Source organism: Teleopsis dalmanni, chromosome X, assembly GCF_002237135.1.
Source record: "Teleopsis dalmanni isolate 2A chromosome X, ASM223713v2, whole genome shotgun sequence".
In the NCBI taxonomy this organism is placed as follows: Eukaryota; Metazoa; Arthropoda; class Insecta; order Diptera; family Diopsidae; genus Teleopsis; species Teleopsis dalmanni.
This window is the reverse complement of record NC_051848.1, coordinates 48,984,242-49,056,330: the sequence shown is the minus strand read 5'-3', so window position 1 is coordinate 49,056,330 and position 72,089 is coordinate 48,984,242. Positions and strand designations below refer to the sequence as shown.

Below are 72,089 nucleotides of genomic sequence, written 5' to 3'. Positions count from 1 at the left end.
AATTCATACGATTTGTTATTTAATAGATTTTGAGAAGTCAAAGCTAAAGGCATTCCTGAAAATTCTATGCATTACCTGAGCTTACTCTATACCTGCTTACTATAGTGAAATTAGCAAGCTGGAATATGGTATACGTCATATTCCAACTTGCCTTACAAATTAGGTAAATTAAATATGTATATTATGCACCTGTGGGAACAACAGAATTATCATAGTGGCATGCCTATTGCTGATTATATTACGTCTGATACGTTGATAGTATGCGAACATTGATTTCTGAGAACCAGCAACATTGCTACGAATATATGACAACTAACCCAAAAAAATTTAACCCAAAGAAAATATATAAAAATAAGAATTTAATTTATACAACTATGTAAACATTAAATAATAATAAATTTATATTCTAGTAATTGATAATACATATAATATAAAACTCAGCAAACGGCTTTGCTTATTTTTAACCACACTATCGCTTCTTCAATCTTACGTATGTCTGGCAGATCTGTGTTTCCAATGTTTATAGTGATATGTTGGTTAGGACGGCTACATAGCTCTTGTAATGGAATGACCGTTAACACTATATTTGATAGACATGACTATGATTAAGAAACTATTACCAGCCGTAATAGTTTTTCCACCCATATATTAATCCCTCAAACAATCCTTTTTTGTTTCCTGGATTTAGTGCTCTTTACTATGTGATCGATAATATATGCCGCGGTTTTGGTGATGCTATATATGTTTCTCTCATTTACTTCCAGTTGGAAAAAAATGTTATAAAGAGAACTGGTAAATATTATTGAAAGCTTAATCAAGGCAGAAAATATATATAGCCAAATTGTGAAATAACGAATTATAGATTACAGATTTTTTTTTCGTGCGGAGAGGATGTTTAAAAATGTCTGACGTATCGTCTCTATAGTGTTATGCCCGGTTTGCACGAACTAAAAATAATTTCCCTTATGTCCCAGATCGTATTGAGAAACTTTATCGGGAATACTTCAAAATAGGGTCTCTGCGTTGGTTATCCGTTAAAAAATTTTGGTTTTCTTCATTAGCCTGCCAATTAGCCATTTTCTAGATCATATTTTTTCCATTTGAGTATAATCGTAATGAATCGGCCTATAGCAGTTCAGTTGTCTTTAGATAACATCATCTTCGTTGTGATATCTTCGACGTTTATTTCACCGACTATTGTTTCAAGTTATGTTCCTTCGGTGTTCCATCTGTTTCATTTGAAGATGGTGTGTTCAGGGTTGTCTTCGTCTGCATCTTTGTATATGATTACAGATAGATAACACTAAATTAATACTAATATCGTTGTTCATATAAATGTCTATATGTGACGAAAGAAATTATGTTACATTGATGTTATTATTTTCTTTAAAAGTTGTTCATATAAATGTCTATATGTGACGAAAGAAATTATGTTACATTGATGTTATTTTACGTTCGTGTCGGGTTAAGGGCCAAACGGAACTATCCATAGTTTATAAGATTTTAAACTGTTACTCTGGTTTTTGTTAATTTCACGAATTAAATATATAATCGTAATTAGAACGTATTAAAATAAATTCATATTCGAAAACACTTGAGGATCTTAATTTGACTCAGTAAAAGATAAAGTTTATCATAATGCGTAACACCTAAAAGCCTGTCGAGGCCACGCCATTAATTGCAATAAATGTCATTAATTGTTGCAGATTTATTTCAATACTATATTTATTGCAATTAAAATAAATATATACTGTGAAATATTTAAAGAAGCATTAATTTCTCTAAAATTTGACATTAAAGTTGTAATTGGTGTGGTTATATATATATATATATATATAAAACAATTGAATTTGAGGGACAAAAAAAATAATTACAGATAAAGTATCTGACATATTCAATTTCCATTAAAACTTGGGTACACGTGCTAAAAAAATGGACAAATATATTTATTTAATCCTATAAATTTGATTAATTTGAATCCTTCACCTCATTAATAACCACAACAATAATCGCAATCACAGTAGTAGTATATTTTGCTTCTTTCATATTTATATATATTAAAATCAATTTCTATTTAATTTTATGAAATAAATATATAATATTTTATTAATATACTGAATAAGAATTATAATTTTAAAAACATATATGTACGGACAAACTGTCTGAAACAAGTCATTCATAAGTGACAAAAATCGTAAAATTCGCTTGCAGTTCGCCAAACACCACCTGTACAAGGATAGTTCTTCCTAGAATTCAGAACTTTTTGCCGATGATAGTAAATTTAATCTTTATGCTTCAGATGGCTAATCATATGTGCGTCGTAAGCCAAATACTGAAATTCAAAAATAAAATTTATGTGGCGCAGTTAAGCACGTCGCCGGATATGTATTAATGGTAGGGGTTGGTAATCTACAATTTATATAATCAATGCTGAATAAAGAACTGTATTTAAATTTTTTAAAGAAAAATTTGCATTAAAGTGCGTAAGATTTAGGCATTATTGACAATTTCCGTTTCTACCAGAATAACGACCCGAAGCACAAGTCGGGTCTTATGCAGGCTTGCCTTGTTTGGAATTGTTCACACATTATCCAAATACCTTCCCAATCACCTGTCTTAAATGTCATAGACAATTTATAACATATTCTGGAAATTAACAAAAGAAAACAAAACATTTATCAAGGAAAAATGGGAAATGGGATAGATTTATTTATCTATCAAGGAAAGTGTGAAAGCTGCTTTAAAATGGGAATAGCAAAAAATAAAATATCAGCAGCATATGCTCAAACATTAGTTACTTCGATGCATTCAAGGTTAGAAGCAGTAATTAAACAAAAGAGTTATCCCACTAAATATTAAAATTCAGCTTTTTATGTTAAAAATTACATGAAATAAGCTATGCGTTCACAATTTGATGTATTCTCCAAAATTGCATATTTAAAATTTTTTGTTTTGAATACAATTTCGGAACTTCACGACTAAAAGCTCAGTTAGTCGGCACGTGCCGTAAGGACTTAAGTCAACGCGAAATGCACAACCAACCATACCTGTGTATTTCGCTTTGGCTTGAGTTTGCTGAAGTTCTTACGGTACATGCCCACTAACCGAGCCTTAAATCTACAAAAATGTTAATTAATTTTCAGTGTCTACAATTTTTGTATTTCATATTGCAGACAACAAAACAAAAAACATATTGCAAGAAAAACTTCTCTAGATTTTGTTCACAAAGCTTTAAATGGCTTTGTGTAGTCAATAGTGATATTGGTACAATAGAACTTTTCTGACCGCAGTAACAAATTATGAGAGAAACTTGTACTTCTTTTAATTAAACTTAGTTTCTAGTTATGCTTAAATACTTTAACAATTAGCTATTTATTTTTAAATATATGTTATAATTATGATGTAAAATTAAAGTTTTTCAATATTCATGAATTAAACATTCAAATTAAATATAAAATAAAAATAAAATAAAATCATTGGAATTAAAGGAAGTTACCTATTCATATTAAATTTTAACAAAATATAATGCATTATAATATTTCAGATGGTGTTCAGTTTATTTAATTTTATTCCGTCCTTACATTTTTCTTCTTCTCCGGTTAGGAACCGATGCACGCTGTCGCCTTACCTCGACGCATCATTCGCACAGCGCATAGCGTTCCATCTACTTTTCTATAAAATGCTATTTGCTTTTCCATTATCAACTTGCAACTTGCGTCGTTTATTGCAGCTTCCAGGTCAAGCAGATTGTGTTTGTCTTTGCTGGATTTAAAGAATTAGTGTCAGTATGATGGAGGTCTATGTGTCTGAAGTATTTGACCGACTGGCTTTGTTACTACGTCTAACATTCGTTGTAGTAGCTCGTTCGCTGTTGGTGTCGTGGAAACTTTCGAACTATCTGCCGTGGAGTCTATGCTGCTAAAACTACAATTGAGTTTAAAGACAAAGGGGTCCCCTTTTTTGAGGATCATTGGTTTACTGTCAGAGAAATTATATATATTTTTGTCCGTGATAGGTTTCCCCTTATATTTTCTAAGACTTAGTTCAATTGCGTGTACTTTGGCCTGAAAAACTGAATTTTTCTTGACTCATACTTGCATACTCTCGCCCTCACTCCTTCCTTCATTTTGAAGCCATCCGTGTACCACAAATGGCAGTCTGCAACGAATGCAGGAATGTTCTGTTCCCAGTCATTCCCGTCTGGTATTAGTACTAGGAACTTTTGTTGGAAGTGATATTTAGGTGAGCAAATGTCAGATATGGTGATGTTTAGTCCATTCTGTCTTTAAAAGGATTCCTTACTTTAAAAAGAGTATTATTGTAACTAGAATTTGTATAAAATTTAATAATTATTAATCACATTTGCGAATTAAGTGAAGCTTTGTTGAAATCAATACTAACCTTTTATTGAATTTAGAAAAATATTTTTAAATTAAACTCACTACAATTATTACAATTTTATATCTTTTCATTAAAAATAAAACAATAAATTAAAAGAATTCATTATACAAAGTCCAAACAATATACATAATTGTCACGACAACCAATATATATTTTCTTATGAGTCGGTATGTAACATGCCGTTGAAAAAATTTCAGCTTGCATATCATGGCTTGCTATTATAACACCAGTATGAAGATGTACTATAGAAATTAAGCCCTTTGTGGAACTAACCACGATAAAAGCTTCTTTATCGTCAGTTAGCAAAACTGGAGTTGCATAAATTGGGGATTGTAGGAAGGTTTTCCAACAAAGTTGCAAAGTGTTGATCTTATCCGTTTTTAAATATTTAAGGCAATAAAGATTATGATCATGGCAACCGAAAATCAAAAATATAGTATCAGCATCATTGTCTGTGAAACATGTTATGCTCGAAAATATGTTTCCCTCCAACTTGTAGGTAAATAACTAAAATTATATAAATATAATTATTAGAAAAAAAATAAAATTATTTTGATTATATAATGGTGAAAGGAAAACTTCAAAAAAAAACTAAAACTAAATATCAATGTACCTAATACTGGATATATAACTAGAAGACTTCAAAAACAGAAGACAGATTTTTATGCGGTAACTAACTGAAAGCAGACTTTCAGCTTCTAAATAAATGCCAGTATGTCTTTTGTCGTAAAATCCCTAACCTCAGATAAAGATTGAGCACTACCACAGACAAATAATATATGTGTATGTGGCACTACATACAAATATTCACAGAGTGAAATGTCTTAATCTAATAGGTTATAGTACTATAAATAATCCACATCGACTTTCTTTCTATAATGGAACAACTAACTCATGCCTCATTTGTGAGAATAAGGTAAACGCTTTACAATTTTCTCTATCAATACCCAAGATATGTTCATTTCGTGTTTACTTCTTTAGGTGATACTTTATAAATGATCTTAATCAACTTCAATGCTTACAAAAATGTGTGGGCTGGAGTTTAGACATGTATAGCTTGAAGAGAATTGGTGAAAGAACGCTGCCAATGGGGCAAGTTGAGATGTGATCGCGCAAAGGGCGGAGGTGGTAATGTGAAGTTTGCGAAATCCGTGTTGATAAGGGGCTAGGTTAATGTGAGGGGATATCTGTTTAAGGACTAAAGACTCCAGAACTTTGTTGTGATGTGGAAACAGATGGAGGAGTTCAAAATATGTATCAGAGCTGAAATATCAATCTTCCCGATGTTTTTGAGCATGAGCATCAAAATACCATCAGGCCCAGGCACCTTCGAGTCATTGGCTTGTCTGATCGCACTAAGTACATCATCAGAGGAGAAGAGCGTGGTGCCATTGGAATGTTGCTTTCGAAAAGCACGCTTCTGTCTGTGAATTTCAGGGATTCTGATTTCACCTTTATCAAAACGAAAACTATAAGATATAAACCTATTGAAATGAAAGAACCTAATTAGAAGATTTTTAGATTTGGTATCAAAAATGGCACTTATTGCCGCACATATTTAAAGTTAATTACAATAGTGTAATCATATTTTAAAAGCGCATAACTGTTAACATTAGAAATAGTACTGAAAAATAATGTTGAAGTATAAGAAAAATTTAAAGCGCCCCCATAGCTGCTTTCAGATTCTTCCTCCTTTAATAGTGTAAAGTCATATACCAGCTTAACTCATATTGTTACTCATATTGTAACTCATATTATACATAACTCATATATTTATATATAATGCGATATAGCGCTTTCATACGAGAATGCGAACTAATGGAACTATTACAACAATGTGAATGATTGTACATTCTTATCTTTAACAACGTACTAAATGGAGTCGAAACCATTAGAACTCCTGTTAGTCTACGATATTTAACTTTCAATCAATCCTATCAGATATTAACTATATTTTGAAACTTTCCTTTCCATACAGAGCATCTACTTACATGTGCGCCATTTTCAGCTTCGCATAGTAGTACTTTACCACCGACTTCAGCTACAACTAGTTTAGTATTCCTACATATTAACGCGGGAGTTGAAAAAATCGGTGTATTACATTTATTTGACCATACGATTTCACCAGTTTTCAAATGAATCTTTGCATATGTACCATCTAAGCTACAAGCAAATATTTCACAGTCATTCGCCAAAATTGGTGTACTAAATATACCTTTAGTGCCCAATCGTAAGCGCCATATATAACTTCGTGTCTATAAAAAAAATGCGAGAAATAGGTGAAATAACTTGACAATATTATTTTATGCAATTATTAAAGTTATAAGCTGTATATTAGAGCTTCAAATATTATTCGAGCTATTCAAAGTTTAAGACATTTTAATGTTCCAATATACATTAACATTAAGCTTTAGCACAACGAATCGCTCGAAAATGTTCGAACATCATACTGTGTTCGGGCTTATGCTAGTAAAGGTATATATATTTAAATAAAAAATAAATAAATTCGAAGATACTCGAATGCTCCAACACTTTAAAACACTACTATACAAATAATATTTAAGTTATATAGTTAATGTATAATTAACTAATACCCTTACCTTAAGACATATGCATGCTAAATTATATTCAACAGAATAGCTTCCAACAATGGCAACATTTTTAAATAGTAATGGCTTAGCTTTGATCAGGCCACCAATATTCATGGACCAATAGATTTTTCCCAATAAATAATCGTACACATACAAATAACCATCATAGCAGCCAACTACTGCCAAGTGTTCATCATCAGCTTGGTGTACTACAAATTCGGTAGCGCATTCTATACGATCAGGAAGTGTAACGCGTGCAATTTCTTGCCCACTGTATGCATCTAAAGTAACCATTATGTGTGCATGCGAACCAATGCAAATGTAGCGATTCATTGCCACTGTGGGTGTAGCATCGACACATTTTTTTAAATCAGCACGCCAATTTAGAAGCAGTTTACGCTTACCCATCAGGTATGATTGTGTATCTAATGTGACTTTTGTATGCCTACTCTCAGAAGACATGTTTTCATATTGCTTAAGAAAAGTTAACAGTTCCGCAATTGCAATATTTTCATTTAGCAACATATTTAGGAAGTTAGACTGTACAGCTGATGTTGGGAGAAGCATGCCAATTTCATTAACTAAGCTTAACGCATTAAATGAACTGCCACCAGCAGCAAGAAATGATAAATCCGTACCTTTAGGATTTTCTAAACAATTCGTTACAATTTTTTTAGTGACCGTTAATTGTAATCCCAGTGTTTCAACCAAAAAATGTTTGAATATATCAATTGGTTGTTTTTTCCTTCCATCTACCTTTAAAGTAAGTATAGATTTTTGTTGTTGTTGTAAACCCAAAAGATCTATGGATGAGAAGCGGGTTTTTGTTGATTGTATAGACGTGTGGCTTCCGGATGTTGACTCAGTCACTCGTGAAACAACTGATTTTAGTAATTCAGTGTGATTCAATTTACCGTGTTTGTTAAGTGGCATCTTTCGCATAAAAACAATAGTGTCTGGTTTCTCATAAGAGTGAAGTTCTTTTAAAAGTAGACTCCTACATATCCTTTTTTGACTTTCACTGAAACGTTTTTGTTTATTTAAACAACAAATAAGTTTAGTATATTTAGCATTCCAGATACATTTACTTTGTACGCAAGTTGGGCGTAGTATAGCGTCTATTTTGTGAGACAATACATCTGTAATTTAAATATTTTTATTTAAGCATATCAAATGCTTTATGTTAAGTTGGTTACCTAAACTTAAACGTTTTCCAAAACGCTTAATTGTGTTATTTAGTCTGCCCAAATAGTATATGTCACCAATTTCATCACGCCGCACCAAATCGCCTGTGCTGCGAAAAAGTAACTCATTTGATGTGAGGTTTAATTGTGTTTCAGAAGTTACTTGGTCTAATTGTGGTATGTAGCACTTTCTGCTCTTACTACCCACTTGTAGTTCACCTTCTTCAATACCAAATAACTCTTCATCATTATTATTTACAATACGCAATAAAGTTTCATTCTCTATTGGTTGTCCAATTGGAATATCTTGTTTCTCATATAGTCGATTTAATTCACATGCATAAATCGTGCTCCAGCAGGAAACTTCTGTTATACCATAAATATTAAAAAGCCGCGTTTGTATGCGTTGGTTTTTATTTATTGAGAACCAACTCTGTAATTCGGCTACGCTAGGAAATTGTTCACCACCTAAAATTAAATTTCTTTAAAACTAACATATACCAAACTGGTGGACAAAAATATTCACTTAAACCCTATACCAACCTTAAACTGGTGTTTGGACTTAATATAATATCTCGTATTGCATCCACGCCAAACAAACGAAACAACGATGGTGTCAACTGCAATGTGGTAACTCCACACATATTGCAGTTGTTTGGAAATAAGATATTCACAAGCTTCTGTGGAGATAAACGTATTTTAGACGTTGTAATTATTATTGCAGCGCCATTATCCAATGCCAATAAATATTCCACTATGAACGGGTCAAATGTAAATGGTGAGCACAAAAATATTATATCTTTCGCAGACAATTGTAAATGTTTACTGCGAATATTAAAACAATTAAATGCTAAAAAACAAATAAACAGACATAGCATAGCTTACCTCAGTGCTAGGTTAGGTGCAATGCAGCTATATGGTACATGTACCATTTTTGGTGCACCTGTACTGCCTGTTGTACCAATAATATAACAAATTTTGTCCCACTCTGTTAGAGTCCTTGGTATTGCGTCAACAGACACTTTCTTACTTATATACAAAATCAAATCAAAACATTTCAATTGTTTCAGCAAACATAATCGAAGTTGTTCGTGCGTGTCGTTATCCGCAATAAAATAAGTTGCACCACTTGCTTGGTAGTTGGCTGTCAATGACTCCACTGATGTATTCAGTTCTAACGGACAGAAGTAGCAATCAGCATTTAATATACTAAATTATAAATACAAAGTTGAGAAAAAAACAAATTTAAAATTTATATATAACATTACCTCAGCAGCAACGCACAGGATGCCGGAGTATGCTCCTGCAGTAACAAAGCAATACCACTCTGCGGTGCAATTTCCAATTCTTTGAATATATCCAATATTGCAGTCACTTCCTTCAAGACATCGGCGTAGGTATATATTTTTTCCAAAGAAGTCGCATATCGATACAATATAAATCTTTGTTTTGAAAAATGATGTAGTTTTTTTAAATTCCATGGGGCCATCACACACTTCTTAGTTCCTCACCAAAACTTAGGCAAGGAATAAAACATAACATATCCTTTTCTTTTATTTGTTTTGTAAATTATTGCACAATTCGATTAATAACGTTAATATATAAATCTTCGTTGTAGCTTTTTTAAATTGTTTCCTAATGAATGCTTCTTCTTACTATAAATAGTCACAATAGATTTCGGTGGGTTTTATGTACGAAAACGAATATTCCCAACCAGAGAAGAACTTCTCTCCATAATGCAATAATATTAATTTTTTGTAAAACACTCAGTTACATTATTATTTACTCTACATTTCCCTCTACATAAAGATAAGCTAAAATGTACGACACAAAGTAAAGAAGCAAAAAAATATTACAAGTACAAATCTTTTATTTTTAAATCTTTATTGTATCTTTAATACTTGACATAAAATTGTTTAATAAATATTTAACATTTTTATTATAAAATACTTACTAAAATCTACCCCACAAGAAAATAATTGCTGCATGCACTTCCAGTTCATCCAAGTGATCTGCAATCACATCGAAATGTGATATAGATATATAATTGGAAAAAATAAATAATACACTTACCTTATTTATTTATAATTTATATTTATTTTTTTTAACAGTTTAATACATATTTTTATTATAATATTTAAAATAAATATTGACAACCACCAACCAACTGAATGCACGTTTGTGAGAATCATAATAAACCAAAGAAACAGCGAATAAAGATGGAGTTAGACAGTAAGTAACGCAAGAAATTAAGAAGAAACGAAATGAAAATTTTGCTTTATATTAAGGCGGTGTTAAGGCTCAGTTAGACGATAGGTAACGTAAGAGATTAATTCAAAGCGAAATGCAGAACCATCTAAACTTGTGTTTTTGATTGGTTTTGCATTTCGCATTGATTTGAATTCTTACGGTACGTACCGACTAGCTGAGCCTTAAGACTGCACAAAGAGATGCAAAAGAAAGCTAAAAGTGCAGCTTAAACACTGCACGTGATAGAAAAATTGCAAACGACAAAATAAGCAAGAACAGCTGTAGATCCTAGTCGAATGACCTAATATATATTGACAGAAGGCTGACTTGGATTAAACACAATAAAAACAAAAAATTCAAGTAAAATTTAAATCACAGCATCTTCATTCACTTATTTATAAAAATTCTAACCTAAGTCTGGAAAATAAAGTCCTGGTATATAATTTAATCTTAAAACCTATATGGTCCTATGGCATAGAAATCTGGAGTTTTGCATGCGCTTCTAATATCGAATAAATACAAAGAGTTCAAAACAAAAAAATTTTGACAAATAACCGGCGCTTCTTAGTATCTCAAAAATGTACATTAAATACACAGCGATCACGGAATCGCAATAGCTGCAGATGTCATTAGAACGTGCGGTTAATGGCGCAACAGCTGCTTTCTGTTGTCACAATATCCAGACTAAATCGAAAAAGCTTTATTCCATCTTAACGTAATTTTGTTATAACTATAACTTTTGTTTAAAAAAAAAATAATTCATTTGATTTTATTATATATTTTAACTTCATTTTTGCACCTGCTAATTGCATTATTATGTTTAGTTTTTTAGATGGGATTAATAATTTTTAATTTCTATTCAGAAAGATACAATTAACAATAAAAGAAAAAAATATTATAAAAGTTAGAAGCATTGAATTATAAAACAATTTCACATTAATTAAAACAAGAATTGCTTTCAATATCAAAATAAATTTATTATATTAGTTCTTAATTCAAACAACAAAAACAATGCAACAAGTATATACATGAATATATAATATAAAAAAAAATTTAATTTAAAAATAAAAACAATTTTAATTTAAAAATAAAAAAAATTTTAATTTAAAAATAAAAAAAATTTTAATTTAAAAATAAAAAAATTTTAATTTAAAAATAAAAAAAATTTAATTAAAAAAAAGAACAATATTAAATCTTAATTCAAAAAATATAAATAAACACTTTTGTAAAATTTAAAAAAAAGTTGTGGAAAAAAACCAGCCGAAAAAATATAAATAAAATATGGAAAATATAAATAAAATATAGACAGAAAAAAAAACTGATTTTGTTCTTTGTTTTTGGTTATTGTTTTATAATAACAAAACCAGAATAACCAATAATTTCACTAAAATGATTCATAAAAACTAGACACTTAAAACAACACAATAAAAATATTTTAACTAACAGTAATATAAAGATAAAAAAAAATTATATTCATTTAATTATTAAAAATTTTTATAAAAGAAATTGGATGCGAGACCACTTTAAACATTATGTAAATAATATAAATAAAATTCGCCATATGAGCTAAATATTTATTAACTAAAATTAATATAATTTATAATGTTAGCATAATATCTATGTTATGTATATGATTAAATAACTTTAAAAGTTCTATTTAAAATATACAGAAAATTTGTACTGTGTAAGTAGGGCAGGAGAGGTTAGTCTTAGAATAAAGCTTTTGGTTTTTTGATTTACTTCTTAACAGCATTGTTGTCTTTAAGTTTCTTAAATAGTTCAACTGCCTTTTCTTTGTTCTTATCCATGAGATTTTTTTGTTTCTCACGTTGTGGTATAACCTCAGTCTTTGTGGTATTCTTAAGAAACATTGCAGCACCTTTGGATTCTAAGCTATTTGCATCCGATTTATCTGAACCGATAACATTGGGACCTTTTGCACGTTTGCTTATTGTTGGCTCCTCGATTTGTAAAGATTCTTCAACACTCTTTGTATTCGTCGTAATATTTGTACGCTTGCGTAGTGGTTTATGATTATGGATAGACTCTTTACAAATGTTTGCTTGTGCCACCATTCTCTTGCTACTCCGAGTATTATCTAAACTTTCTCTTGTTGCTTTAGTTTCAATCTGCTCTATTACGTCATTATCTTTAATATTGGAAACTGCTGGTTTTTCGATATGTGTTGCGGAAGTTGTATTTTTAGTCTCTTTTTTAGAACGAACTCCAGCAGCTGTATTTTTCGGTTTTTTCACACCATCATCCAAATTACTCTTATTTTTTTTATTTCGGCTATTATTTTTGGACACTTGTTTTTGGTTTGTAGTCAAAGCCTTTTTCGTTGAAATGTCATCTTCAGCAATTGTGTCATCATGTGATGAAGCATCTTGATCAGTTAATGGTTTATTTCTACTAGTTTTCTTTTTTCTGTTACGCTTGGCTATATCCTCGACCACAATGTCTTGTTCTCCGGCATTAACCATGTTTCTGATCGCATTTTGTACACGTTTGCTAACTTGTAGCTCCTGAGCACGTACAAACTTTTTGGCAGCAAAATAATTTCGTATAGACTTCTGTGTCGTTTTTTGGTTTAATTTATTCAATACGGGTTTCAAAATAGTTTCTGTCTTTTCTCTTGTCCAGCTCATTTTTTTACGGGTAAATCCAATAATTCCATCCAAGTCCGGTTGACCCCATTTGAAGGCATCTTTAATTTCATCTACTTTGGGTGATAAATATGCTTCAATCACCTGTAAAATTCAATTAAAATATTATTTAGACGACAATTTATTTCAACTAACTTACTGCTAAACTTGGGAAACCTTCAGGTATTTGTATTTTTTCTAATTTCTTTTTCAGCGAGACACGTGTTAAAGTACCAGGTGATATGGTTGCTGAATTTTGATGTAATAAAGCCCATTCTTGAAATTCTTGCAAAGATTTTAAAGTTTTCATAATGTTGATTCTATTATTTTCAGCGTATTCGCCTTTTAACGAAAATTCTGATAAAATTTCTAAACCTAATGTTGTTCCAATACCGTGAATGCCTAGAATTAAAAAAAAAGAAAAAAATTCAAATAAATAACAAACATGTTGTTGTTGTTATATTCCGATGTATATAGCAGGGATTATGAATGGAATTACAAGCAGAAAAAGGGTTGAGTATATAGGTAGATGTTAATTGAAACTACCCTAAGTCTAGGTGAGGATACGTGACAGTTTCAATGAATTGAAGCCAAAATCATATTCTGTGTAACCTCTCTTAAACGGACACAGACGGGTTTAGCAATTGTATTCTGTTAAGAGAACTACATGAAAAATTAAAACCGAGTATTATTATTATTGCTAGTTTAGAGAGTTGTCCATTTAATAGAGTTTTCAATGTATTAATATATATAAAAAAATGTTATTAAAATAAATACCTAAAGTATAGTCGCTCCCAACAAGGCATGCTAATTGCACAAGTTTTTTTCTATCGCAGTGATAAAAGTTTATAATTTCTTCGGCTTTAAATTCATACACATGTTTCTTATTATCGAAGAAATTTTTATAGACTGTACGTCCACCAAATAGCCAAATATCACTGTCGTCAGTGATAGTACCATGGGTTATATGGTGTTCATCTAAGAAAGCGCACTGCGCTTCTGCTTCCATTGGTGCTACAATATAAGGTATACCAAATAAACGCAACAGTTCCTGACAGTCACTTATCATTCGCTGCGATATTGTCATGCCCATACGCTCTTTGCGGTTCCTTTGCAACTCAAACTCCTTGCGTTGCTCTTGTATGTCATGTAGTTGTTGTAATTGTTCACTTATATCCTAGAATAAAGTAATTTAAAGTAAAAATAATTAAATAAGTGTTCAAATATTTACAATGTCCTGCAGTTGAAAGGTATTTTCTGTTATATGCTCAACTTTTGCATCTGTTTCAGACGCCTCCTTTAGTGGTTTACATATGTGGTCTGGAGTTTTTAGTGACCCATTAATATCATCGTTGTTTTTTTCGATTTTTTCGAAAGCATTGGATGAATCAACACTTACATGCTCGTTTATGATTTCCAAATCCTTTATATTTTTTTCCGAAACCTCGTCGACTTCATTCACGTTTGGTTTTATTTCATTTGCGACTGGTTTTGTATTAAAATTACTATTAGTAAGTAACTCGGCAGTATTTTCAATATCTTGTTCTTCTGCTATTGATGAAAGAGGACTTGTTATATGATTATCAGTTTTGACATCACACGCTATATCCATGTTCGATCTCATTGTTGGTTCTAATGATATAGTCTTTTGCATTTGGACTAAAGTTTCTTTAATTTTACATTCATTTTTATTTTCATCATCTGAAATCTCTATTGCAGGCGATTCAGAGGCATTTTTAGTATCCTGGGCACTTGTGTTAGGTTTTTTCGGTGTTGTAGTTATTCTGTCCTCTAGTGCTTTTTGAAATTTACTTAATTCACTTTTCATCTGTAGATGAGGATTTATTGTCGTCGTTGCCGTATCATCATACCTAATTTTTTCTGTTGCTGGAGTAAATGTAAAAAATAACACATATGCAGAGCATTAAAATGTTTTGAAAGAAGAGTATTATATATAGTAGAGAAATACAAACAGTAAAACTTTTATTTTAATTAAAATTATGTTTATTGCCGAATATGCACAATGGAAATCTGTGATCTTTTCAAAAATTTCAGAATGCCAGTGTCACGTTTGGAACTTAGAATCTTAAAATGTGTGTTAATCGCATAAGGAACAGCAATTATATTTTTTATTTAAAATAATCTCTTTCTCATATTTGACTTTAAATCAATCTAATTGTTTTAATTTGTCTTAAATAGACTTCATAGGTTATTCCTTTACCTTGTGTTGAACTAATATCCGGTACTTCTTCAAAATCGCTATCATCAGATGATGATGATTCCACAACTAAACAGTCAGGTTTTTCTATATTTTCGTTTATATTTTTTTGTTGCAACAGTGGCAAAAGATTTTCTGTTTAATAAATAAATATGATTAAAAGATTGTTCAAGTAAAATATTGTAAGCATACCAGCACCTTCATTGGAGGGAACTTCAATTAAATCGTCATCATCAGAGTCAATAATGTTTACTGTAGAGTCACTGAAAAATGTGTATCCAATTTAATACATATGCAACTCTAATAACGTTATACTTTTAATATCTATTATTAATTTTTGAATTATTATTATTATTTTTAAATTATTTCTCGAGTAACAATTATAAAAGTTTATTCATATTACTAGTGCAAAGTGGCAGCGACAAAAGACAATTTTCCAAAATATATTTCGTTATTGTTGCATATTGCTTACTGTTATTATGATAGGTTAGGTTGGAGTGGCGGCCTTGTGACCAAGGTCCACTTACTTTTTTTATGATATTTAGCTATGATATAGAACACGTTGCTAAAAATTTCTATAATATTTTACAGATCATGTGGGTGGTATTAATATTACCAAATGACAAAGTAATTATATAAAAAAAAACAACAAAAAGATTTTTGAACAGTTGTGAACTATAAGAACAAAATTTTTATTATTGATTAATTAAATTGAAATTCAAAAATTAAAAATTTATTGTTTTTTAGGATTTTAATTTCCTAATAATAATAAAAGTTCCTAATAATATTAGGAACTCTATTAAGAAAATAGTTTCTTTCGTCATAATTGATTTTGAAATCAAATTTAAAAAAGAACATATTTATCATATAAGACTTAAAACAAAATACCTTTTTATAGTTTCTGACTTATAAACAATTTAACACATAAAAATAATGAAATAAATATACATTTTTTTCATTACCATTTATCTTCTTTTACGTTGCTTTCGAAATTCATTGAAATTTGTGTACTATCCATTATATGTTCCACCTCCTCCATATTTACATGCCCGTATTCAATCATATAAGCTCGTGCTGGCCCAACCGCAGTATCTTTTAAATGTTTTCGTTGTATTGCATTTAAGCGTAGTGGCTCACTTTTCGTTTTTTCCCGACTTTCAAGATCTTCCAAAGAAAGTGCTATTGCAAGTTCGAAATCAATTTGTTCCTGTTCAGTACCTGTAATCTGTTTTATTGCTTTTTTAAAACCTTGTTTATAATCTTCAATATCTTTCTCATTTTTATCAATTTGCTTAACATCTGCAACATCTTCAACTTCCACAATTTGCTTAACATCTGCTGTATCTTTTATTTCTTTTTCAATTGCAAGTTCTGAAGTAGTTTCAGTTTGAGGTGTTATTTTTTGTTTATCGGATAATTTAATGTTTTTCTTTAAATTTTCCATTTCTGATTTACGTTTCAAATCACGTACTAACCAAAAACGAGTATGTTCATCTGATGATATGGTGGCAGACTCTATGAAATAAAAAAAAATAACTTTAGATAATTAACCTAAAATTAAATATTTTTAATATTTTTTTCTTACTAGCTAAGGCATCACTTGGCTGAATAACACCTGATTCTATAAAGATGTTTTCTATATCTGACATATTTATGGTTTTGCCACCCATTTCTTCTTGTGCCTCTTTCATGCTTTTTTGTACCTGAAATTTTTTTAGTAAACGCTTCATTTGTAAACTGCTGAAATCGTCACCTTTCGACGGCAGCTCATGTATACGTCCCCATGAAGATTGTTTATGGGTTTCTTTTATTTCAGTTAAGAGCTCGTAGCGCGTGTCAGCTGGTAAACTTTTGAAATGTTCATTTTCAATGTCTATTTGTTCTAAATTATTTTTATAGCTATAACGCAAACTAGACTCGTCTGTGCTGCTACTATCCATTGAAGTGCTGAGAAAATCATTCGATGTGTCTTCAAAACTACTCTCATCGTACTCGTTACTTTCTAAACTATTATTTCCATTATTACTAGGTAGTTCGGGTAGTTTGAAGATGTCCTCTTCTTCCTTACGTCTTGATTGCTTAATGGGCGATTTTTGTAACAAACTAATTACTTGTTCTCCTAAATGTTGTTTCACAATATTTTCTTTAGCTAAATTTTGAAGCATTAAACGCTCTATTTTATTAGCGTCCTGATTTAATTTACTACGATTTTTCTGGCGACGTTTCTATAAAAATAAATAAAAAATATATTTTTACTAAAAATATATTATAAAATCAATAGCGTTAAATCATTCTACGACATGTTATTGGAGGAGACAGTTATAAGGTCCTAGGACGTTATATTGTTTTTGCAGCTTGTAAGATACTACTGCTTTTCAAAAGTTCAAGAGAGAGACTTTGTGCGGATTAGTACTAAAGAAAATATATGCAATTCGCCAAAATTGATTTATATATGCATAACATAAGATATCCTTGTTCTGTGGTTGCTTGTTTGTATTTTTAGTTTTTGTACAATATAACAATAAAATCTGCTACATCGATGATGGGACCGAAACTTTTTTGTGGACTGGGATATAGCATGCTCCTTTCTCTCATAAAAATAAAGGAGAACCTAAATAAAAAGGATTACTGGGCTAATATACCAGGATTAACACAACCCAAATCTCTTATTGGTACCTATAACAATTAAAGATACCAGTATTATATGAACTTATCAAAAGAAAAGCTTAGAATCCTACAGGGCACTGTAAACTAAAATACCACCTTACAAGACTGGGTATACATACGGATGCAAACTGCAGATTCTGTGAAGAGAATGAGGAGTCGGCCACACATGTGTTGTTAGAATGCCCTGCGCTAATGCACATACGGAATAGGTTTCTGGGAATGTATATTCTTACGGAAGAGTCAATAAAACTCTGTAAATATACTCCTTTCCTTATTGAAAAGGAAAAATTTCGTTTAAAGATTTGGAAAAAAAACTACTACTTCCAGCAGGAAGGACAGACAAGACATTTTAGATTTGTTGATAATATTCCAAACTTGTCTGCTTATGTTCGTCACAAATCGTATATTACAAATCTTCAAGTCAGGATTAAATTAGCGAGGCAAATGATTATAGGTATTGATTGCCTGAGTATATGACTGCGTTGGTAAGGTTGGCATTTATACTTGCTTCAATATAAGATTATTTCAAAAAAATAAATGAAAGAAACTTACGATTGTGTCCAGTTTTAATACCGGCACGCGGCCATCGAATACAAACACCGGTCGTATGCGATAATTCAGTAATTTGCATATTCTACTAAACAAACCTAGCACGTGAGCATCTTGCCGAGCAGCACCTGTGCTATCTTGAAAGCCCTTCGTTACTTGATGCAACCAAATGGATATATCTGAAGGCATAAATATAGGTGCATATGACTCGATTTCATCAAATTTCGTCAGAGCGTTTTATTTACCTATGGCTAATATTTTTCCTTCAAGTGATTCAACGGGCACTGGCTTGCCGCAGTTGTCAAGAAGTTGCCACAGACCAGTTACTCCCATCTTTAGTTTAATTATTTAAATTTGCACAAAACTATTTACAACAAAAATACCTGCCGTGCACTAAATTTTGTATTTCAATGTAATATGTCATTTGACGGGGTTGCTTTGTCCAAATAATGAGATGAACTTAATCAAAATAGTGTAGTGATGCAAATGGTAGTATAATAAGAGTTGTATTCAAATGGAGTATTTAAATTAAAACAGATCATTTTATTTTTTGGTAGATGAATAGTAAAGAAGATAAAGAAAAGAATCATGAAAGCACGATATAGACGATGCTATATGTATGCACACCACAATGCACTATTTTACCCACCTGGTTCTTACTCACCACGATGTTTACTAAAGTAAGAGCACTTTTCGAGAAATTTCGTTGTTTGTTTTGGTTTTTTGACATTAAAAATCCGTTACGAAAAAAAGCGTCAAAGTTGCAAATAGGTGTGCACCTATTACCAGTGAAACAAAAATAAGACAGAATGGGATTTTAATTACAAAAACATTAATTTATTAATGTAATTATTTTATAAAAATATAAGAAACATAATTAAAAAAAAATTTATTTACAGATGAAACAGAAGTACGTACTTGAATGTTTAAATTTTAAACATTTCTATATTTTTTTGACGGATTATCGAAGGTAAATTATTAATTAAAAATAATACAATTCATTGTTATAGAAAAAATTGAGTACATAAATATACTAACATTTTAGAAACTTAGTTTTATATAGCATATTAAAAATTTATATATAAATTGCAGTGTTATGTCTTATGTTGAGACTTTTCCGAGTTAGTGCATCTGAGCACTTTTACTTTATGATGACTGGGAGATTTCTGCAGAGTCCCACCCATCTCACTGACTAATATGAGTATTCCTCATAATCTTCGTGATTATTCAATGATTGATCTAAGATCTGCGTTCTGTGCGGTTAATGATTACTCTGAGATTAGATAGTGCTAAGTAGAGCAGCAGTGAAATTGATATAAAAAATAATGCCTATTGGGCATAGGCGAAAGAATCAATGCATCAGTGATGATGCATCGATACTTTGGAATCAACAATCAATACCATTACCATATCAAGTAAATGTATTATTATGTATTGTATGTCATAGGAAAATTATAGATGCATCATTTTGAATGACACTTTTTCGATGTAAAAATGTGGGGAATCAATATATTTATGTGGTGAAAACAATATAATTATGTGGTGAAATCAAAATATTTTTGTAGAGGAATCGTTATCGCTACCACAAAGCATCCAAAAGCATCAATAAATTTAAATAATAGTAATTTATATATGTGAAGATTATATGTAGGTATGTATATATTTATTTTATTATTATATTTATTGAAAAATAATAATTAAATTAATATTATATATTATATAAAGAAAAAGTACAAATAATTTATATATAAAAAATTACAAAATATTGAGGTGAAATGCAGCATAAGTTTCCAAAAATTGTATACATATTTGAAACCAATTGAACCACAAAATTTAATATTAATACTCCAATAAAAAATTTATATTATTATTATTATAAGGTCAATGAATCTATTAATATTTTGGATGAATTATTAAAATTTCAATTTTATGATAAGGATAATCAGATTTTTAAATTTTTAAAAAATTTATGTGATGTTATGGATAAAAATATTTCTAGAAAATAAACGATATTTATTTTATATCCTTATATTTTTTTTTAATGCATTTTTTCATTTTTATTTAAATTTTGGATAAGTTCCAAATTTTGATAGATATTGTTCTTTCCCATTAATGGAATATACTGATAAAAGAATCATATTATGGAATGAACCATTATTCGAACCATCAACTACGAAAACACTTAAAATGCTTTTTGAAGATACAGTTTCAGCAAAAGTAAAAGTGAAATATAGTAAAAATGCTGTAATAATGAAAACTCCAATAATTGATTTTAGATTAAGAATATTTACTTATAAATGGAGATCTTATATAAAATTGAAACATTATAAAGAAAACCACATCCATTATCATGTTATCATTTATTTAAAATTTACAATATTATATAATATAGAGTTCAGGTTGCTGGTGGCATATTTAACGGGTCACCATGGACTGCATTATCAACTTAACGAAATGGGTCTGTCAGAATTGATAGATTGTCGACTCTGCTTAGAAGCAGACGAGTTTTCTAGTCACATTCTCAGTGACTGCCCCGCCTTGATTTGGGCCAAGAGGAAGTCATTGGGTCGAGAACTACTACTTCCTTCTGATATTAGGTGATCCTCGATGGCCGATTCTCTGGCTCTCATTCGGAAGGTGGTATGTCTTACGAACGTCGGATCGCCCTTGTTCTTTCTCGGTAATTAGTTGTTGTTGTAGCCCGTCGGGATAAAGAAACACATACCTGCTTGTGTGACTCCTTTGGGGATGTTGAATGACACTTGTTCGTCTTTGTCGAGTGGTTTTGGGACCTAGTTGGTAACCTAGTAAGTAACTCGGTATAGCAGTAATTTTACGAAAAGGAATATACAAAAATAAAAACTAAATAGTAATTTTCTGCGTATCTGGTCATATAAGTATTAATGTCATTAGGTCTACATACCATCTTGCAAAGATTGTAAAAAGTACAAGCACTTATGGATTTATAGTATTGATAGTGGGTTCGTATATCTAGTGTTGTATTGAGATTTCTTTATTAATGCCTATTTAATAATAATTGGTACTTATAAAATGCAGTTCAGTTCAAATCACTAAATATAGAAGACTGCACTTTTCTGCACTATAGCATGATAGCAAGCTTATACAGCATGACTTTCGTTTATAGAGAGATGACTCTATTTCTTAATTTTGTACTCAGTTCAAAGTAGCACAAAATTGAATATTATTTTTGATGTTTTTGCTGGTTCCAAGTTAAAAAAAAAAAACTTTTTAACAATTACGAACTTATAGTTTTCTAGAGTGATGTGGATCCCAAGTTGTTCAGGTTATAAAAAACTTTGCTGTTGAGCAGGTTAATAATGGGTTATAATAATTTATAACAATGAAAATATGTCAGAAAGATGTATTTCTTTTAAAGTGGAAGAATTCTTTACCTCTTGTAGTTTCAATATAAAATAATAAAAAAGATATAAGTTAAAACATAAACAATTAAAAGATATAAATATAAACTAAAATACTTCACCGGACCGTATTTATATATTTATCTAACAATAATAAGAAATAAAGCAGTTTAATGAGTTCGACAATATAACTATAATAGTGGGCCCTATGTCTACATTTCGCCATATTGACTCTATAAGTACATATATTAGTAAAAAATTAGTTTTAAGTTTTTTCATCGATTTAATGATTTTCTTTCGTTATTATATGATGCACATCTCCTAAAATTATTTTAATTTAAAATTTATTAAAATTAAATAATTAATCAATATATTTGATATACTTATTAACAAGTTTCATATTAAATTTAGTTGTCCTAAGTTTTTATCGTTAAGAGGTATAATTACAAAAATTGCTTTATTTAAATAATTAAATAAAATCTGTATAGTTAATATTATTTAATTTTTGTTATAATATGTCATTGCTGTTGTTTGTTTTTAATATTATAGGAATTATAATATCTAGGCTAAGACCTGAGTTTAATTTTTTGAACTAAAATTGCTTTTTGAAATTTAGAACCTTCGCTTCCTGGCTGAGTTTTGAATACTCGGCCTGCATAACACTTCTGGATTGTTCGATGAGACTGTCGAGATCATCTGTATTGGAACCTTTTGTAAATATTTCAGGCATGATATGAATAATAGCGTGTCCAGGTCTAAACATTTTCTTCTCGCTATTTAAAAACCAATATTTTGATATAACTACCGGTTGAATAGGGCATTGACTTTGTAGTGCAATATGAAAGGATCCTTTTTTAAAAGGCAAAAGTGTTTCTTTGGAATTACGTGTGCCTTCTGGAAATAGTAAAAGCTTGCAGTTTCGTTCATTAATAGCTTTTGATTCCTTTTGCAGCGTCACAATAGAATCAGATTTACGTGAACGATTTATGAACAGTGTACCCCATAGCCAAGCACCAAAACCAAAGAAAGGTATATATAAAATTTCCTTTTTGGAAACAACAGTAGCTCGTCCAATAACAGGCCACAAGTAAGCTAACACTGCAATGTGAATAATAAATAGTGAAGATTATCTATAAAATTGAAATATACATATAGTACAATTGCATAGACTGAACTTACCACAGAGATCCAATGCGCTTTGGTGGTTCATAAGTACTACGCTGCCATTTTCTTTGCGTACATTTTCCAGACCACGCACCTCCATTGTGACACCTAAGGCACGACAAAGCTGTCTGCAGCACCAAGCGGGAACACTAACATTATAAAAAAAAGTATATTATATAGTTAATATTATTACAAAAAGCAAAAATTATAATATTAACTGATTATAGAGATACGTTTTACTCCGAATTAAATAACGTTCAAACGTTTAAAAAGCTACCCAGATCAATGACCAAAGTTTACAGTGAGTAGATATATTTTTTAAACCTAAAAAATTTATTGCGATTCTAAAACTTATTTATATTCAGACATTAGTTTTTTCTTAGATTATTGTCATTTTATGACAATAATTAGTGTTATTAAAGCTTTATTATAACTTTACTATGGCCAAATTAATGGGACCTAATTACCAACCACTCAATCCTAACGTATTTTAATTATCTTACTTCATGTCACAGTTATAATGAATAGTTGTTAATTGTTTTGGGTGCATTGGTACATATATATATGTACCATATATTATATTATATATAATATATTATACTATATATACATTATTTTATATTATATATATGTTATATTATATATACATTATTTTATATTATATATATTGCAATATATTATATATAGACATATATTATATATGATCTCTAACTCACAGTGCATTGCGATAATCTCGCGGTCTCACGAACATGAAAGGTATGCAAATAAGTACAATTACACCGGATCCAATAAGGAATGCAGCCATTTTTAGCTGGTATGGTGCTCTAGAAGAGAAGCTCATGATTAGCGCCACAATGCAGGCAAGTCCAAAAATTTCACAAACGCAGCCCATTTTAATGCTAAAAATAAAAAAAATATATATATTTAGAATTAAACATATTTAATAAGGACTCTCATTTCGTTATTATGTATCAATTAACATTGCTGCTTTGTAAATATAAAAGACATAAAGATATAATTAATATCTTTTTGATATTAAGATATATATAAAGTACTTTTAAAGTTAAGATAAATCTGCAGACAAGTTTGAAAATAAGGAATACATTAAATTACTAATTCGATAAACAAAATTATAGCTTTGATTGACATTTACATGGTTTACTTGATCTATGTTCACCGATTTCCTTGTTTATTCTTTTCTTGGTTAGCAAAACTGATATTAAAGCCCATGTTATGAAGAATGTCATAAGCACGTCAATATTGAAATTGTTGTCGTTCCAATGCAAATTAAGAAATTGAAAGTGAGAGAAAAAAAAAATGTCGGATTAAATTTGGTCACGGTGACGAGGATTTGTGTCTCTCGTCACGTTGTTCAAAACAGTGTTGCTCAGTAATAAATTTCCACCTTTTAGGAGCAAAATACTACAATTTTAATATAATTTGAAAAAAAAATGTCAGGAAGCAATACAGCTAAGTTCCGCTAATAATCTAATTGTTATATTTTCCGATCTTAAGAAATGGCGTGTAATTTTGTAAGTGCTGTTAACAGTTATTATAAGAAAAAATGATAATAAAAATACGATACTGACAATACAGATATGACTATCTGCATAACATGCATTTTAGTCATGACATAAAAAGGCAAATTTGACGCAACCGTGAGTTCCTGCATAATACGGGCTTAATGGAACGAAAATAAATTTTCATCATTCAGATCTGTCAAGAATCTAACATCCAATCGCGATTCACAGTAGCTGATATTGAAATATTAGGCGCGCTTAAAACAAATTTAAAAATGCTGAAGAAGATATGAGCGAAAAGTGACTTCACAAAAAAAAAAAAAAATACAATAACGCCTTCTTTCTTTAACGAAAATAATTTGATCATTAACACAACTTCGCATTCTTCATGGTATCAAGTATTCACAAATAAATATGAAAATCTTTAGTCTGGTAAGTCGCAAATTGATCATATCATATGATGTTCAAGAGTGATACCAACAAAAAATTTGATTTTTTTTTCTGGAATATATTGATGCTAAGTCTTCTTCCACTGATCATCCTTTTTAATTGTGCGAATAGAAATACGTCTGGCGAAGACGTAATTTGGAATGCAACACGACTCCTTTTTTCTGGAGCGTCACGATTCAACAACTGGCTTAAGTAAAGTCGCCTATTTTGAACAAATTCATCCATTTTGCTGTATCTCTTTATAGCTTTTTTTTTTCCAAATATTCCAGTTTTAAGTTGGAAATTTCACATGCAAAAAACACCAGCAACAAATTGAAGTGCCATTGTTGTTAACAGTTGTCTGTGTTATCAAACTAAAAATTGCATATACCAATTGTCGCTAGATGGTGTGTGTAGTTGTTTTTAGTGAATACCATGTTGAATAGACGACTTATATCCATTGTCAAATGGAAACGTCTCGGAAATAAGTATTTTGCCCGAAATGCAATTTGTATAGTTTGGCAATTGTTATCATCGACTTGTGATAGTGCGCACGATCTTAATGAAAGAATACTTTCTTCTATGGGTCTCACTCAGTTCTGCTTATATTGAAAAATTTCGCTTAAAAAAAATATTTAACATTGAAGCATCGCAATCTAGTGAAGCTCATGACATTTGCTGAACAATGTCATGATAAACGTCATTAAAGGTCAAGTCATGAAAGGCATCACTAACTCGTAGAGGACGAAAGATGTTATAGAGCACTTTTATTTTAAATGTTCGCAGAGGATTCTAACAGCATAGTTGTTATAAATAGCGTTGTTAAGCTCTCAACAGTTTTTAACACACAGTGGCTAATAACTGGTTGTCTGTCCGAGTGAAGTGGATTTCTACTTTGAAGTCTATTTTTGGATCTTACATTATTTAAATGTAAAAAGATTAGTGAGTTTGAAATCTGTATAACTTTGTAACCTAAAAAGGTCAGACCTCTTTCCATTTCATCTACCGATATTTTATGTCCGTAATGCTGAGAAAAATATATCGATACCACATATAAAGTAAAGTATAACTATGGAAATTGCTTGGTTTTGTTAAGCTGCATAAAACAAACTTATTTAATTATGTCTGTCTGTCCGCTTGTGTATTGGAATGTCAGTTTTTGAGAGACTAGAAGCTCAGAAATGAAAATCCATATTACGACTTTTCGAGTATGAAATTTGGAACATTATGTCGAATATTTAAAATCGATTAGTATTTATGAAATTATATAGTGAATGTAAACAAAGATGAGTTTACAATAGAAAACGAAAAGGTTAAAAATGTAGAGTCCACATTTTGTTACTTTGGTAGTGTTATATCTCAAAATGATATTGCTAAATAAAACATATTTGCAAAAGGGCACATACGCTCAGTAAAGAAAAATATGGGGTTCATCGATATTAACAACACACACCAAACTCAGAATTTTTAAAACGAACGTTTTACAGTTTTCTTATACGATTGCGAAACATGGCTCGGAACCGAATCGAATGTCTAAGGAGCATATTTGCAGTTTGGTGACCAAATGTGATTAGCAACGTCGAGCTGTAAAGGACATGTAATATTGAAACTATAGAAATATTAATTAAGCAACGCAAATGGTGTTGATCAAGTACTCGACTGGAACCCGCAAGGAATACGAAAAAGAGGACGACCCACTGAGAGATTTTAACAACGGGAAAATAGTGGAATGAAAAAAAACCTATCACAAGCAATCGGACGAAATGAAAATGTGTAACTAAGGCCCAATGCTCCACAAGGGGATAAAGGAATTAAAATAAAAAAGAAGAATAGTATGACGATAATAATAGGAACAAAATATTATTTATAGAATGTGACGAAGAGTCTCATCTCCTACTAAATGTAGACTGTACTTTTTAGCATTACAAATTTATTATATACATACAAGTTGATTAACAAGTTACAATATAAATAAATAAATATAATTAATAATAATTACAATTTTCATATTTGTTCCAGATAGCATAAAGGTTTGTATAATATTACAGGCCTGGTAAGATTATCTCACACTATCATAAATGTATATACCATATAATAGAGTTTTTTCAAATCAGTATTAAAGTTTATTTTGTTTGGAAAAGTATTTAATTTTGTTTGGATTTAAAAATCCCGATGCTAGATACTTGGTTCTAAGTTTATTTGCAGAAGGATATGTACAAAGTGTGTTAATGATAATCATGGTAGAGCGTAAATAAATGAACTTGATATAAGTCGATTTTTTAAGGTGTTTGAATCTATAGAGTTCTGTACGCAGTTCGGTTGTCTAGTTAGCTAGTCCATTGTGGAGCTTAAGGGAAATGGATAATTTTTTTCATATATATAGAAATTGATATTAAACTTCAGTATCTTATTCAAAAATTAGTTACATTTGCACAAGGTAAATAATTTCTTTTTGCACTTAAATGTATAATGAAAATTTCAAGAGATTGGGTATAAAATACTTGATATGTTTGTTCCGTTCTTGAGGTGGTGAAAGTGAAAAAGAAAAAAATAAAAAAGTGTTTAACAAATGGAAACTGTGTTGATAAAATAAACTTTTGTTTTTCTTATTTTCCTTAAACTTGCCATAGAGAAGTACGACTGCAAATTGCACTATTAGATTAGATTAGATTTTAAAAGGGTTGCGAACTTGTCACCACGTCACTGCATCCTTTAAGGATTATTGTGAAAAATCCACCTTAGTTTCATACACAAATAGCACTTAAAAACGCCGATATGTTCTTTAGAGAGATGTTGACTAATTCCGTTTTAAGTGGATAGGCAGTTGATAAGTACCGAAGTCTGAATCTGGCGAGACTATCACAGTGACACAGAAGATGTTTTACTGTTCTTCATAACAAAGTCTGCAGCTATCGTCTCTAATACCTTGGTTCGATAGATGCTTTTTTACTTTGCAACACCTAGTGAGAAACCTTGTGACAAGTCACATGTCCAGATAGCACTATATGAATCAGATTATTCACTTATTGCCATTGATCAAAAGCTTGAATGAAATCTGGGTTCTTTAAACTCACCCGACTGTGGATTGTAGCTGATAAAGCAAACTTATCATTTATTTCTATATCTCTATTTGTGTAAGAGCTCAGTTCTTTAAATCGGTTATAGCATTTAAGTACATTTAAATTCGATGCTCAACCATTTGTAGGGCAAATTGCAATATTTTTATAAAAAATAACATAAAATGCATATAGATACGTATATATCTATAAATGTTTTGATAAAATATATAAATAAGTAGCTCTGTCGCAAAAATTTATTGAAGTACTGCGAGCATATAATCAATTTGTAAATCGTTTAACGAGAAGTTCAGAAGTCCAACACTTGTAAGATACCAAAGCCATGACTAAAATTGCTTGATTATAAGTAATCGTGTATTGTTAAGAAGTTTCGGTAATAAATTAATTAAGAAGTGTGTACATAAGCTTTTTATTTGTATGGTTTTATTGTTTTTATTGTTTTTATTGTTTATCATAAACATAAAAGTTAGCTACTGAGTATTGTAATCGGTATTAATTGATTGATACGCTAAGGGGTTGACATATAATTTATAACTGATAAGATAAAATCTGCATTTCTGACCTTTGTGAAATTTGTTTTAAATTAGTAAACGGTTGAAATTTTATTACCAAAAAGATATCTAGAAAAAAATGAGTATAATTATGGATAAAACAGAATTATATATTTTTGAAGACACGATAAAGCACAGGATATATAGATTATCTATAATATAAACAGACACAGCGAGTTTATTAACAAACAAATAAATTTAAGTATTAAAATTAAATTAATTCAAAAACAAAATGAAAAAAGTAAAATAAAAATTTTAATTAAATAAACAATTAAATTGAACTTTTCCGTAATTATGAAAAAAAAAAACCTTTCGAAAAGGTGAATATTGAACCGTAATTTCAGTAATAACTCACGATTCGAACACTCGACTGCTTTACGTATTGAAGTTAGATACAGCACTGAGGAACGATTGTTGCCCTTCTACAGTGTCTTAATTGAAGTATATTGCAATAGTGGACATTGCCGAAGCTTATCTGGGCCGATTATCAAACGATCGACATTGGATTAAAATGTTAAACAAATAGCAAAATATTTAACAGCACAATTTTTTTTATTTGTACATATTTAATCAATATTCAAGACTATTTTTTATAGTATATGTAGCATTCTATGAAAAAAAAAATACATGATATAATTAAAATAAGGCTTTTGCTGTGGAAATAGGAATTTATATAAAATATTTGGAGAAAATAATTATTTTGGGTTCAATAACTAAGTTCTCTCTCTCTCTCAGGATAGACGAATTGCAAGCAATGATATTTATAAGTATGTGAACGAAAGAACCAATTAAAAGTGCGACAAAAGAAAAGTAAACGTTTTGCAATATTAATTTCTAGACCGTTTGCAAATTTGGAGAATTCGGTTAATAGACAACCACACTCGGAACACGAAGTTAGTGAGGATAAAGGCTGAAATATAATTGTCGTAGACGTACCGAATGTAGAAAATAAAAACGATAAAATGCAGAAAAAGTCACTAGTTATGACTGAGTATAACAAGTAAAACAGCGTAAAAACAACACAAGTTCAATGTGATCACTAAATATTTCGCACCAAACAAATGACATGCAATTGCTCAATATTTGTACCAGCTGATATTAGATTTGCTCTATGTTTATGTCAAGAAACCAAAATTATATTGATGCGTACTTTTCCTCTTTATTTTCACTTTCGCAAAAATATTTGAAAGCACTGTTTTCTATAAGATTTTCTATAAATCGGGACAGGTGATTTCCAACACAACAACTAACTCACCTTTAAATATTGTTTCATGTGCTCCTATAAAAACGATGAAAAGGGTTTGTAGAGGAATAGTCGGTCAGTTTAAATATAACCTGTACCAAAGTTTATTTATGGTATTATGCCACTTTAAAGATTAAATCTAGCCCATTTCAAGGTTAAGCATATATGCTACCTCAGTTTGTCTAACTGTTTGCTAACTTAGTTTGTTACAAATCACAGGAGCAAACACATCAATGTCTATTGTATTAGTTAATATGCCTATACAAATAGCTTCATAGATGTTAGGCTAATACCACAGTCTATTGAAGTTTAAATGATAAAATAGCTAAAAATATTCTTCAAAAAAAATATATATGCAAGAAAGTAAAGTACTTACACGCAGATTATGAAAAAATAAAGTTTTTTATATAATTTATATCCGGCTACAGGTCACCTTTTTGTTAAAATTAAACGTTTGTATAATACTTTTTAATATATTCTATATTTCTTCTCCTCTTGAGAGTCATCATCAAAATCAGGATTTAAAATTAATAAATATAAATTTATATTAATAAAATATAGACAACAATATAGACAACAGAATCAAGAACATGACGTTTGGATATAATAATAATTATAAACCTTGCTCGACGTCAATGATTTCGAACTGTCTCTTATACTGGGCATAGGCTGTCTATAAGTCGCTTCCACTTTTCGTGACGCAACGCTACGTCCTTTAAATCAGTAATGTTGCTTATTCTTCTTCCTAGGGGCTGTAAAATGGTATTCATTTCATTTGACGTTGACCTTTTCCATGTTGTTTTTGGAAGACCTCTTCCTCTGCTACCTTGTGGGTTGTATACTAATGCCTGCTGACAAGATTCCAAATGTTCTTTTCAAATTTCAAGGGGGTAGGTAGGACGATTGGATAGATTTTATTAAATAAATTGGATAGAAATTGGATAGATTTTATTAAATATCAAAATACAGAATACAGAATATATTAAAAAATATTAAACAAACGTTTAATACAAATTTTAACAAAAAGATGACCTGTAGTCTGATATAAAATATATAAAAAACATTATTAAAAATATGGTCGAGGGACAAATTCAAAATTTAATAGTTTTTAACAATTTTTGGGTAAAATAGTTTCTTTGTAAAATAAAATTTAAATAAAATTAATTTTGAACTATAATCACTTCCAAAAAAACACTAAGAAATAATAACCATTTTAGATTTATTTTATACTTAAGGCTGGTTTCACAAAGCTTTAATACTAGCTTAAGTCATTAACTTTGTTGATTTATTTAATTTTGAGACTTAAGACTGTTTGGAGAATCTTGTAAAAGGGAAAGGTATTTGGAGCATAAAATTTGTGAAGATAAAAACTGTTTCGTGGAGAAAGGTGATGAAGATATGAAAGCGGTTATAGGAGAGTGAAGCAGTTATAGTTAAACTAAATCTCACCTATATCAAAGTTTAAAAAATATGTCACCTCAGAAAGTAATCTGAAAATTAACGTTTTTATTATCCATAATGTTATCATCGACACCTTAGAATATATTATTATAATATTTAATTTATTTTATTTCTCAAACAAATCTATCATTTTTCAGTTTATTATATATTCAGAGTATTTTTTTTATTTAACCAAATTGATTTATTAGAGTATTTGTAAAAATTGTTAGATCGTCGCACCATGGAAACTCTGCAAAAGAGTATCTAATTGTTTTTAATCGATGCAGGGATTCTTTAACAGCCTGATGTCATGCTCTAATAATTGCAAACAGTCCTTGGAAACGATTAGATTGGAACGTTTTTTCACTGTTAGGAGATTCCTTAATTCCTTAACTTGATTTTTTTTTCCAGTTTACCCAGTTTATCGTCTATATTCTGAGTTGTTACCTCATTTAGGCATCGCAGACGCTCAGCTTTTTTAGTGATTACATATGGATAATGTTGGGTGTGTCTTTATTTGTAAAGCGTTGTTCCAGAATGTGGTCAAGCTTTGTTTTTTCAAAAAATTATATTTCATCAACACTCGAAATTATTCTTATTCCATTTTTATATATACATTAAAATCTGTGCTTATAAAAGAGATTTGAAAACAAAAGTATCTCCTATATTGACGCTTTTAAGATTTTAAGTACTTTAATTAGAAGATTATAATTATATTATGAAGATATTTTAAAACTTGTTTCCAATAGTTTAATTCTCATCGACTTTCAACTCAGTCTCCGTAATGTATTGAACACTTGAATATACAAATTTTCATTGGCTTTCACGACTTATAATAAAATGAAAATAGAGCAGAAAATTTAATTGAACTTTATTTAAATGCTGTTGGAATAAATCTTCAAATTACAATATTAAAAATGCAAATTGAAGAGAAGAGCTCAATTTTTGTGCCAATAGATCTGGCCTTGATCACATCAAAAGTCTAATGCTAATAAAATAGCTAGGCGTCGAGTACAATTCTACTATTTATCTTGAGTTTATAGATATTGTGAAGTGTTTCAATTCTTTTATCGAAAACCTATGTGGTCAGTATTAAACCACTAAGCATTAAAATGCCAGAAAAACTAAGAAACTTGATAAGGTCACTAAATCACAAAATTAGCGCGTAAATCGTATGCAACTACAACAGAAGCGACTATTTAAGTCTGCTATCTGGCGATAAGAAGAGAAAACTTCGATTCACTACTACTTGAAATTATGTACATGATGTCATATTAAGAAAACTATTGAGAAGAGGTCGATGATGTGGAACTTCAAACGTCATCTTTCATATCTGCGATGTGGGCAGTTGCGTAATTTCAAACAACGGTGTAGTTAAAGATACGTGAAGCAATGCATCCAAGACGAAAATTGTAATAAATATTTACAATATTAGGAAGTCAAAAGTCAAACATAGCATCCCATGAAACTTTATTTCGTATATATTAGGTCTGTTCCACGAGCTATTCATAGTAACTTTGAGTATCACTGTATATACACAAGTAAATTTTTGAGTAAATTAGAGCATCTGAGAGAGCGTAACATCCCTGTCGAAATTTGAAAATGCTACAGATATTTTACTCGTTTATTTCATTTCAAGTAAAATTTATGTTGATCTGTGAATCGACTGATTTGGTTTAAATTTAAATTTTTGTATTGTTTATTTGCAGGGAATTGAATTTAACTGAACTCTTACTAAACTTTACACAAAGCTGTTCCATGAAAATCTGTATGAAGAGCGTAATTTGGCACATTATTTGTGTTACGCTCTCTGTTTGTAATTTACTTGTGTTTTACTCGAGTTTTACTACGAGTAACTGGTGGAACAGACCTATTATTTGTGTAAGGTATGTGTTTTTATTGGCACTTTAAACGAAATATGATAAAAAGATGAAGCATATATAGAGAACTATATACTTTATCTTTATAATAATAGATAATTTAAAAATTATCTAAGGATATTGTGGCTATTACAAGGTAAAAAAATTATTAACATTTAGGTTAAAAGTCGAAAATAAACACAGCTTGGAGAAATTATGTAAAAACTATTACTAAACACTTTCAATGAAACTTTTAAGACTATAGAAAAAGAGAACAAGAGAGAGAGAGAGAGAGAGATAAAGAGAAACTACGTAGTCCCGAAATAAAACTGTAGCAAAATAAATAGATGAACATTAAGAAGTTTTCGAAAAGTAGTAAACTACAACAAAAATTCTTTTTTTTTATATTATTTTAATTAATTGAATTTTTGGTTGACCATACAGCTGTTTCGAGTATTGCTAAATACCCATTATCAGTGGTCTTAGAATTATTTCTTGTATTTAATTACTCGTCAATAATTTTTTGAGACTGCAAGTATCAAGGAATCGAACTCATGCCCTGCCAAATTTAAAGTTCAGAGTCAGCGCACCTTAACCAACTGACCCAAAGCTGAACATTGAACATTGAAAAAACTCCCGGTGTATTTTTACAGTTAGAAATAATTGGAGATAAATTTATGTTTCAATGTTATATAAAATATACATATAAATGATTTACTTAAATTTAAAATAAAATAAAAGACAGCGGGGAACTGCAAGATTTTTAAAAAAAAAAATTAAAACGTTGGAACATGCACTATATAATTGCGTAGCGTTATTAAGGATACGCTTGACACGCTTTGGTATGATATAACTTTAATAAGAAAACTAACCAGAAGACCATTGCAATCTTCAAATCCTCAATTTCACAAGATAAAAATTTTCTGGTAACAAATGATTGGGATGATTTCGTAAAAGTATTCATGCAAAGTACTACAAAATCCTATGGACAAATAACAAATCCGACTGCTCAGCAGACACACAGCTCATAATAAGAATACAACTCTAATTACCTGTGTCTCGTACTGATATTGCCAAGTACTCGAAAGTATATGCTTGGCATCTTGGTGCCAATCAGTTCAACCTATCTACTCACCTATTCTATTTTCTATAGATTTCTGTATTCTATAGATTCATCATAGTCTATTCCATTTCAAAAATTTTTAAGCATATTGATTGCATTTAAAATTGATTTTATAGATCATCCTAAAAAAGTAACGTTTGCAATATAAATTCTAATATATTGTTAAAAGCTCATAATTCTCTCAAAAAGTGGGGGCTTTAATTCTAAATTCGTGTACACCAGAACAAACTATACAAGCTTCAGAACGTAATTCGTTTGGATTGTATAGGTAGTATTGATGTATTGTATTATCACTTACTTACTTACTGCTGTCTTTCTTTTCTAAGTGAAGCATAGGGCCTTATGATGAAACAATATATTAACAGAAATATGGTAAATAAAATGAGTTTTTATAAAAAAGTTTTTAAATAGTTTCATAATTCGAGTTGAGAATTTTTACCAACTGTTAGCTCTAACGAATAAACTATATATATGGAATGTTCATTAATGTAAGACGTAAATATAAAAAAACAAAAATAATACAAAATTATAAAAACTACATATTAGTTTTATTAAATTTCCATGAAATGGCAATGGTATTTGAGTTGGAGAACATATCTGAGTAATTTGTTTGAAATACATGAAAACTATTAAGTAATTTACATAAATACTGAGTGATTATTTTGAAATGAATTGTTTGTCATTCACGTAAATTATTTAAAATCTTTCGTAATATGAAATAATATATTCTTTAATATTTTTTTTTTCAAATAAAAAACATTTATATTGTATCTCTAAAAATGTAGAGAACGTAGGTTTCTTTTCATTAAAAACAGAATTTTAATTAAAGATATAGTGAACTCACATAGCTGAAATTAAATATTATATATTACTAAATAAAAAATATGTAATCACTTTAAGAAAAAGTCTATAGACTTTAATTACTAAATTAAGATTGACTTTGATTAAGTTTCTAATTAATTTATATGAGGCTGTATTTTCTTTGGAAAAACTATTAGAATAACAACGATAAAAAATAAGCAGGGTAATTATATATTCATATATAGAGTAAATAATATAAGTAATGCGAAATACAATAATGGAAAATTTACCAAATTTATGTGTAAATACGACATATGACTATAGTAATGTCTCAATAAGTTTTAAAAATTACTATTTATTATCTTATTATAATGTGTTTACAACTGTAGTTATTGAACTTCATTATCACATCTTTGTATAGATTTCTAAAAGACACACATGGAGTGGTGTGTGCGAGTTCGCCTAAATTTGCCTAAATTTGGCTAAATTAGCTTATGTTTTTCTATAAATTGTTTGTAAAATTGAATTATTTAGCTGAACCGTGCGAGCTAAATAAGTCCTTGCGAGATAAATAAAGATTTTTATCATCTTTTGTTTAATAGTTAAAAACTGTAAAAGTTACTGCAATATCAAAGCAAGAAATGTGCATCTAAAAACTCGCAAGTATCGTACATATAGAATAGACATAGAATTTTATAAGACTATTCAATACTAGTAAATTTTCTAATTACGTTTTTGCTTAATAATTCGGTAAATAAAAATAGCAGTTTAATGTGCAGCTCAAAGAACAGTCTATTTTCATATTCTCATTATATAGTACAGACACGATATAGTAGGATTAGAAGACATTTGAAATGTAAGGATAACAAAACCAAAGGATAACAAAGCCTATTTAAAATAAAAAAAAGATTATTTTTCAGTACAAAAAAACAGATTTATTTGAAAATATTTGTTTGTACAATTCAAACTATTATATCTCAGTTTAAGACTTATAAAAAATGAATATAATACGTTTTTCGGAAATCTAAAATTGATTCTCCAAATCACATAAACATAAGGTATGTAATTATGTCATAATGTATCTAATTATCACAATGTATCTAATTATGGAAACTAATCTTATTTAGAATAAGTATATTCTTCATTTGAATAATATTAATATTATGTATATATACTTCAGTTTATTTAAATTAGTTGAGCCATATTAAAATTGTCTTATAACTTCAATTTAACCCCATAAAAATTTTATCATCCATTTGCTGACAGATTCTAATTGAATTGACTTAATCCACATGTATATTGTATATGCTATAACAGCTTTAACTGTAATTAATTAGTTACAAATTAGTTAAAGTCAACATACAAAGTGACAATTATTAATGACATTATAAGGTCCTTCTTTGGAAATCAATTCTTAAGATAAGAAGTTATATTAAAAGTACAAACTTATGGAAATACTTAGAAACTTTTATATTTAATTTATTACTAACTACATGAGAATTATAATTTTCGTTTCTTATAATCAAAATCATACAGTCATTTGTAATACGATTTGAAAATAGGTTAAGAAAATAGTTTCGTTTATTACAAATTTATTTACCTTTTAACCTTGATTGAGGTTTTTCTAAAGATACTTCTACTTTATGCGTACAATGATTCGAATCAGAACTATGCAAAAAAAACCGATAATTGTGTCGGAGCAAAAACCGGTCTCTCAAAATTATAAAAAATAATATAAATCGAAATTAATATATCGGTTTAATACCGTATACCGACAGTTTAGTACATGTGTATACCTAATAATAGGTATATTCGTCTTTAGTTCCTAAAACTTCAATCAATGAAAAAGTAAGATAAAAGTATTTCTTCTTTAAATATAAATAATTTTAATCGGAATTCACCACAAAAAAAAAAAGAATGGAATGGAAAGAAATGTTGAAATGACATATTTTTTAATTGAACACAAAAAGAAAAACCGGAGCGAAAATGTTTGGTTTAAAGCTCTATATAGTGTCCTTTACTTATGCATTACAGTGGATATACTCCTTTCCGCTACGTTTACTTACAGAGACTGCTTTCTTGAATAACTTTTTTGCTAAAAGAACATTCTTCATTCGAATGGATGGAAATCTAAGTATCTTGCTCGCTCTGAGCTATCTGAGTACCTCGAACATTTTCAGGTGGTTCGAATATTTTTAAACAGTACATTCCATTTCCTTGAACATAATAATGCTCAAAAAATTTTGAAGGACTATAATATGCATTTTGGAAAAAAACGAAACTAGTAACGCAGAATCTTCAAGACAACCAAAACTTTGCACTGCCCTAAATGTTGGATTTATGTCTTATTAAATTATATTATATTTTATATTTTTAATAATTTTTTTTAATAAAAATTTTAATTTTAATTTTTGTAGATTTGTAACAAAGTTTATTTCCAATGCTGAGTGTATATGGCAAATTATGCTGATGTCACTAGGTTAAGATATCAGGCGAGATTAATAGTATTTAACCTCATGTAAAACATTACACGAATTAATTACTTAATTTGTAAAAACATAATTATAATAATAACAGAAAAAAAAATTAAATGGAGCTAAAAGGGTAAAAGAAAAGATCATATATCATATAAAAGTACAAGTGAAGGTTTATGTGTTCAGATCATATAAGTTGCGTTAGAGTAATTTACCTCCGAGGAGAATTTGATTTGAATAATTTTACATAATATAAATTGTATAATTGGTAATTTAAAATAATTATACATGCACAAAAAAAATATATACGCTTGATTGAATTCTCATAAATTAATAACTGCCTACTTATATTTATAGTTTTTATATAATGATTAAAAATTTTTTTATCCAATTGCAAATTAAAAATGTTAAGTACATTTCGTTAAACTTCACTAATAAACTGCGATCAACATATGGAACAGTCGAGCTTATTCTAATAATGATAATACTTTTCGAAGTAACTGCATTCATGAAAATCAGAGATACACTGAATTTTTGCAATTATAATTATTATAATAGACAAGCTTTTAAGGCGATATATACTATAAATTTGTTTTCATAAGAAATATTTATTCAAATTACAAGAATAGCAAGTGTATATTATTTAATTCTGGTATATAGCACAAAAAAACGCATTAGAATAAGTCTGCACAACAAGATTCGGGACTAAACTGTTCTATTCTATTATATTTAAACTAAACTATTCTGGACTAAAAAATTATTCAGGACAGCCGCGCCATTGTCCAGAACGAATTGGAAAAACTACGATATTTCGAAATATGGTAGTCTTTTTTTAGTTTATTGTGTTCCTTAGTCGGATTAGAGTATTTCTCCAAGTCCGATTTGAATTGTTTATTAAAAGACAGTATATAGCATATCTTTCCTAGGCTTGAATTGTTATGATTCATGAAATACTCTCCTAGGTGTTTCTTCCGCTTGTGCATCAGTTCCTGGCAGTCTCCAAGCATATGGTATGCAGTTTTTCTCTCTTCTCTACAGTACCTGCAGTTTGAGTTGGATTCAGTTTCTAATTTTATTAGGTGATTATTCAATCTATAGTGACAAGTTAATAATCCCGCTATAATACTTAGGTTATTCTTCGATTGTTTTGTGCAATCATTGAAGCGTATTAGGTTGTAAGTCTCTAAAAGCATTTTAGATTATGATCTTCTGCAGCGTTCATAAGAATGGATAGAGTATATTTGTCTAGACAGCAGCAAGGTTTTAGGCCTAACATTATTGAAGCCGCTCCTCTTCTTGCAAGTTTGTCTGCCATTTTATTGCCTTGGATACTAGTATGCCTCGGAATTTATATTAAATACACCTGATTGTTCCAGCCGAGTATGTTCAGCTTGTCAATGCACTCCCATACTAGCGCATCTATCTACCGCATATATTTGCGTTGAAATATGGTTAATTTCGTTCCAGTGCTTTCCAGTATCTTTTGTCTAGTGCATACACTATATACATATAACTATGTTAATATTACATATTTTATATAATATATTATTCACATTTTAATAAGCGTTTAGACTTTTTTATATATAATATATCAATCACTAGTTTGAGTACTTGCCTCTTTATTACTACAAATAAACCAATAAAAACTAGGATTAATTTGTATATAAAAATAAGTTACAATCGTTAACTTTAAGACCTATCCATTATTTAACGGATAGGTCTTAAATAAATATATCGAATTGACATATCGAATTGATCGGTCATCCATCGTACAGTCCTGATTTTTTCACTGCACCCAATGACTTCTTCTCGTTCCCGAACGTTAAGAATAAATTACGAGGACAACGATTTTTGTGGACGAAACAATGAAGCCGTTGTTGCATTTAAAAAGGATGTTTTGGAGGTGTCAGAAGAAGACTGGAAAATATGCTTTGACAAATCGTTCTAACACATGCTAAAGTGTATTAGCCATAAAGGAGAATATTTCGAGAAAGAATAAAGCAATTTTCAACGACAATTTAGTTAGTTATTTTTTTCATTATTAGGCTTAAAATATAAATAGTGACCCTCGTACAAAAACCTGAACTATTGTTTTGCAGTACATAATATGTCATCTATTTTATTATTCTACTGCTCATACGAACTTGAACCTAGATGGGTAGCGGACGGTAACAAATATAATTTTAGATTCAAATTACTTTCAATTATTGAAGGAGTCACACTTTTTTTGTATAGAACAATTTATTTCATTTAAAATCGATTAATAAATTTTCCTTTTCTCCTCCTTGTCTTGACATTGATTTCTGTTTACTAGGTTTCTGATGAACTGAAGTAACTCTATGACGGAATATAACAACAAAAACTACAACTCAGTCAACAATTCAGTCAATAATTAAACCTATTATTTCTAAATATATTTTCGGTAAATTTAATCGGTTGAATGCGTGCGTAAGTTTTTGCCGGTCTTGTGGTCTTATGATTTTATGGCCTTATGATCATTTCAATCAGGTTTTCCTGAAATTAGTATCCAATAACAGTTATACTTTTCAATTTTAACTGAAGGTTTGGTTATTTATCTTTAGGTTAAGTTTTGCCAATAAACTAATTTTATTATACTTTGAGATCTGGAAATGATCTACAGTTTATTTTATCATCAATAAACTGTAGAGCTCTCCAGAATTAAACCTTACTTTAAATATGTATATCTCGACTCGATATATAATACCGAGACTAACATTTCTACACTATTTGGTTCCCACTCCAAAATATGTCTAACTTTACCTAACGTGTGGTGTACGACGTTGTGTATTTCTGTTTATTCAATATACCATCATTTTTTATATTCTTTAGAATGTTAGTCTTCTTTTCTTTGCATGATGAAACTCGAGTTAGTGTCTCTAGCACTCTAACTCAATAGTGTCAACAGTGACCACTTCCATGTTCCACTGTAGTAAGAGCTCATATTTGTATTCTATTACTTATTCAAATTTACAGAAGTATAGTTTGAAACCTAGCGCATCTTCTTGACGGAATATATATTGCAATTAATATGAGAGAGTACAATTCTGAATAATTGTGCACATTCATAAGATCGTACACTTTCGACTATAAAGTTTTTGTAAATAATTTTATTGCTGATGTACCATGGAGCTTCTGCCATACATCTTAGCATATATCTCAGTGATATGTGTGCTTTGAACGATATCAACAATTAAGTGAAACAAAAAAATGTTGGCGTGTGCGTCGAAGTTTCCATATCCTTCAGTAATCCAACAGAAATCCTATGCAAAAATAATAAAAAAAATTTTTCTGTGAAATGTACTAGCACTTTTTTTCGAATATTATCTTATATGGATTCTGTCTAATATAGGTGATGCATCTGGATTTAAATAAAGTCTTTGTGCAAACTGAGAGGTTCGTTTGCGAATATATAAAACAACAGATCGGTATATAGATAGAAACATGAGAATTATTGATTATGATGCAAAATACGATTTGACTAAAATTGACTAAAGTGAATTATGTTTTTCCTAGAGATTTTTTACAATGGACTTATTTAGCTGAAACGTCAAATAAGTCCATTGCTTTTAAAATTCCTAACGGCTAACGTCAGCTGTAAATATATTTTCTTTTATTTGTTTTTTGCTTTCAATAGATTTGATACTGGAATTTTACTTTTCTAACATAAATATTGAGAGATAAGTTTACGTTGAAACTGATATACAGACGGACATTGCTTGATTGATACACCTCATCAAAATAATTAAGAGTATTTAGACTCTATAGGATCTATGTTGTATGCTTCACTGCCTTCCAGGTTCGTGTTAAAGATTGGGAGATAAGTTTGCGTTGAAACAGATAGCGAAGTTGACATCTATGCAGTTCCACGGACTCATATCAAATATATATATATACATATATCTTGGAGAATTTTACAAGACATCTTTCACTGCGTGATAATGTGATAATATAACCTTTTCCAATTATATTCATATCACTCGAACTCATATCAAATATATATACAAATAATACATATATCTTGGAGGGTCTTAAAGATACCTTTCATTGCGTGATAAGAAGATAAAGCAAAAAAATAAATAAATAAAATGCGAAAAATAAAAACGTTTCGAACATAGCAAAACAAAAAAAAAACAAATACAGAAGGATAAGTGTGGTGAGGAAGGAATGAATAAGCGCAATTATTTTAGCTTCACAATCACTTTATTTTTATAAAATAAATATGACCAAACCTATTTTTAATTAAATTTATAATAAATGTAAATGAAACGTCAGTCAAAACATTAGTAAATCACTTTCCACCAACAATTTTCTTTATATAAGATTTTCACCACTCCTTTTCTTTCATTCAACCCCAAAAACCATGTGCTTGCTCACCTGTTTTGTTACTTCAGCTGTCTTCCTCGCCCTCGCTTACGTCCACTTCTACTTCCACGTCCTCGTCCTCGTCGTCGTTGTTGTAGTTGTGCTGGCGTGTTGTTGTTGTGTTCGTTTTGTTTGCTTTTCGTTGTGCTTTCCTCTTGTGTAAATAATTACAATTTTCCTTATAAATTTAAAAAGTCCTGCGGTGAGAAATCAATTTTATTCTTATTATTACATGGAAATTTATAATTGCACAATATACGAGAAGCAAGCAAGTAAAATTTGCATATAAATTTTTAATCAGAAAATTGAATTTTCACACGCTACTGTATAGTTTTTTTTTATTGTTATCATAATTGTTTTAAGTGACATTTTAATTCATTTCAATATTAAAGTGATTAAATGATATTATTTATATATTGAATTTAATGTTGATTTTTTTTTTACTTGAAATGCTTAAGTATTTTTAAGTTTATTTATTTTTATTTTTAAGAAATCTAGTGTATTTTCTTGAAATTTTTTTTTGTTTACGCACTTTTTTTTTTAATGCACAATTAAATATTTATTAAAAGGCAGGCACTAGTTTTATTGATAAATTTAAGTGTTGGTAATTTTTTAATTAATGCTTAACTCTTAATGACACTTGAGTATAAAAACTAAATTAACTTCATTCTAAAATTCTGTTTAATTATTTGCATTTCAAAGTGTTTATATAGTTAGTTATATATAAATATCTTTAAGTATAATGCCTACCGGAAAAACGCAAAAAAAAAATCTTTATTAAATTCTTACAACAACAACGACAACAACATCCATTGCACGCAAACGTACAATATTAACTGCCGCAGAATATTTATTGTCTGCTGTTATTTGTTGAATGAACGAACGAACGAACGAATAACACAGAAGAGAAATTCAACACTAAGCAATATTTTGCATCTGTGTTTAAAGCTCAATAATTGAATTCAATTTCATATTTTGACAACAACAATAACAACAATAACAAAAACAATAACAACAACAATAACAACAACAATAATAATAACAACAATAATAATAGCAATAGCAACGGCAACGGCAATAACAAAAATTAATAAAGGAATATTGCCACTGACAACAACAACAACAACAACAACATGAACAACATTGGTACAATAATCCCACTTAATTAAATCTGGTTGAATTTAAAATTACTGAGAGTTTTCTATGCTCTAGTTGAACTCATCTCCTCTCGTGCTTTATTGCTCCCTTGCTAAAAGTGAATTTTGTAAAAAGCTTTTTGTGTGCGGTGCGAGATTGAAACTAAAATGAATGCATCAATTAAATAACAATATTTGAAAATATTTTTTAATGTTTAACAACGAAGTTCAACGGTTTTTATTAATTTAAAGTTTTAAAAGAAAAATTAATTGTAAACGCAGTAATTTTGTTTTATTTTATTTTTAAAAATAAAATAAATAGTTACAACTTTTAAATAGCTTCAGTTAAAAAGCTTTTTTGAAAGTTCATTTATTTTGACTTTTTAAAAGCTTTTGAAGTGAGCATTGCATTAGTTGAGAAGCTTTAAATGAAATTGCAACAACGGCTGTCATTTGGTTTGCTTGAAATTTGAAATTTAAAACAGTTTTTAATTTAATAAAATAGAAAAGTTGAAAAGCTCTCACTTAAAGTTGAATGAGTTTCAGCATTTCATTGCCGTCACATTAAGGATTTCGAATAATGTCAAATAATTTATATACATTTTATATAGTAAGTGCTTTCGGCAGATTTCACGTGAGGCAAAAAACAGCAGGTTGCTCGCTAAAATTTGCTTAAATGCACTCAAAACAACAATACAAATCCAAGATTCTTTTATAATTTAATACTAGGTAGATCAGCTGATCATAATGCCATATTAATATGTGTATATGTGAGTAGTTCCCTTATAATAAATTTCACTGCTTCATGTTAAAAGTTATTGTAGATTGAAATTTTTTAAAAATCGTTATTATTTATAACTTCATTATAATAAGTTTTTTTCCAGATTTGTACAAAGATTTATACCAGTTAAGGTAAAGTATTTTACAATCAACTACTAGGAAACCATTTTCTTCCATTCGTTCTAAAAATGTGGGTATAAAGTTGTTTCTGATTCTGGTGGGCCTATCAGAGAAATAGTCTAATTAAAAGTGGATTAAGTTTAAACAGCCAATAAATGTTAAGATAATCCAAATCAATAACGAAACGATTTTAATATATGTAATTTATATACGATGTGTGCAAAGTTTTTTTTGAAGAAATAAATCCGAGTAAATTGAGTAACGAGTGGTGTAAACGCATTTTATATTATGACCTACAAAACAGATTTTGTTCAAAAAAAAATAATTTGTTGATTGAAATGGATAACACTGAAATTATAAGCTACTACTGCTTCATCAAACGATTGATTTGAAGCTATATTATTAACAATGGTTAAAAATATAGTATGCTTAAAGTGAGACATAAAAATAAGAAGGTCGAGATTGATTGAAAGGAATGGATTGTGTGTTTGCCACAGACACATTTGAATAGGAAGTCTTGATTTATTTATTGTAGTACAGTACTGGTATTGCAGTTCAACATTAGACGTAATTTTTTCTTCTAGAGTAGCAAAAAAATACTCGCAACCTACGAAAGAAAACATGTGAAGCAACAACAATGCTTTTAAAATCTTCAGAGTTAGATTTTACTTGCAAAAAATTCATGTCTTAAGTTTCAGTGCAGTTAAATTCAAAAATCAATCTATTGTGATATTCACTGGATATATTTTGTAAAATTCCAGTTATCCGTTGAAATCATATGAGTATTTAATTTACTAATAAACTTAAATACATCAATAAATAAATTAATAAAATGTAATGTAAGAAAGTATATAAGATAAAAAGGCTTAACATTGCCGTTCTAATATTCATTTTGGTGTCCTTTATTTAAATTGAATAATTTTTAGTGTTTACAATTTTTATATTTCATATTGTACATAATACAACCAAGAACATGTCAAAAAAAAGCATTAAACATATTGTAAAAGTAATGCCAATTTGTTTCAACCAGACTTCATGTTGTTTTTTTACAACTCTGAAAGAAAAAATTATGGCTATTATCATGTATTCTGATATCTACCAAACTTTATTATTGGTGTAGAATTTAAAATGCGAAAGAGGGCTATGAAAGACTCCTTCATTAATTCAAGAAGAATTGAAGTTAAAAATCCACTTCAATTATATTAATAAAATTGTTTTGAAATCCACAAAATATTGTTTAATTGTAATATTGTTTAAATAATTGTCGAAGGTTCAAGCTTAACCTAATATACACATTATTGCTCAGCTCGACAAAACGGGTAATTCTACCAATAAAATTATTAATATTTAATAGATATATTTAAATTAATTAAAATAATATAAAATACATTTTTGTTGTTGTAGTTCACTACTGTTCGAAAAACCTCTTTTTATATTTCTGAAATCGTTCAAGGAAGTTGTGTGAAGATCAATTTATCTTTCTTAAAACCATTTAATTGCTCTTATCATTGTGCTATGCTTTCAACTTAGATTTCTTTTAGTGACAATTTTTTATTGTACTTTACTCTTTTAGATGTGATATTAATCGGCTTTCTACCTGCAAAACAATTGCGCTGGCATATATGTATTTATATATAATGAATGTGTCATATGTTCCATATGCTTTCGGTAATCTTCTCGAAGTATAAACAAACTGAAATTCATGCAGACTCATCATAATGTGTCTCAGAGCCAAGACTAAATCCAAAATATATAAAAAATTGTTAAATAAAATTAATATTAAATTGAACTTAAATACATTACACACCTACATAGCAATTTGTAAATATATTATCAATGGCAAGTCTATATTCTCATCGTATGTTATAATTATTCTATATTTTTTTTATATTTTTGCCTGTACTATGGCTGATGATAAGCGCTGATAAGAGTACACTGACAAATCTGTAATTTGTGGCTTTGTTAGCTAACAGCCTGGCGTACATATATGCTTTATTTAAGTATGTAGTGCTTTCCCATTGTTGTATTTGCTGTTGTAGCAGCAACTCAAAGACTTTCGTTCATTAATGCTTGAGTCTTATCAACACGAAACTATCGCTACGATTTGTCATTCTCACTGTGGAATGCATACGCCATAACGAATTGGCACAGACCTCGTTATGTTAAATGGGTTTTCGCTTTACTTGGCATTTATTGAATTCATTTATTGAGGTGTGAAAACAATTTCCATTGCAATTATTTCATGAGCTCAAAATTATTTCAAGTGAATCGTTTACAGTTTCGTAATATTCGTTTTATTGATTTTATAGTATGACTTTCAGATGTCATCGCACGTTCAAAATAGAAATGCAATTATGTGAAGTAGTTTTTTAATTCTAAATTCTAAACGCTTATATTGAAGACAATAAAAGCATTATTAATATTTACAATATTGCGATAAGAGCGTGAAAGGTACAGCGGAAGGGTAAACAAAGCAGTAAGATGAATAATAGGTCTGTTCCATGAGCTATTCGTAGTAAGTTTAAGTAACACTGTATATACATAAGGGAGTTCCACCAGCAAATTTTCGTGTATTCTCGTGTAAATTTGACTTGTGTTTTACTTTAGTCCGACTGACTGTTACTTAAATCGCCTACAACTGTGTCTTGCTATATAGCCAAACTGTAACTAAGGCGTTAAACTTTTGGAAATTTTCGTGTTCCTTTTTCATGTTAAGCTAGTCAGTTAGTTTCAATTAAAGCAGCGCTGGTTTTTACCACACACCCTGATTGAATTATTCTTCTATAACATCCTTCTATATTAAGGATGTTTCTCAAGCAGATTAGTTTGCATACTTCTATAGTGTAATAATTTGATCTTGCAAAACATAATAAATTTGAGTATTTTATTATTTTATTGTGAGATTCAATAAACTTGCGTTTAACTTATCAACACATTAAACAAAGTCTATACAGAGAAAGCTTTCTAAAGTGGACCCCAATAGAAATAGCAATTACCTTTGCATAAGAAAACTGGTGTTCTCTCGTGTTGAAGGAAAAAACTGGGGTTAAGAGAGATACTCGTTTAAGTGTGCGTTAGTTTAATACAGCCTCGATAGAAATAGCAATTATCTCTGGATAAGAAAACTGGTATTCTCTCGTGTTGAAGGATAAAAAATGGGGTTAAGAGAGATACTCGTCAGTTCAATATAGTCTTCACTGTATATACATTTTATAATTATAGAAAAAAAAATTAAAATTTATTTTTAAAAATCCTTTGTACTGTAACAACTCTAACTAAACAGAAAGTTTCTCAGTTCCCAAATAAAGGACAGAAAATCTTTCGTTAAACAGTTCCGAATTATAGAAAAGATCAAGCGTTATCACCTCACTATTTTCTTGATATAGAGTATAGCCGGTCAATCACAGGGTTGTCGAAATTGCATTAATGGGACTGGAGCAGTTTTTATATTTCTTACTAGTCAAAGTGTGTTGCTATTTAATATTGAATATATGATATTATCAAAGTATAAATCAATGCTAAAAACTTAAGGTAACATAAATACTGATGGCGCAACATTTCTTATAGGTAGGTGTATATCATTTATCTGCTAATAATACTCATATCTAAAAATGTTCTTTAGATTGTGATGTAACATATTGTTTATAATGAGCTCGCAATAATATAATAACCAATTCTCATATTTTCGTATAATACTTGACGGTGTCGTTTTAAGTTCCATATTTAATAGTAATTTTCGGACCTGATAAGATTTCAGAGCTTATAAAGGCGTTCATTATAAAAACATTTGCACTGTACTTTCATTTCACTAGATTTCACAGCTTTCACTACATAACTCTCCAATGATCTTATCAATAAAACGACTATACAGTGATATCAGCAAAGACAGATTTAAAACAACCAAAAATAATCCACGAAAATTTAGTAACTCTACCATCAATTCAATCTAAAAACGACATAAATGAAGTTGTTTCCCCGCTCAATACCACTATCTCCACTAGCAACATCTCAGACCACAGTAACTAAACTTATAAAAATACGAGATGTCACATTCCAATCCGACATCGATGTGCTTGTCTCAGCTAAGCGCAGTGCAAGGCAGAACTAGCAAACTCATCGATCTCTAGAGTCAAAACAATAATTTCTAGAAGCAACTAAAGCATTTAAGGACGCATTATCTGCGAGCAAAAACCATTCATTGCAAAATTACCTTAAAAATATTGGTCCTCTCAAGGAAAACAACTACAGACTATGGAAAACAGCTCAAAAATTCAAAACCAAAGTACAAAGGAACCTCCCTTTAGAAAACTGGACAAAACATGATCGAAAAGCGACGAGGAGAAGCGAATCCTCATGGCTGAACATTTGTAGACAGTCTTTCAGTCGAATCCGAAAGAAAATAACTATCAGCTTTATGTCCAGTTCTCTTCAAGAGTTATTGAATTCCCCCCAAAGTACGTTTTCTTAAAGTGAAGGAAGCTTCCATTGAAAACACATGAGAAAATAAGACACCAAGAATAGATGTAACCACTGGCGAAATTTTTAAGAAACTTCCTGATAAAGCCATTTTGATCATTACTGTCATCTGGAACGCAGTTTTGTCGTTTGGCTACTTTTTCAAGTAGTGGAAAACATCTACAATCACAATGATCCCCAAGCGCGGGAAAGATCCCACTGCAGTCACATCTTATAGACCGACCAATAAGTCTGCTCTAGTAGCTTTCAAAAATTTGTGAGAAGATAGTTATCTCAAAGACTATCAACTTCACACAAAGTCGAAACATCATACTGAAAAAAAGCACATGGCACAACAGATCAAGTACACAGAATAGCAAAAGGAATTATGTACGGTTTTCAAGATAAGAAATACTGTGCAGGTGTTTTCTTAGACGTAACTCAGGCCTTTAACAAAATCTGGCATGAAGGCTTTTTATACAATATCAAAAAGTCCTTCCCGGCAAACGTAAATAAACTTCTAAACATTTACTTTACTAACCGTAGATTTAAGGTTAAACATAACTCATTTAATACCAGTGAGTATGAAATTGCTGCTAGAGTTTTTCAGGAAAATGTCTCTGGATCACTCCTTTCTCTAATCTACAGCGAAGATCTCTCATTGTATAGAGACCATCTGGTCTCAACTTTTGCAACTGATATTGTCATTCTCCGCTTAGAAAAAGATCTTTTAGTTCTCAGCCACCACATGTCAACTCATTTTAATCTTCTTGAAACCTGGCTAGCTAAATGGCTAGTACATATAACATTCCTTCTACGAAAAGACACTCTTCCTCCAATTAATATAACAATGTTCGTATTCCTCAATGCAATGGAGTGAAATATTTAGGCGTTTATCTTGATAGAAGTTTAATATGGTCAAAACACTTTGACAACACATTGGCGGATGAGTGCCAAGTCTGCACTCAGCCTCGAAAACAAAGTATTGCTGTTGTATAATGCCATCATAAAACTAATCAGGGTAAATGGTGTAGAGCTTGGGGAACGACGTGCTATTTGTATATATAAAAACTGCAAAGATTACAAAACAAAATCACCAGGCAGATTGTAAAAGCCCGTGGTATATGTAGAACTCCATTATTCAAAGGGATGTCCGTATATCCAAGATATCTGATGTCATTCAAACTCAAATTGCGAAGTATTGTTTAAAACTAAATACACAATCAAATATCGAAGCCAGACAACTGCTTATCATCAACTCGGCATTTCGTTTTAGTAAGAAACAGCTGCTTAACTCGTAACAAATTTGTAATATAAACTACCGTTTCTTTGATTAACACCTTAAAGCATTCTCTAGTTACATATTAAACGCCAAGTTTTTAAGATTTCATATTACTTAATGTTAATTTCATTTAAAAAGATTCAATAAAGCAAATAATTGGAAAAAAAATATGGACTTTCAGCTATATGAATACCCAGGTCTCTGGTTCAAGATTTTTGAGCGCTTCAAGATTTTCTCTATTGGTTTTTATATTAATGCTGAAGTCTCCCTATATCTCCGTTTGATATACACTTACATACACAAAAGACCCAAGTACATGCGATTTGTTATATATACGATTTGATATATACAGTTCATAGCTGAAATCATTTTTGAAAATTTCACAGCAGAATTTATGCAATAATTTTACTTAAAAATTGTTTGTTTACAAATGAACTTTGTTTACCCACTTATAAATATTTCAAAAAGGAAGGAGTGTATTTCCGTAACATTTGTATTACATTATACCCAATTGAAACGAAAACCACATAAAAAAAAATAAAACCAAAAAATAATTAACTTTGGTTTGGTCAATAGTTAACTTTAATACTTTACACACAGATAGTTTTGCTTTAAAGCAATCGAACAATAGTGTCTATATTTTTGGAATTGGATACATTTTGTCTGGCCGCCACATATTCAAGTTTGATCTGCCGGGACACACCATAGGTGCAAAGTTTTATGCAAAGAGCTGTGTTGTTGTTGTAGCCCGGAGTGAACTGCTGTGTAGTTGCTTTTGTAGCACACGGCACTTGATTGTCAAACTCGACGAGAGGCTCCGGTACATAAACCCGGCCGTTCTTAGACCAGTAGCTGCTATATTAGTTAGCAAATAATTGCTCGATACCCAGATAGATAAAATAATAGGTCTGTTCCATGAGCTACTCGTAGTAACTTTGAGTAACACTGTATATACACAAGTGCGTTCCACCTGCAAATTTTTGTGTATTTTCGTGTAAATTTTACTTGTGTTTTACTTGAGTTTTACTACAAGTAGCTCTAGGCCTATTATTTAAGTAGATAGAAGTAGTTATGTTTACTTGACCTCATAAGCCAATCGCAATGAAATATCTCCATGTTTCGGATAGTCTCCGTGTTTTAATAAAAATATGAACTCAAAGCGTGTTTTTTTTATATCCATTTACTACGTATACCCAGTTGGCATTGTTCTTGTATCTCTTTTCGTAGAGTGAATGTTATGTGCTAAGATAAAGATGAGTTGATATGTGGTGGCTGAGAACTAAAGGAACTATCTTCATGTTTGGGATATTCTCCGTGTTTCACACAGTTCATATGTATGTTTTTTTTAATTCCATTTATTACGCGTATCCAGTTGGGCTTGTTCTTTGTGCAATTATCAAGTGATACGAACTTCGGATAGTTTAGAAGATAATGTTATTAAAGATACTTAAGGCTATCTATTATTGAGGCTGCAGAAAATGTGTGTTCTTTCATATAGTTCAGAGTCATTTAAATTAATAAAAAAAAAACAATGTAAAGACAATAGAAGCGTTAGTTACACTTTAGCAGTTAGAAAGTGCGGTGAAAAGGCTAAAATGGATACTGCAATAACAATCGGAGCATTTGGGTGTATGTACCAAAGTCACTAAAGCTTACACGTCAAGACGGAGGAAAGTACAAGCTACAACAACGACAACAACAACGTCAACAACAAACATCTTCCTTATAGCTTTAAGTTAATTGAAACCATGCTTGTTAGTTTTCAAAGACGCATATGGCACCAGCCTTTTACCGCACAACTACCGGTGCAATTAAAGGACAAATATAAATATATCACACGCTTAACACACCCCGTGCCGAAAAGTCAAGGTTGTGTGATTTACTTTGCTGTACCGCCTGACCTTGCTACTGCAGTGCTACGGTGCTGCTTTCGTATAGTTTTTTCTATTAGGTTTAGAATTTACGAGAGCAGTCAGTTCTCATATCAATATTATTTTTGAAAAATTTATTATAAAAAATAATTGTTTTTGAATGAGTAATATATTTTATTGTTAATTTTGTTTTGTAACTTTAATCATAATATTTGTTTTTTTTTTTTTAATTAAAATTTAATGAAATCCTTCTTCAGAAAAGCACAAGAAAGCAATTTTCCTTGTAATTTTATTTATTCTCACCACAGTACTCACGTGCTTGTTTATTTTGTTGTTGCGTGGTTATTCTTTATTTACTCGCATTTCGTCCTTAGAACTCACATTCATCACTGACAACTTTTTCTAAAAATAATTGTAGGTCATTTAACATTTTAGGCACTTAATTGACTTTGTTAACAAAGCTAAAGGCAAATCACTTGAACTTCACAGAAAAGTCGTAGAAAAGTCAGTAGTTGTGCATGCAGTTGTTGTTGTTGGTTTCCGATGAAAGAACGCGCTTAGCAAAGCAAATATTTTTGTTTTGCAATGAAAGAAAGAATTTGTTTGTGTATTATTACTTTAATTTAAATTGTTTAAACATTTTTTAATATGTTTTCACAATTTCAAAAGGATTTATTTTTTATTATGATTTATAATTTCATTTAAAATACACACTATATGTGTATGCCTGAACATCTGCACTGTCTCTTTTGAAAACAAATTCACATTTATAAAATTCAACTTCAACTGAGATTAATTGTAATTTTATAACTGCAATAGAAGTGTTTAAACATGAAAATATTATATTTGTTTGATTTCGCGGCAAATTCGTAACTCAATAATATAACTTTATTATTTTATGGCAAAACGAAGTACTCACACAACCTCTTAATTCAACTGTCAAACTCGTACTGTTGTCATTTGTACCGTTTGAGCGTTCGTAGTCGTTCGAATTCTAACTGAAAAGTTCTGCATGTTATCAACGTCCAAGTTTAGATTTTCAATTACATTGAATTTTTGTTTTCTGCTCACATATGACACTTCATACAGAGCGCAAGTGACGTCACAAACGTATGCAAAGCTTTGCAATAATCACAACTTAATATATGTTTTAGATACGTTATAAAGCTTTTTATATTACAGTTATATTTTTATACTGCAGTGAGCTTTCATTGTTGTTTGCTGGCTGTGTTCCTGAGTAGCAGTTAATGTGGTTTTAACATATACAGCATCTTGAAAAAGTTTTTGTGTTAGCTTTTTATTTTAAAACCGTCAAGTGGTAAGCTTTAGCAAAAGCTTTTTGCAATGCACTGCACACAGAGTACTGGAGAATGCTTTCAGTTTCAAAGATTTGAACGACAGATTCGTTTAAATTGCTTGTTTGGAAAGTAATAAAGTTTATTTTGTCACAAATAAATCACGGTTTCATTATAATTAGGGTTTCATTAAGATTTTATTAAATTATTAATTTCACATTTTAGATAATATTAATAATTCTAAATTACGCCTATTCTGATTTACATGGGAATGGGAGTTTTTTCTCTTTTCCCAGTTCCCCTTTTCTGAATCACATGGGAATGGGATTTTTTCCCTATTCTCAATTAACTTATTCTGAAACAAATGGGAATGGAAGTTTATTCCCTATTTCGCACAAAATTTCTACCAAGGAAATTGTATGGGAGATAAGTTAAAAAAGAGTTTAATTTAATATACCATATAAGTAATTTTTAATGATTAGATTTTTGAATATACTTTAATAAAATTATTATTATAAAATTATTATAATAAATGTAATATTTTTAAACTTTTATTTTTTTATTTTATCTACACGGGTTGACCAGTTTTTCGAATATATTTTAATTAAATTATTATAATAAATTTAAAATATTTAAATTTTTATTTATTTATTATATCTATACAGGTGGACCAGATTTTTGAATATATTTTAATAAAATTATTATAATAAATATAATATTTTTAAACTTTTATTTTTTTATTTTATCTACACGGGTTGACCAGTTTTTCGAATATATTTTAATTAAATTATTATAATAAATTTAAAATATTTAAATTTTTATTTATTTATTATATCTATACAGGTGGACCAGATTTTTGAATATATTTTAATAAAATTATTATAATAAATATAATATTTTTAAACTTTTATTTTTTTATTTTATCCACACGGGTTGATCAGTTTTTCGAATATCCGATATATCCTTATGACCAGGAACCCAAATGAGTTGAACCTTATTCGCCAAGAGGACTACGAAAATATATTACTAGTAAAGAAAGGATAAGTGAAGACAAGATAGCAATTCTGAAAGACTGTAAGTGAATTAAAGGAAGAAGCAAAAAGAAAATAGAGTTGAGAATTAACATTACTGGAAAGAAAATGATATTAGAAGCAAACACTTTAAGTTGCTTAAAAAGATTATCTAAAATATGTAAATATTATTTTATATATGATAGAAACAAGTTACGTATACTATAAGTTGAAATATTTTATTAATATTGAAAATATAAGTTAAAATATGAAAATTATATTTTTTGTGTAATATATGGTATAGTTTGAAGTGTAAAATATATAATTTCTTTATATATGTTCTTAAGTATGTACTGTATTATTTATTTTGTATAAAATATTTCAAGTTTAAACAAATTTTTATTACAATAAATTAATTTATAAGCTCAAAATTTGCTTATTAAATAAAAGAAAATATACATTTAACATCTCAATAAATAATTTAAAAGGATTTCGCATGTATTAACCACATAATTCAATTTATAGTCTTCCTCCATTTCCGGTTCCTCATTGTTTTCATTATTACTACCATTATTTGATTCAGAGTACTAAGATAAATCGACCATTATTATGCACAATACAAACGCATACTATTATTTTTATTATTTCAGCCAAATTTATTTGCTTCGCATATTTTCATACTTTCTACTTACTGCTGTGAAGCATAGGGCCTTAACGATTCCTCTAAATCGTATTCTGTTGCTTGCTTCTCTCGTGATTTGGTTCCAAAGTACTGTGCATCTTTAGACTTCTGATCCACGGTTCTTCACCTTGACTTAGCTGGGGCCCCAGGACTGCGGTAGCCTTGTGGGTTCCAACGTAGGGCTTACTTTGTTGTGCAGAATGATGTTTTCCTGAGCGTATGGCCAATTTACTTCTATTTTCTTCTTTTGATTTTAGTGGCGGTTTGTGTTTATTCCGTGCGTTTCTAGAGATCAGTATTGGATATGTGCTCTGGCCTCCATATTTTCAGTATTGTTTTAAAGCATTTGTTTATGAATACTTGGATGCGAGATTGCATATAGGCCGAGTTTTTTCACGTTTCGCTTTCGTAATACAAAGTTGATTTGACGTTCGAGGTGAATATATGAAGCTTATTGCGAGTGCTTATTTGATTAGGCTACCACACATTATTTAACTGCCCGAAAGCTGACTTAGCTTTACTCAGTCGGGTTGAAACGTGTTCTTCAGCGCCACTTATATCCGTGATGATGCTGCCCAAATATGTAAATGATTTAACGTGATGAATTGCATCATTACCAATTTTGATAGATAGAGGATTCTGCATAGTGCAACCGCTGCACATGACTTTTGTTTTATCATTGCTTGTGTGCAATGCTGTCCGGCATTGGACAGGAACTCAGTTTGCCAATTTTGTTTTGTAAGTCAGAACTTTTATGACTTAAGAGACAGACGTCGTCAGCATACTCAATATCGCCAAGTCTGCTAAGAGGTGTCCATTGTATTCCGGTGCTATCGCTTTATGCAGAACACATGATGTCATCCAATGCTAAAATCAAGAGTATTAGTGACAGTATGCAAACTTGTTTTACGTCAGTATTGACCTCAAAGGATTCGGATAGCAGTCCACCGTGGCTAACACTGCGGTAGAATTCGTTGTACAATGCTTTGATGATGTTTAAATTTTGACAGTTTTGATAATCTTCGAAAATGATTTTTAATAAACCGAATTCATCAACTATGATTATCCAATCTCGATATGTGGAATCTTGTATGATGAATGACGAGTTTGGAAGTAATTCTTTATATCGTGACTGTGCTATTCTATACAGATTTGACCTCAAAACTCTGCAGTCGATGTAAATTCCCAGTTTCTTCGTAAGTAACTCCAATAAATTTTTTATTGGATTCTACAACGATACTCCAACGGACGACACTATTGCTGCACTCACAACCACCAAGACATCCTTTATACAGTTTTCATATAAGTATATATAGTTCAAAATTCTAGTAGAATATACCTCCAGATATTGAACTTTACTTTACCTTATGTTCTGAAAAATGTATAATAAGTTAAATTTTTTTAACATTTTACCTAAGTAACTTGCAGTGATCCATTTATATATTATTATTTATTTATTAATATTATAAATTGATTAAAAAATCAATTTGTGTGAAAAAATTAAAGCTGTTGCTTTCAAAAACTGCATGATTTGAATTATGTCGACGGCATCTGCTTCTTGTCTTGAGGAGCTTGGAACTTGAGCTCTTAGCGAAAACGCTAATAAAATTGGTTTAAAAATTAACTACAACAAAACGAGGTTAATTGTTTCTGCTACCTCGAGAGCATCGTTACAAAGAAAGAAGGGACCGAAGAGGATCTTTTAGCTCGCATTGCGAAAACCCGTTGTGCATTTTACAGAATAAAGAAAGTCTGGTCCTCAAACTTTATCTCGCGTCGCACTAAGTTGAAAATTTTTAATACTAATATCAAATCAATCCTTCTATCCTTCCTATATATGGAAACTTGGAAAATCACAGAATGCATCTTACAGAACGCATCCTTGCGTGAATACTACATGGCTCACTGCAGCTCTTTCTGGTCATTGGAGTATAGGAACCCACGCGAAAAAATTGCACATTCATCATAATCATCACTGAACATAACTTCTGTAAATGCCCGGCTTTGACATCCAGAAAAAATAGGGTTCTAGTAAGATAATTCTTTGATAGTTTATCAGACTGTTCATCGGTGCAGACAAGAGACCCATTAAATTACCTTAATTCGACGGGATAGATTTAGTTTCTCCTCTTCTATACTAAGGGGTTTTTCAAAGAATATGGTAGCAAAATGTCGAAAAATCTCTAATTGAGGTACATGGCAGATAACAAAGAAAGAATTTCAAATACGTATATTTTGGTTAGGATATAGATACGTAAAGGAAGTGTGAAAAAGACTATGGTTCGGAAACGAAAATGGATTGAGGATGGTTGGGATCCATTCTTCATAAGAACCGGATCACACTGCTGAACTACACTTTTTGCTTACTTGCAATTAACTATCAATAATTACTTTCTGATAATTAATTCATATCTATCGCAATGTTCTGGACAGCACAAACCTATCTAAAAAGCACGCCTTATCTTCAAACATAATTTTGATTTATTATCCCATGTCAATTTAAAATATTACTTTGAGCATACTTTAACGGTAAGGCATATAGGGCATGCTAACACTATGGTAAATCCATGTTCCTATATCAGCGTTTAGAAAAGATACCTGAGTTTTCTCTAATTATTCTGGAGTATACTTGCATAGATAACCATTGAATTTTAAAATTTATAGTTTTAAACTATAGTTGAAATTTTAAACTATAGTTGATGTTAATATCGATGATATATTAAAAATGATGACAAAAATATATTGCTAAAAGTGTGTTTAAAAAAGTTTTATAGCGAATATTCTGCAGATTTGACAGCAAATCGTTTTTGGTCTCACGACCGTTTGGGTTTATATATGAATTATTTGTCTATAACGACTAATTCGTATGCAGTTTTACTGTATATAATGAAATATAACTAAAAACTTTTTTTCGATGATGGGTAAAGAACACATCCCATTACAGCAAAAACAAGGGTCTCTAACTACCAAAGAAAGTTTAGAACAACAAAAAATGTAGATGGGAAATACTTTAAGTTATGGCATAATTAAGCTTAAACGATCTTAATTTGAATATATAATAGTACTTACATATATGTGGTTAAATGCAAGCAATTACTAAATCCTTGTATCATCACTGACACTGAAATCTGTGTGGAAAGAATGCTTATACAACGAATTTTAATGTCGATATGCGTAAGGTACTTAAGAGCTCAAATATGAACCAAATACTAATTTTTAAATGCAAAATATTACTGATTAAATATTACATTATATAAACAGTAAATGCATTTAAAAATAGTCTAAGATAGTTTTTAAGGCACAAGATTTACCTTAGTTGCAAATTAAGCTAAATCGAATATAAAGATAGGTTGGGACACAAAAAATTTATGCTATTGTTGTTATTATTTAAAATAATTTATTTATAAATATTGTATTCATTGTTATAGTAATTTAGTTTTTATAGTAACTTACCATAATACCTATGTAAAGTAATATTAATTTTAATATACACTATAAATATATTGATCCTTATTATTATCCTTACTATGTTTTGTTGTTTTGAATACTAAATCACAATAATATATTATTCTTATACTTGTTACATTTATTAATTTTGTAACAGATGTAAGTATTTATTACATCATATTAAAAAAAAATAATCGTATTTATTATAATTGTTTATTTTAATACACAATTAGTTTCCTTATACTATTTCATTGTAATACCATTCAGATTGTTATTGAATAAAGGTAAATGTCGGTGAGCACACTAAGTAAATATTGTATATTTTTGTTCAATACGGTTCGTATTCAATACGGTTGGTCTATTCAATGACGCCACACTATATGCCTGCTCGATTTCTAGTAAATAGTCACCGCTATTCTGAATCACATGGGAATGGGAGTTTTTTCCCTATTTTACACAAGAATTTCTCCCAAGCAAATTGTGCTCAAGTGCACTGGCTCAAATAGCTTCAACATAATAATAAATTAAAAAAAGAGTTCAATTTGATATGTAAGTAATTTAAATAATTAGATTTTTAAATAAATTTTAATAAAATTATTGTTATAATAAAATTATCATTATAATAAAATTATTATTATAACAAAAATACTATTATAATAAAAGTATTATAACAAATTTAAAATATTCAAATTTTTATTTATTGATTTTATCTACACGGGTTTTTTAACAAATTAAAGCGTTAACTATTGCTATTAAAAACAATAGAATAATGAAAGGAACCCAAATTCTATAATGAATGGGATTCCTAGAATAAGTTAAAACAATCTTTTTAATTACGCTGAAGAGGGGGTGTTTTAATTCGTATACTAAATATCAATTTTAGGGAGTCGGATACACTATTCCGACTACGATCGGTTTGACGGTGCAGAAAGCATTCCACCTTCTCACCACAAACAAAAACAAAAAATAAACAAAAAATAAACAAAAAAAAAAAAATTACGCTCAGGTATTGAAGCAATCTTTTTTTTTGTACTTGCAATCTGCACACATCATAAATTATTATTACAGTTAATTAATTAAAGAACATTTTTATCTTAATTATAAAAATAATTATCGATCATAAAAATAGTGGAACTTAAAGTTCAGTTAAAACGTCAATAATTCCAATTAATTTTTTTCTATTGTTATGACTATTTACATTATAAACAACAATAGCTTGTATCTGATCAATAACATAAACACATAAATAAGTAATTTTCTAAACAAATTACTCTACATTCTAATTTGATGCCATTTCAGCGACATTTCGCCGTTTAGTCGTCTTGGTTGTCCACACGAGGTTATGATGTTAACAGCTTCTGTGTGTTTACATGTTGCTGTTGTTGCTTTCTTTTTTATTTCTTCAGCGACTGTGGATAATTTTAGATCGCGGTGTATATCGCCGTTCCTAATGTACCTCGGCGCTTTTAAAAATTGCAGTATCATCTGCAAATGCTGCAATTTTATTTTCAGGTGTTATTGGCAAGTCCATACTGTAAAGTAGGTGTAGTAGTCGACCGAGTACTCCCCTGAGGTACAACAGCTTTTATCGCAGATAAATTTGAGTAACAGTTTTCGTATTTTACATAAAAAAACCTCATGGTAATGTAAGATTTCAAAATTGGAACATAAAACGTCCGCAAATATGTTTCTAGTTTATTTTGAAACAAAGCCACACTTTGTCGAAAGCCTGTGCGACATCGAAGAATACAACAAAACACACTTTTTTACCCTCAATACCCCTTTCAATTTCATCGACAATGCGGTGTACTTGATCTATAGTCAAATGCTTGCCACGAAAACCAAATTGATGGTTTGGTAATAGCTTTTTGGATTCTATTATAGGCATTAGTCTCTTGTAGAATAGCTTTTCAAAAAGCTTTGAAATGGTTGGTAAAATTGAAATAGGTCTATATGATGATATGTATTCCAATTGATAAAGAAGATATTTTACTTTGTTTGATTGTTTATAAGAAAAAAAAAATTATGTACATATTTAAAAAATGAAATAAATAATTAAAATAAAAGTTTTTTATTATTTACTTATAAAGTATTCATTATATCATTTTTGATATTTTGTGCTGCAGGCAAACAATGCGGTTTTAAAATTTAAATCAACATATGATTCGCAAATTTTTTCATTTGTTTGTCTTGGTTAACATTTATGTACTTTTCGCTATTAAAAAATGCAAATGCTGCCAATGTTCAAAATAAATTTTAATTTTTTTTTGTTTCCACAACAGCTGTCTCTCAAGCAATTCAGAAAAAAAGAATTCTATTCGAGGGAATAGTGCATTTTAGGAAAAACTTATTTCCTGGAAGTATTCAGAACAGGGGTGAGTCTTAGTTTATAAGTAATTCGTGCGGTACTCTGCACAGGACTTTGAATGCATTTAGTGTAGAAATAGAGAAAATATGTCGACTATACATGAAGTTTTTAAATAAAATAACTGTAGAATTTGAACTTAAATAAATAAGCATTTCTAAAAATATAAATGAACTATATAGTTAATAGAGAGTTGATAATGTGTTGTAAAAGATCTATTTGTTTACACAGTATTAGTTTTGGCAAATCCAAAAACAACTATTTTAACAATGCAAATACTTAATGTGTTACTATTAATTTTTATGACTAATAGTAATGATATTATACTATTATAGAAAATAACTACAGTATATTACATAGATTGTTTAATATACAGGGTTAGGCGATTGAAGTGTTGCCAAGTGCACACAGATATATTTGTCAAACTGATATTGCCAACTACGTGAAATTCATACAAATGACAGTTTTTTATATTGCTTACAAGCTACCATAAGCTACTACAAGCATTTGCGTCTAAGTTTTATAGAACAAAAGTTATTCGAATTGTAATTCAAACGTAATAGGTTGATTGCGTTATATTTGGCTGGATAATTACAACCAAATATTACTCGTGAGCTCAAACAAAATTAGCTCAAAATGAATAAAATGTTTGTGTATCGTACCATAAATCGTTATAAAAGTATAGGCAGCGTCGCCAAACGCTGTGCTGATGAACGAAAAAAAAAGTCGATGGATGCTCTCCAATCGTTTTCATCGAGTGCAAGACTCGAAATATTTTCGAAGTTGATTTAGAGCCGTGGGTGCGCACGCAAACATTTCGGTCGGCGTCCATGGACGTTCCACCAAGAATGGTTATAAAAAATTATGTTCCACACTTCAATTTCATTCACACGAAATAAATGGCATTCGAATTCGTCAGAGGCAAATCCGATGGACTATTCCATGTGAGACATTTTGAAGAGTAAGGTGAGTATTAAACAACCAATCATGGATGCGCTGAAGAGAGTCAATGTTTAGGAATGGGCCAAAATACCGGAAGATCACATTCGTGAAGTAAGCACTTTATTTTTTAATCGGTTGAAGGCCATGGTCAAGGCAAAAGTTGGCCACATCGAGCTTAAATGAATGGATTCTGAAATTTTGATTATTTAATTATTTCTACAAATTTTGTAATCTGAATCAATAAATAATAATTTCACGCAAAAATGATATGGTCGCTTGAATAGGTAACACTTCAATCGCATAATAACATCGTTAAAAATAATTACCATTACAATGTTAAGGCATTTGCAGCTGTATCTATACAGTGTTCAAGATCCTGCTATTCAGCAGCAGCTTCCTCAGGCTTTGTTTCGCTATAAAATCCCAAATTGATAACTTGATTGAAAAAGGGTTTGCCCACTTCATTATTTTTAATGTAACCGTTTTGATTAGGTGTTACAGAAGACGGTGCACCTTCATATCTTTTAACATCCATATTTACTTCTGTACTAGGTAAATCTGCTACGGTTGAACTTACAATTGCATTATTCTCATCGGTTAGGGCTGATGGATTTGCGGCTTTTTCATGACTTTCTTGGCGTTCATGACGTTCCCGATGTGATTCAAGGAGACAACGACTGGAGAACTTAATATTACATTTTTCGCATGCATTATTATTTGCTTGGCATTCCACAATGTGCAATGCCAGTTTTTCAGGACGGCTAAAACTAGATGCGCAGTATGTGCATTTGTATAAAGAATCCAAATGTAAGGCCATATGACGATTAAGATCAAATTCTCTTGTAAAGCTTCTATCACAGATTGTGCACGATAAATTACGCAGAGATGATCTTTGTACAGGTTTCTGATTTACTGTTGTTGTAGGAGATGAAAGTTCGGAACTAATTGGCAAAGTTGGCATAGATTGTAAACTTTTGCTACCACTTGCAGCGATTTCATTTGTATGGATTAGTTCGGCTTTTGCTTCCACTGTTGAATATTGAGAAGGTGCTGATGCATCAGGATTTGTCATCACTAATGGTTGATTAAGTTGACCATTAGTGAATGAATTTTGGTACCTGGTATCATGGTTAACTAAATTGTTGGCGTTGCGACGGTTGTGTACGCGTTCGTGCAATACCAATTTATCTTTACGTGTAAAAGATGCTGTACAGCGATTACATTTATATGGTTTAATTTGTGCATGGGTACGCGTGTGGCGTACTAATTCACCTGTTGATGGGAAGGAACGTGGACAGCGCTGGCATACATATGGTCGTACGCTGCTATGTATGCGCATATGTTTTGTTAAATTCGTGTTGCGCGAAAAGTTTTTGCCACATATATGACAAGTGAATGGGCGTACACCGGTATGCACAATGGTATGTTTTTTGAGGTCTGAGCGTCGGCCAAAACCCTTACTGCATTGTGCGCATATATAAGGCCTTTCAGAATCGTGCGATTCCCTAATATGTGTGATAAGCATTTGGCGATTTTGTGAACTAAACGGACAAAAGTTGCAAGAAAATGGGGCATCTGGATTATGCGTTAGCTCATGCTGTGCACAGTCTTCAGTTGCTGTAAATGCCATATCGCAAAATTGGCAAAGAAATGTGTTTTTTGGCGAAAAGCTTTGTAATAGCAACTCGTTTTGTATTACAGTGGCTACACCGTTAGCTTCGGTATTTGTCTCAGCAATATGTTGTGGTACACCGCCATTGAATGGTGTTAAAGTTTGTTCACCTGTTTGCTCCGTAGTTGTTTCTATATCAGACTCCATGGAAAACTCATCATCAGTACTGTCCTCTTGATCTGGATTTACTTCAATGATGTGTTCGTTCGGACCTAACACAAACGTCCCCGGATTGTCATTCAAGCCATCGCGTTTGGTCATATCATAATTGAGCAGCAAATCAATATTCCTTGCACGTCGTTTTAACTTTAATTCGTTATTTATAATCTGCTGTCGAAAATTGGCATATGACTTAATTTTTACTATACAAGCCTGACAAATCAGCGATGGCATATATTCCTTCTTTTCAAACTGCAAATAAATTTTATATATATTTTATTAAAACTGGTAAAGTAAGTTCTTACCCGAAATTGGAAAATTACTTCCATCCATTGTATAAATGGCCCCATGTTCTTATTATCGTCATCACTTTCCGGTTCCAAAAAAATATCTACCATTGTGTCGTCTCTTGAGAAACATATGCGACAAAAATCAATGCTCATATCGAGATCTGTACGGCTAGCATAATTATTACTCATTTTGTTAATGTACTACGTAATATTCCTAAAAATTATAAAAAAATTTTAGTGATTTAAATTAGTTGGCAGAAATTTTAAAATCTCTTTCGCATGTAAATGCAATGTTTAAAAAGATTTATTTTGGCGGGAATAATCTAAAACAAATACCTTCTTAACTTACTTAAACACGTTAAATCACTTTATCATAAACAAGCGCACTTTAAATCCGCAGAGCTTAATAACGCGACTATTTATTTATTTCCTTGATGTTGTCAAGCTGTGACAGGGTTGCATTACGCTATAAAAGTATTGAAATGGTAAAATTGACACTTTAATATAAACAGGGTTGCAGATTAGTCTGTTTTTCCATATTTATAAACTTTAGGTGCTTTTAGCAGCTTTTACGTTTGGGAGGAAACAGAAAGTTGCTTAATATAGACGCTAAGCGAAATATTGGCATCACTGTTGCGATCTATCATATGTTATTTTTTCACAAAGAGCAAAATAATATAAAAAAAATATGTATATATAAATAAATTAATTATATAAATAAATAATAAAGCTTCAATTAAAAATTAAAATGAATAATGAACTAAAAGCAATGTTCAGAATGCAGAAAATTTCGAAATAAACAGGTATATACTTATTAGCAACTAATATATTAAAAATTTTTTATTAATAATACTTTTTTCACGAACTTCGAATAATTTTTGTATATATTTATATGTACATGTTTAAAATATTTATTTTCCACAATTTTACAAATTTTTATAATATTTCATATCTAAAATTTTTAAATTTGTAAAACTTTTTAATTTTGTTTGAATTTTTGTTTACAATAAGCCTTTTCGGTGGCTCGCAAGTATGACAAAAACAGCAAGTTGGGTTATACTGACCGAAATGTATGTAAAACAACAGCACTATTTTCTCCACCACGGCCAAACAACTCGGCCTGTAAAAAAAAGTGTTACCAACGTTATAAATAAACTATTGTCAACCTTCATTGGAAATTCCAACGAATATTGCAATCATATTTCAGAAATCAAATGTAAACAAAAAATCAAACAAAATTCAAAAATTTTAAATTTGAAAGTTGGGAAAAAAGAAAAATTTCAGTGTTTTATTTAGAAATTTTCAACATTTTTACCATTCCTTTTAATTCTGTATTCATTTTACTTTTCAATTTATATGAATTATTTATTTTTACAAAATCTAATTTGCTTGCATTATGTACACATATGCATGAATTGCTATTTTTCAAAACATAACATTTGACAGATTGCAACAGTGATGCCAACGTCTCGTGTAGCCAATATAGGCCAACATGCATTTTTTGCCCGACGTGCGAGCCACCTGGAATAATCGTTAAAATTTCCAAAGAACGTTCATAAAAATTCGTTTTGGACTCTTTACAACTAGGTGCTTTGATGTGTTGTTTTGTTGTGTTGCGTAAATTTAAGCAACTTTAGGTAAGAAACTTGCTATTGGATACGCGTAAAAGCTGCTGAAAGCACCTATTATAATAGATATAAAAATAACATATGTAAAAAGGTGTATTGTTTTGACATGATTGCTTCAATAGAACAATTTTTGGTTGCTTAACATTAATTTGGCATCACTGCTTAAATCAGTAAACATATGACAAGTTAAAAAGTTTTTAATAAATTTGTGGTTGATAAATGAATAAATAATTTTATAAATAAGTTTTTTATACATAAAATGAATGACACAAGAAAGTTATTGGTGAGCATTTTATGTTATATTTGAAGTAAAATTTGTATTGATGAGTAAATCAGCTGTTTGTGTTTGAATTTAAATTTTTGTGTTGTTTATTTGCGCGGAACTGGTGTTCTCACCAGATTTTATACAAAGCTGTGTAAAGAGCGTAATTTGACACTTTATTTATGTAACGCTTTCAGTTTTTACTTTACTTGTGTTTTACTTGAGTTTTACTATGAGTAGCTAATGGAACATATCTTTAATATACGAATAAATTCTGTGTAGCATATCAATTTTCGACAGAAATGTTACGCTCTCTCAGGTGTTCTCATTTACTCGAAAATTATATCTATTTATATCTATTAAAGTGTTTACATCAAAATGTGGTTTTTATTTACATTGTTTATAGAAATATTTCGAGCAAAGACGACAATAATAAAATTATTAATATAAGTATATGTTAGGATTATACTAAAATATATAATATACACTAATATCCCGATTTGTATCATTAATTTAGACCGCAAAATGCGGACGCAAATCGAATCACATTTCTCCACATACATAATTTCCAAAAATATTCTGACTTTTGACCACTTGGAGAATTACCTTTTAAGTCATTGAATATCAACAGAACCTTATACTGAATTATCATTTGGCTCAATGGCATTTTTCTTTGATTCAGATTTTCTATCCAGATGGATAAAAGGGACTCCATTTTTACAATTAACGGACTTCTATTTTTTGTAACTTGTTTGGCCTGCAAATGTGTAACAGATTATCCATAGTCTTTTATCTTCTTCATATCACGATACCAAATTGTTCTTGCAGTGTTTGGAGCTAAACCCAGAATTCTCTCAAAGTTAACAATTTTTTCTTCAAGTTTAAAATAATTTGAAATGTCTAACTTTTGTTCCAAGGAAATTTGTTTTCGCTTTAGACTCTTTTTTTCTTTAAAAATTAGAAATATGCCTTTCCACCTTACCAAACAAATGTTAACTGACACCTTTTTACTAAAAATTTAATACATGTAAATCCCCTTTTAAAAAATCGAAACGCCACCGACGCAATTTGAAGCCAAAAAGTTAATTTTTTTGGCGACGTAATTCGAATCGACGCAAATTGGGGTATTAGTATATATTACATATGTATATTAAGTTTATCATATTTTAGTTTTTTATTGATATGCAAATTTAAAATTATATTATGCCGAAATGAATGGAATTAACATAAGTAGGATACTGGCTCGCAGTATAGCGGAGTACTGCAACAATCTCAGGTCTTTTGCGTTACTAACTGATCGCAACTGAATATACATAAGTCACCCAACTTCGAATTAAGACTAATATTGCTCTTCTTGTAGCAAACGGGTATAGGAATTACTGGTCTAGTAATATCCTGTCGGGTCAGAATAAATTCGGACAATGAGAAAAATATGAGATGAGGTCTCATATGTCTCTACTTATGACAATCTGTTTCCTTAGATAGTACTTTTGTTTTAAGATTAAGTTAGCTATGTTGACTCCTTAAATGACTCCTTAAACTTTTTACACTATATAAAAGTGTAAAAAGTGGGTTCTATAGCCCAACTATATAATATAAGTAATGCCTTCTTACAGAGACTTACAGGGCAATTCTGGCAACTATCAACTACCAACGTCAATTATGTAAATTTTTATCAGACATTGGAAGGCAGCATAGTTGACACTGCATACACGGTATATATATATATATATGTACATATGTGTATATATATTCATATTGAATACAATTCGTTTGAAAATTTATGAAGTTGTTATAAATAAAATGAAAATTCTTATAGAGTATAACTTAACAGGATGCTAGGTTTCCAGTGCAGCGAAACAGTACGACCAGAGAATCTAGAGTGCAAAGAAGCGCCAGAGTGGAGATGAAATTATAATAAATAACTTACTAAGCTAGCTGAGTGCTTAGCTTACTAAGCTAGCTGAGTGCTTGGCTTACTAAGCGATCTGAATGCTGGCTTAGTGTTGCCATCTTGATCTAGATCTGACAGACACTAGACGGTCACAAAAAATGAGTTGAAGTTTCAGCAGTTTCTATACAAAGATGATTTTCTCCCACCACTTACGGATTCATCTTGTCAACATCATGCAGTTTAAGATGGTTCGTCATGTGAATATATATTAATTTCAGTTCAGATGTTCCTTTATAGTTGCAATAATCCTCTCTCTTTAGCCTGACTGCTACGCGAAGTGGCGGTGTTGTTGTGACGTCTTTGAAGTAACAGGCGCTCATAAAAGTGTCTTTCCAAACACACTTCAATAATTAAGTTTTTCGCGCAATTAAATGCTTATCTTATATACTAAACTCGTACTATATTATCCTAACTTTATTATTTAAGAAAAAAAAATATTTCTTTTATACTGCGCTTCACAATTCATAGGAATTCTTTAATTAGCACACCTACAAATTTATTGGTAATTGCCTTAAGCTTTTTTAATTAATTTATTTAATTTTTTCTTTCGTTTTCTTTAATTTGTCGAATGAGATCAGACCACATGCTCAATCGACAAGAAACTGCTTCCCATTTCCTTCTTTGAGTCCATGAACAACCAAGTAAGCACTGACACTGCAGTGCCAGCTGAATGCTCTATTAAAATTCAAAGTTCATAAAGTGTTTTTCACAAATTTGTACATCCATCCCGAGTCCTACTCGCATATGCATAAAAACTATCTAGCTACCTTATAAAGTCAGAACTGTGCAGAACAAGGCACGTAAATGCTGCTTGATGGATCGTTAACTGCACTGTGAAAACATTCACGACTAAAGCCATGCGCGCCGAATACAATAGATTGATCGATTTACTTGCTTATTGATGTCAAGTTTAATAATTATGCAATCATGCCTAATGGGAAAAAAATATCACAAATAAAAACAAAAAATAAAAAAAATGAATAAAAAAAGAAACATGTCACATCAGAACCTGAGATTTGTTAAGGAAACCAATTGGCATATTGCCGTTGTTCGTTTTTCGATTCCTAAAGTTACATCAAGTGCTACTGCTGTGAGGCTATAAAATTTATTACAAATAGTAAAATGCCTAAATCAGTCGAATGGCAGCAAGCGTGACTTCCCATCTTTATGGACATGTACAGTTTGGTGTCCCTGGATGATGTGAGCGGCGCATATCTGAAGCGCATCAAGCTTTATATTTGGTAAAAATGTTGTTTAATTGACATTTGCTATAACTCAAAAATTGTTGTCAACAATAATTAATACCTTTTTGCAACATCCAATCATATTTCTACAAGCTTCGTCCAAGATTTCATGACATCAAGTGGAAATGATGAGTTCGATGTATAAAATCTTCAATAAGTATATAAACCAGGAAAATTTTTTAATTCTATTGTAGTTTTAGGAAAATAATATCATTGATTCAATTAAAAAATATTTAAGTCATTTATCTCTAAGAATCAATCTTCCTTCAGAACTGGAGTTTTCAAAGAGGTGATATAACTACAACACATATTCTTTTCTTCTTCAATACATAGATATTCATCAAAAATTATAGTTATTCAGTTTTGTGTATTAAATGTTCCCTTTTATCAGATCTATCGTCTTTATCTTTGGGATTTCTTTACGTTTACGTATTCAAAAAGTAGTATTTTTCATTTAGTTAATTTAAGATGTAAATTTATATTCAATGTGGAAACTTATTCTTTACAATATACAATATATTCCCGCAAGTATACCTTTGGGTTAATTATAGAAAGTTTATAACAATTTAGATTAAATAATTAAGGATTATGATTGAGTTACATTACTACTGCTCGTTTCCGTTCAGAAAGAATTTTTACTATAGTTACAACAATTAGTAATAAAATAATTTGGTACATTTTTAAGTTGAATCAAGAATAAAAAATTTTTTTATTATTATTAATACGCAAAATATTTAAAAAATGTACAAAAATTCGATCCAAATATTTTCATTATCATCAGACTACATAATATATCTAGAAATGACGCATTAACTAATTATAGTGTATAATATCCCCCTTTAATTAATTTCCTCATATTTTATAATCGAGAAAATTTAGTCACCTCGCAAATTTGAATTCTTCAGACAATATATCATGGTCCTAAAATATTTAATTTCGTCCACATTGAAATCAATGGAAATACCTTATAGTTTTTCATGCATTCTATATCTTTAAAATCCGTAACTTTAAAGTATTACGAGTACATGCGAATTATAATGGTATTGTAGAAAATATATATTTTTTTGTAGATTAAAGAAAAATAAATTATAATATATTATAAAAATATATTATAATATAAGCATATATTTTGAAATCCAAAATTTACAAATGATTGCTTAGCAAAGTGTATTAATATTAAGTTAAAGTTTTCAACCTTTTAAAACAAATACTGTTTCCTTATATGGTTTCTTATTAACGAACTATATGAGAATTAAAATGTTCATATTTTACCCTAGAGCTTGTATATATCTATATATACACATACAGACCTATTCTGTGCACTTTATAAACTTGTCAAACATTGGCACTTGTCAAAATTGACTGCTGTAAAGGTTTTGGTATTCTGTGACATAAATAAAAAGCTATTTTTCTTGTTAGTTGTCAATACTACAAATGCTATAAAAATATGCTCTTTTTAAGCATTTTTTATTATTTGCATGCATGACAAATATTCTTAACTAAAATATACGCTCTTTACAAGCATATTTGTAAAGTGTAAAGTGTTTTGTATAGAAAACTGTTCGTAATTGTTCGTAAATGTTCGTAAAAAATGCTTGTAAAGAGCATATATTTTAGGTTGTAAAAAGCATTTTTCATACATTCAAATAACAACAAAAAATATGCTTGCAAATAGCGTATATTTTAGTTAAGAATATTTGTCATGCATGCAAATAATAAAAAATGCTTAAAAAGAGCATATTTTTATAGTTGTCAACAGCATTTGTAGTATTGACATCTAACAAGGAAAATAGCTTTTTATTTATGTCACAGAATACCAAAACCTTTACAGCAGTCAATTTTGAAAAGTGTCAATATTTGACAAGTTTATAAAGTGCACAGAATAGGTCTGTATGTGTATAAATAGATATATACAAGCTCTGAGGTAAAATATGAAAATTTTAATTCTCATGTAGTTCGATAATAAGAAACCATATAAGGATACAGTATTTGTTTTAAAAGGTTGAAAACTTTGACTTAATATTAATACACTTTGCTAATCAATTATTTGTAAATTTTGGATTTCAAAATATATGCTTATATTATAATATATTTTTATAATTATTATAATTTATTTTTCTTTTATCTACAAAAAAATATATATTTTCTACAATACCATTATAATTCGCATGTACTCGTAGTACTTTAAAGTTACGGATTTTAAAGATATAGAATGCATGAAAAATTATAACGTATTTCCATTGATTTCAATGTGGAGGAAATTAAATATTTTAGGATTTGCGAGGTGAATAAATTTTCTAGATTATAAAATATGAGGAAATTAATTAATGGGGGATATTATACACTATAATTAGTTAATGCGTCATTTCTAGATATATTATGTAGGGTGATGATAATGAAAATATTTCGATCGAATTTTTGTATATTTTTAAAATATTTTGCGCATTAACAATAATAAAAAATTTTTTTATTCTTGAATTAACTTAAAAATGTACCAAATTATTTTATTACTAATTGTTGTAACTATAGTAAAAATTCTTTCTGAACGGAAACGAGCAATAGTAATGTAACTCAATCATAACCCTTAATATTATTTCATCTAAATTGATATAAACTTTCTATAATTATCCCAAAGGTATACTTGCAGGAATATGTATATTGTAAAGAATAAGTTTTCACATTAAAAACAAATTTACTTCATAAACTAATTAAATGAAAAACACTAGTTTTTTAAAACCTTAAGACATGCTAAGAAAATTTTAGGTTTAAGTTGACATTGTAAGATAAGACGATGAGGTGGTATAATGCAAAGAAATTTGATTGAGCGAATTAACATCAGTGAAACATGCAAAATTGAGAAATCGAACTAGTTTTGAGCCGAATCATTGTAGGCGATGAAAAATGGATTAAATACGAGAATATCCGGCGATTTTCCACAAATCGCTTTAAAGCCTGGATTAATGGCCAACAAGATTTGGTGGGATTTGATGGAAGTTGTCTATTACAATTTGCTCCAGCTTTGTGCAATGGTTAATTTGGGCCTCTACTACTCACAACTCGAACACTTGAATTAAAACTTCTAAGTTTTTTTTTCATCCAGAAGTTCTACACCGATGTAGAACCTTTTCCTCAAAAATATTCTAAGAAACATTTAGAAGAAACAAGTTACTTTTTATCTCACCCAACATCTTCAGAATTTCAATTAATTCATAACAGCGCTATATAGTGTGAGAAGGACTTTTTTGATTGCTTCTCGATTACTATCATCAACCATCGATGCCACTACGATACCAAGTAAATGTATTTTTCTGCATTGCATGTCATCGGAAAACCATCGATTTATTGATATCTAGAAATACTTAAAACTTACTGACCATATTTTTTTTATTCTATATTTTAGAATAAAAAAAAAAGATATTTAATCTTTTTATTTATTTATTGAAACTGGTTTATTGCCGTTGCAGCGTATCGTGATTCTCGAAAATCACTTTTATATTTGGCGGTTCTGTGCTATTCTTTTTATTTCGTTAGTCGTTTTCCTTTTGT

The 72,089-nt window shown here is 29.9% G+C and overlaps 4 protein-coding genes across 16 annotated transcripts; all 4 read right to left on the bottom strand.

The window, feature by feature from the left end:
* Positions 1-4,448: 4,448 nt before the first annotated feature.
* Positions 4,449-9,905, bottom strand: LOC119662053 (beta-alanine-activating enzyme-like). Its single transcript, XM_038071596.1, has 7 exons — positions 9,445-9,905; positions 9,062-9,385; positions 8,720-9,001; positions 8,189-8,658; positions 7,002-8,131; positions 6,393-6,656; positions 4,449-4,908 (listed from the first exon to the last, which is right to left on the bottom strand). Exons 1-7 carry the CDS (start codon positions 9,663-9,665, stop codon positions 4,504-4,506), a joined length of 3,096 nt encoding a protein of 1,031 aa, XP_037927524.1. The 5' UTR covers positions 9,666-9,905; the 3' UTR covers positions 4,449-4,503.
* Positions 9,906-11,987: 2,082 nt separating this feature from the next.
* Positions 11,988-18,924, bottom strand: LOC119687916 (DNA repair protein complementing XP-G cells homolog). 2 transcript variants are annotated; one of them, XM_038102468.1, is made up of 10 exons: positions 18,751-18,924; positions 18,509-18,684; positions 16,875-17,514; positions 16,252-16,804; positions 15,482-15,552; positions 15,293-15,424; positions 14,303-14,958; positions 13,849-14,248; positions 13,232-13,473; positions 11,988-13,176 (listed from the first exon to the last, which is right to left on the bottom strand). In XM_038102468.1, exons 1-10 carry the CDS (start codon positions 18,836-18,838, stop codon positions 12,163-12,165), a joined length of 3,972 nt encoding a protein of 1,323 aa, XP_037958396.1. In that variant the 5' UTR covers positions 18,839-18,924; the 3' UTR covers positions 11,988-12,162. The 2 variants fall into 2 exon arrangements, with proteins under 2 accessions (XP_037958396.1, XP_037958397.1); XM_038102469.1 differs by lacking the exons at positions 18,509-18,684; positions 18,751-18,924 and having other exon boundaries at positions 16,875-16,992; positions 17,043-17,152.
* A 3,363-nt stretch (positions 18,925-22,287) lies between these two features.
* LOC119689011 (putative 1-acyl-sn-glycerol-3-phosphate acyltransferase acl-2) lies at positions 22,288-52,608 on the bottom strand. Of its 10 annotated transcripts, XM_038103737.1 has the most exons (6): positions 52,513-52,606; positions 51,909-51,995; positions 41,962-42,146; positions 23,766-23,948; positions 23,065-23,198; positions 22,289-22,983 (listed from the first exon to the last, which is right to left on the bottom strand). In XM_038103737.1, exons 4-6 carry the CDS (start codon positions 23,939-23,941, stop codon positions 22,478-22,480), a joined length of 816 nt encoding a protein of 271 aa, XP_037959665.1. In that variant the 5' UTR covers positions 23,942-23,948; positions 41,962-42,146; positions 51,909-51,995; positions 52,513-52,606; the 3' UTR covers positions 22,289-22,477. The 10 variants fall into 10 exon arrangements, with proteins under 10 accessions (XP_037959670.1, XP_037959671.1, XP_037959672.1 ...); XM_038103738.1 differs by lacking the exon at positions 51,909-51,995 and having other exon boundaries at positions 52,513-52,608; XM_038103741.1 differs by lacking the exon at positions 51,909-51,995 and having other exon boundaries at positions 52,518-52,606.
* Positions 52,609-58,249: 5,641 nt separating this feature from the next.
* LOC119687877 (zinc finger protein 271) lies at positions 58,250-63,889 on the bottom strand. 3 transcript variants are annotated; one of them, XR_005253277.1, is made up of 4 exons: positions 63,805-63,889; positions 63,471-63,669; positions 61,661-63,417; positions 58,250-58,533 (listed from the first exon to the last, which is right to left on the bottom strand). XR_005253277.1 is itself a non-coding variant. In XM_038102405.1 (3 exons), exons 2-3 carry the CDS (start codon positions 63,642-63,644, stop codon positions 61,714-61,716), a joined length of 1,878 nt encoding a protein of 625 aa, XP_037958333.1. In that variant the 5' UTR covers positions 63,645-63,669; positions 63,805-63,889; the 3' UTR covers positions 61,588-61,713. The 3 variants fall into 3 exon arrangements, 2 of the variants coding, with proteins under 2 accessions (XP_037958333.1, XP_037958334.1); XM_038102405.1 differs by lacking the exon at positions 58,250-58,533 and having other exon boundaries at positions 61,588-63,417; XM_038102406.1 differs by lacking the exon at positions 58,250-58,533 and having other exon boundaries at positions 61,588-63,417; positions 63,792-63,882.
* Positions 63,890-72,089: the final 8,200 nt, after the last annotated feature.

Bases quoted from the DNA above. Each gene is read 5' to 3' on its own strand.
- LOC119662053 (XM_038071596.1), bottom strand. From the start codon at position 9,665: ATGGCCCCATGGAATTTAAAAAAACTACATCATTTTTCAAAACAAAGA. The intron at 9,386-9,444 runs GTAATGTTATAT...TTTATAATTTAG, and splicing joins TCCTGTGCGTTGCTGCTGAG to TATATTAAATGCTGATTGCT. The intron at 9,002-9,061 runs GTAAGCTATGCT...TAATATTCGCAG, and splicing joins GCACCTAACCTAGCACTGAG to TAAACATTTACAATTGTCTG.
- LOC119689011 (XM_038103738.1), bottom strand. From the start codon at position 23,941: ATGGGCTGCGTTTGTGAAATTTTTGGACTTGCCTGCATTGTGGCGCTA. The intron at 23,199-23,765 runs GTGAGTTAGAGA...TTATAATGTTAG, and splicing joins CGAGATTATCGCAATGCACT to TGTTCCCGCTTGGTGCTGCA. The intron at 22,984-23,064 runs GTAAGTTCAGTC...TTCACATTGCAG, and splicing joins AAGCGCATTGGATCTCTGTG to TGTTAGCTTACTTGTGGCCT.
- LOC119687916 (XM_038102468.1), bottom strand. From the start codon at position 18,838: ATGGGAGTAACTGGTCTGTGGCAACTTCTTGACAACTGCGGCAAGCCA. The intron at 18,685-18,750 runs GTAAATAAAACG...TTATGCCTTCAG, and splicing joins AGGAAAAATATTAGCCATAG to ATATATCCATTTGGTTGCAT. The intron at 14,249-14,302 runs GTAAATATTTGA...ACTTTATTCTAG, and splicing joins CCTTTCAACTGCAGGACATT to GATATAAGTGAACAATTACA.
- LOC119687877 (XM_038102405.1), bottom strand. From the start codon at position 63,644: ATGAGTAATAATTATGCTAGCCGTACAGATCTCGATATGAGCATTGAT. The intron at 63,418-63,470 runs GTAAGAACTTAC...ATTTATTTGCAG, and splicing joins AAGTAATTTTCCAATTTCGG to TTTGAAAAGAAGGAATATAT.